The 54,898-nt window shown below is 38.2% G+C and overlaps 2 protein-coding genes and 1 pseudogene across 2 annotated transcripts; 1 reads left to right on the plus strand and 2 right to left on the minus strand.

Moving 5' to 3' along the window:
* The first annotated feature begins 17,937 nt into the window (after nucleotides 1-17,937).
* Nucleotides 17,938-18,798, plus strand: LOC118799998 (fibronectin type III domain-containing protein 11-like). The gene has a single exon (XM_036560146.1). It carries the CDS (start codon nucleotides 17,938-17,940, stop codon nucleotides 18,796-18,798), a length of 861 nt encoding a protein of 286 aa, XP_036416039.1.
* Nucleotides 18,799-26,094: 7,296 nt separating this feature from the next.
* LOC118799572 lies at nucleotides 26,095-38,047 on the minus strand (annotated as a pseudogene).
* LOC118799573 (CCN family member 5-like) lies at nucleotides 35,447-42,991 on the minus strand. Its single transcript, XM_036559523.1, has 5 exons — nucleotides 42,874-42,991; nucleotides 41,694-41,910; nucleotides 39,891-40,139; nucleotides 38,014-38,237; nucleotides 35,447-36,335 (listed from the first exon to the last, which is right to left on the minus strand). Exons 1-5 carry the CDS (start codon nucleotides 42,934-42,936, stop codon nucleotides 36,054-36,056), a joined length of 1,035 nt encoding a protein of 344 aa, XP_036415416.1. The 5' UTR covers nucleotides 42,937-42,991; the 3' UTR covers nucleotides 35,447-36,053.
* Between the last annotated feature and the right edge of the window lie 11,907 nt (nucleotides 42,992-54,898).

The raw sequence follows: 54,898 nt of genomic DNA on the forward strand, positions 1-54,898 counted from the left end.
ATAGATATTTTTAGACCTGGCCATTGTCAGAGCCTGGAAACCTCTGTAATCTGACCAGCCCTCCTACAGAGCCGTTGATAAATGAGTTGGCACGCACCTGCCTCCATACCAGCTGCCTGACCAGTAGACGCACTGTATGCCCAACAGGCTATCCTTTTCCTAACGCTTTCTAAAGCCAGGAGACCAAACTTGAAATGGTTAGACGTGTTGCTCAGGAGTCACCCTGTCAAGAGCCATGAGGAGATTCTTTTAAAGCGCTAATGGAAGCTGTTATGACCTTTTCACTTTGCTTTTCTGCTCTAAATAGGAATCTACACACACTGTGAAAGTGCAAATAGGACCAAACCTAACAAGAAGAACTAAAACCTGTAAATCTGCCACTGGTTTCTATGGTTTTGCTGTACACTGAGCCAAAGAAGTCAGACTCTTTTAGTGCTCTCGCTCCATCCATTCAAGCTGTCATGTGACATACAGCAGTGTTATAATCTTCAAAGAGATAATGTTACCCTCACTCCCTCGCTACACCCTTCCTCATGGCATAGGGGCACTTGTTGTATTGGAAACTTCCCTCCCGTCCAGATAGAGAATATGAGAATGTTACATTTATAAGACAAGCGATGGGATAGCTTGGGTTTCACCAACCAGCCAGGCAGGCTCTGGCCACTGGCCCAGAAGTTTTCTCACCAGCCCTGCCCCCCTCCAGGCCTACACGAAACTGAGCAGCAAGGTCAGGAGGAGAACGGCATGAGTTCTTCATTTCACTTTGGCTTTAGTGCCTAAATATGAAAGCATTTGCCCTCATAAAATGACTGCAGGAGCAAAATATGACATATGGTACTATGCAAAAGTCCTCCTCTTTATTTCTTTAAAGCAGTACTATGTAATGTTTTTGTTAAAGTTAAAAGAAGTAGCATTACTGAGTATGGAGAAAAAAGAACACACTAAGCATGCGCTGCTGTGAGTCGCCCTGTAAAGCCTGAAATAAACATTTACAAGTGACAAGTACAAGGACGGAGTTTTGTGGACTATGTCACACGTCTTTATGCATTATCGTCACACATACAGGTCCAGAAAGAAGATCCAACTCAATATTTAGGTCTCAAACGCAAAAATACTGATGAAGATATGATGACAATAGCAGATAATTCGGTAACACTTTATTTTACATATTTTATTATCATCTTATGACTTTTACACAATACACAGAACTAGAGCACGTGAATATGTCACTGTAACACGGAAAATGAAGAAAAACCAATACATACTGGTTCTGTAGTTCCACAAACATCTGTAAAACGGACAGAACTGCTGACTAATTAAAGTCACAAAGATAGTCATACTGCAGCGGTGTTTCCAAATAACTCACACAAGCTGAAGATCGAGTCTGTGACTCAGCTTTACTGAAAAACTCAAAACGGAGTACAAAATAAAGGGGAGAACACGGCGCTAGGTTAGCGCTCGGCTAAGCGCAGTTAGCGCGCCCGCTCGCTGTCTCGGCTCAGTCTGAAGCACTGCCACCGCACACATAGCCCTTCACAATAAGAGTCCCTGTCAAAGGAGGAATAACAAATGAACCAAGCAGCATAAAATTAACATGTGATTTTAACCAGACAGAATAGACGCGCCTGACACCACATATTACTACTACAATCACACGACGCTCGTGAGAAACACAAACACCTTACTATTAAAACCAAAAAGGTTTTTTGCAAATAACTAATCACCAAACCAAATATTTAAGCTACTTTATAACGAATTTAGAAATAATATTTCCTGCAAATCCGTTTTGTTTCACCACAGATAACAGCTGCATGTTTTACACCTTGGTCTAAAAAGAGGTGAGGCACGAACATACATACTAGCACTCACAACACTCAGACAACAATACCACGTGTAAATATTATATCTGCGATGTAAATTACGTATATAATACAGTATGCATATGCAGAACTCACCTTTAAAAGAAAGAAAAATGCGAAATATTGCAAAAAGGCGAAAAGAGAAATGTTGAATTTTTTTTATTATTTCAATTATTTTCATTCGCTTCTCTCAAACATTGTACTAGAAATATTCACTCAAGACTCTATGGCCACTTGACATATAGCATTTAATGCAATTACTGCCATTTACTGGTGAAGAAAAATAGCAGTAATGTCCAGCTGCGGAAACAGTTGAAGTGTTACATTGCAAAATGCTGTGTTTCCATTAATGAAACATTTAGATATAGCAAATTTTTAAAAAGAATAATAGATGTATAATGAGAAACACATTTTCATTTTCTGAAGGTGGTATTTCTCAGAATAACTATGGCATATATTAAGATAATTCACAGTTTTAATTAAATCAAGTGCATATTTTCAGTAAATAAACTAGTTTACAGTTTATTAAACATACAACAGTTAATGTTTCTGTTGTAACAGTGTGACATTGCAGTATGACATAGGTAATCATAAATTGCATGAATAGAATGAAACTAACAGAGCTTCTAGCAGTTCACCAATGTGTACTAACATTCTTATTGTATGCTTAATTAACACATGAATTCCTAATAAATTCAGGCACTGAATAAAGCCTTTATTACCTTCATCTTCATTCATTAGTACATGTGTTAGTAATTTAGTCTTGTGATTGTTAATAAATGACTTATTCATTTGTTCCTGATTAATGACTCATTACTTTCTGATTAGTTATTCATTAGTAAATGCCTTAATTACTGCCATTTCATGTACCCTTATTATAAAGTGTTACTGATAATTCACACACATCCTCAGAAGATGTGTTCTGCATCAAGTTTTGATGGCGTTCTCTTCCAATATTCTTTCAAAACTGACTTGCAAAAGCCAAATTTAACCACTTGTGGGGGTCCGAAGCACAGCCAACATTACAAAAAGTTCTTTTACATGTTGAGCGCATTTACACATTTTCACCAGAGAGGTCTCCAAATCCTCAAATTCTACATAGTGTTGCTTTACTTTCCAGAGAAAATGGAACTCCTGACAACTGTGAAAGACCTGGTAGACCACCTGGATCATTCTCAGCACTGCAGTAACACTGATGTGGTGGTGATAGTGTGTTAGTGTGTGTTGTGCTGATACGAGTGGATCAGACACAGCAGTGCTGCTGGAGTTTTTAAACACCTCAGTTTGAGACTGAGAATAGTCCACCAACCAAAAATATCCAGCCAACAGCATCCTGTGGACAGCGTCCTGTGACCACTGATGAAGGACTAGAGGATGACCAACACAAACTGTGCAGCAGCAGATGAGCTATCGTCTCTGACTTTACATCCACAAGGTGGACTGACAAGGTAGGAGTGTCTAATAGAGTGGACAGTGAGTGGACAGTGTTTAAAAACTCCAGCAGCACGGCTATGTCTCATCCACTCATACCAGCACAACACACACTAACACACCACTGCCACGTCAGTGTTACTGCAGTGCTGAGAATGATCCACCACCCAAATAGTACCTGCTCTGTGAGGGTCCATGGGGGTCCTGACCACTGAAGAACAGGGTAAAAGTGGGCTAACAAAGTATGCAGAGAAACTGTAGTCTGTAATCGTAGAACTACAAAGTGCACCTATATAATAAGTGGAGCTGATAAAATGGACAATGAGCGTAGAAACAAGGAGTCATAATGTTATGCCTGATCGGTGTAAACGTTATAAGTGGACCCGTAAAAACATAAAGGTTCAGGCTCATTTAAAATGTTGACCAGGATCCAAAGGGTAATGTACTAAGCAGTCTGGCGTTGTAAATGAAGCCAGCATATTGATTACAACATACAGTATTAATGACATTATGATAGCCTCAGTCTGAAGTAATTATGTAATAGCCTAGTAGCATGAAACATGGAGAAGTGTAACTCTCTTAAGAGTAAACAGGATCTCATGCCTGTGATATGTGTGTCGAGGGACAGGAAGTACAAGGCTAATTTTGGACAGTTGTCCTCTCTAGCTGTGGTAGTGTCTACAGCGTAAGACAGTGGCTGTCAGTCCCATTTTTACCTTCTTTAATACTCAGCAGGTAATTATACAGTCCTGTATGAAATGTACAGCACTGTGTAAAAGTCAGAGACCACAGGAACAAAAGCAGAAATCATATATTTAGTAGAATTTTACAGAAGCTTCAACAACTAAATATTATATCAGATGTTTGAGTGTTCAGTGTGTCACTCTTTACCTTTATTACAGCTTCCATCCTTTTCAGGAGACTCACTTTCAGTTTCTCAAAGAAATCTGCAGACACACCTCCAAAGTTCAGCTTTTAATCAGTTTTTGAACTCTTATAACTAATCTCCTCACAAATATCTCCTGAAATATCTTCTTTTACTTAGTGGCCTTTTTCATTGGAAATTAAATGAATGAAGGGCTGTCTCTGACTTTTGCGCAGTACTTTACCTCAGGGATGTTCCTGTTTAACTCAGTACCTCAGTATAAGCTATTGGAGTTGGGTACAACCAAGCAAACACAGTTTGTTCTTGCCATATACTGTTAGAACTGAAGTATGAGGCCAAATAGATTTAGGAAGGCACACATGCTCAGCCTAGAGGTTAGAACACATGGCAAGACTCCTGACTGACTGTGCAAGCCAAGCAATATAAAACACGCCAATAGTGTATACCGCTGTAAATTGGCCTGGATAGAGCAGTGCTCTAACCACTGAGGATATGGAGGAGTGGAAAGCTAAGGAGCTTGGTTGATAAACCGATAAAGCAGTGCTGCAGTTGTGTATGCTATTGTAAATTGTGTTCCAGGATAGTGCATTAGTGCTCATTCTTACTCTACGTCACATTAATAAGGTATTCCGGCCTAAACCTAGAGTGTAGTATGTTGTTTGTCATGTTATGTAATATCATGTAGCGCAGTATTTCATCCCTCAGCCTCATCGGTTTGACAGAATTCATGATTTTTAATCATTTTCATGTTTTCGTTTACTAATGTTCTCTCATGAGTGTACAATGAATCCCTGTGTCAACCATCCCTGGCTGCTAGCTTAGCTACTGATCTACAGGCCAATAAACAACTCACCAAACAAAATCAATTTAATCTTTATTCAGAACTAAATAGACACCAGTGATAAGTTTTTTTCAATCAGAGCAAATGAGCTTTTAGCTTGTCCTCCTCATCTGATGAGTCATTTCTATGTTTTCCACGGAATCCATTTTCTCCATTGTAATGATGATTTTAAAGACAGTTAACACAATTATAATAAAATTATACACAATTATGCAACAAAGTAATTGACTTCTTTGCAGTAATATTAGCTATCCAGCTTCCTTTTGAAAATGAGAAAAAAGAAAGAAAACAGCCACCAAAATCCACCCCAAAGCATTCATTCATTTTTTCCTTCGTCATCATTAACCACACAATCCAGCTACGCAATAGCAGCTGGGAGAGGACGACCCTGTCCCCCGCAACTTCCTCCAGCTCATTCTGGTGGACCCCGAACCGCTCCCAGGCTAACTTGGAGATATAATCCCTGCAGCTAGGTTGACCTCAGGGTCTCATCACAGTAGGCCATGCCTGGTAAACCTCCACCGGAAGGCCACCTCAACTGGCTCCTCTCAATGTGAAGAAGTAGCGGCTCTTCTCTAAATTCCTCCTGGATGACTGAGCTCCTCACCCTATTAAGTAGAGTGTAGCCCACCACCCTGCCAAGAAAGCTAATTTCCTCCACTTGTATCTGCAATCTCATTCTTTCAGCCATTACCCAAAGCTCATGACCACAGGTGAGGGTTGGGATGTAGACTGACCGGTAAACAGAGAGCTTTGTCTTATGGCTCAGCTCCCTCTTCACCACTACAGTCCGGTACTGTGACCGCATTACTGCTGCCGCCTGTCCCAGCCTGCGGCCGATCTCACAATCCCTCTTCCCATTTCTCGTGAACAAGACCCCAAGAATCCTCCACCTGGGGCAGGTCCTTTCCCCTTTCGTGGAGTGGGCTTTCCACCCCAAAGCAGTTGTTTTAAAAGTTCCTCCCACCTTCAAAATACATCATCAGAAGGGGGGTTTCCTTGTCTTTAAGCTGGAAATCTCACTCTGCAGACTACAGCTGGACCTCTGCAGGAGATGAGTAGGTATGTTTACAACAGAAATAATAAAGGTTACTTTCTTATTTTGGCTGCAGTTGGCTGCTATGGTAGCCTCGTACAGTAACCATTCCACCCTTTTTTCACTATCAGTTCTTTTGTTTTTTAAAAAAAGCAAAAATGTGCTTTACTTATGTTTTACTGACCACTTTATTTTAAACAGAGGGCATCAAACAATGCTGTGTTTATATGATTTTTACAAAAAATGCCACATATACTGTTTTTTTTGGCAAAGGCTCAAATATCTTAAAACCCACAAGGTTAATTTTACATCACTCTGTAGGGGTGAGGGGTATAGTGACATAAAAGCAATTACCAGTATACCAGGATACCAGTTTTCTAATATGGACTTTACCATACTGTGGATACTGTGATAAGCCCAAAAACAATGAACCACAATTAGCTCAGGAAAATGAACAAAGCTGTTTATTATCAGAGCAACATACAACTTTACTTAATCTTTCAAAACTATATTGATGTCCAACATTCAGACTGAGATTTAAGAAGCACAACTTCTTCATCTGATATACCAGACTGATGTAACATCATTACTTCACACTACAAGGGCTACAACAACAAATCAAAAGAGCAGTGCATCATGGTTCTAAAACTGAAGCTTAAAACACAGCACAGCACAGACCAGTGTGAATTCAATGCCGGTCTAAACTGGTTTATGCTGGTCTGGTGCTGGTTTAGCTCATCACCCAGAATGGTCATGCTGGTTGACCAGCATACCAGCATCCCAAACACAACATATGTGGTTTTGTGGTGACCTGCTATGCTGGTCTATGCTGGTTTTTCTAGCAGGTAAGTTTTCTTAGTTAGTGAGCTAATTAGCTCACTGAGGCTAATGAGTGCTGTCAGACATATTTTTACAAAATGAGTGCAAATGAATGCCACCACACTCGTAATAATCAGAACACTGAGCATCTCCTCTTCATGTTAACATCTTATCTTTGATGACATTTGAAATTGGGCGAGTTTTCATATTTATGAATATTACGGCATATTGTGAAGTTTTTCAGGTTTTGCTACCTGAACCAGTCTGCTACAGCGCCACCCTGAGGCAGAGAAGTGCTGTAGTGCTACTTAGTTAAAAGACAGAAGCTTGCCGTTTGTAGGTGAAGCAGCTGAACAATGAGCTTTCCCTGAATTTCTTTTGAGCACTTATTTTTCCAGTATAACATCATATATAAGTTTTTCTTAGGGACCCTTAGAATTTTGAGACATTCAGGGGGACCAAGAGGTTAATTGTGAGGGCCCGGACCCCTCAGGACCCCCTGTATTTTTACACCTTGATCAGATTGTACTTACAATGACTGAAATGGTAAATAATAGCTTTCAATAGCTCCTCCAACTCAATAACTATTCAAATCAAAACATATTTTGCCCTTAAATTCATACTGGTCAGCCCTCCTCTGTGATTTCAGTCTGTCGTTCCCATAGCAAAGCTAATGTTTTACTTCCATTACGCAAAACCTAACCTTATCCAACATTACCCACAACCTAACCCTAACCATGGTCCTAATCCTAACCCTAACCTTAACCTCAACCCAAAATCTAATCCTAACCCTTATATGTTTTTTGCCATGTTACTGAGAGTCCATTGAGTGTTTGTTTCATCTAAAAGGACCACTCAAAATAAAGTGTCACCAAGAACTTCCCATTTTAGGCATGCATTCCCACATTATCTCCACAAATGACATGCATCCCTATGAAACCTTAAGCAACAAATAATGTTACATCAGCTAAATTGTGAAGAGTTAACCTTAGACCTTTGAGGCTTTGCTCATCTGACCACAGCTTGAGGTCTGGTTTGAGTCAGCCAACTCTGTGACCTTTCTCCTGCAATTTATACCTGTCAAGTATAATATCACTTCCAATTAAAACTCGGAGAAAAACATATGATTTGCTAACTGGCTGCCTTTCTGGCACAATGTAAGCCCATTTTTATTGTTAAATCACTCACTTGGCACATGCACTTCCTTGCAGTATCTATCTCGTGCTACCCTAACCCTATTGCTTCCAACCCCCCCGAGGGACAGACGGACCCTCCCATGTGTACAGCGTGTTCCTTCGAAGGCTCATGTTTTATCTTTTGCGGACCAGGACAGAGGCCCTGGGGCAGAAGTGTGCTTCCAGTATTAGCCTCATTCAGCTCACCAAAATAGCTCCCATCACATGAAATCAATAATGTCACTTAGAAGTGTCTGAACAGCACTGACCATCCTTGGATTGGCACATACTGAACTGCTTGTGGTGCCATCAATATTGTCTCACTCCATCCAATAAATAAATAAATAAATAAATAAATAAATAAATAAATAAATGAACAAATGAAAAAAAGGAGACCTTAAAGCTGAGGTCCATACAGCAGTGATTCTCAAACTGTTATAAAGCCCTATTTGTGGATAGTAGGTGCCACTGCGCCAACCCCCCACCTCATCCCCCCAACCCTACTTCATTACTTTCATTTTACAATCAGGACCTTGTCTTACCAAATCAGGGAAAACTCGTTAAGTGGTTGCAGCACGGCCGTGAATTGTGATTGGCATGTTTTTCATTTTAATAACGTTTATTCATCTATCACATTAAATAATCTGCCGTTTTTAAACATCAACTTTTAGATATGGCCAAACTTTAATAAACTGACAAAATGAAAACTTGCTTACAGTATAACTTCACAGTAGACAGCATCTCAGTAGCTCAGACAATTAGAGACAATTTTGCAATAACAAACGTATTGTTTGCTAATAAAAATGTTTTGAATTGAGATCTTTAGTTGAGATCTTTCACTTTTGTGCAATGGTTAGATACTGTAATGTAATAGTCTATAGCTATGGAAAAGTTTGAACACCCCAGTCAAATTTGATGTTTTGGTGATTGAGTTGAACTTAAATATTTCACTTTTCTGCAAATTTCCATGTACAGCTTCTATTTGTTGGCTGTGTTTAACAAATAAAACATAAAATATAAAATATGCCATAACTTCTGCACAGACTCCAATATAATAAACAATATTTTTTTCTCTGTAGATAAATTCAACAAAACATGGAATTTGCCCAGAGTCACCCAAGCTTTGCATACGACTGTACTTGTTTATCACATTTATTTACAGTCAGAACTTCTCTGGTACTTTTATCTACTTTTATCCCTCCTTTTTACACTTTTTCACCTTGGCTTTCTCTGAAAAGGCCATGAATGTTTCTGTGAGACTTCCTTCAGTACAACTGTTGACATGTGCTGCCATCTGCTGGATGTCAGGCTCACAGTCTCAGGCTGTAGACTCAACATGAGAGGCCTACTACAGCAGTTTGTCCTTTTGGACATTCTCATCTTCAGAGTTGTCTATATAGTGAATAAGCACACTTGAAGTGAAGGGAGTTTGTCCCTAGGGGTGGTCTTTGCACTAGGCAAACACAGACAGGCGCCCAGGGCACCTACAAGCCAAAGATCCCATTTAAATACAAATTAGATATAGTGCAGGTGTTGATTTTAAAAGTCCTCTTCCAAAATGTTATTGTTATTTGCAATTGTAGTTTATTTTCAGCAATTTCAATGAAACCTCATTATGGGGACAAAGACCATCATGTGATTTTCTGGGAGCTGAGAGGAAAAATCCAATAAAGTTATTCAAATGAAGCAAAGAAACAGAGAAGAAAGTATAGCAAAAACTTTGTTGCTACTCTTAAAGCTGGCTTTAATTTTTCAGTTAGAACAGAGATCAGGCTCAGCAGACTGTACATGTATTAATGTAATGTGTTAATGTAGTATAGCTTCGGTGTGGATTTAATTACTCTAAGTAATCCATTACAGGTTGCTAAATACTACTTTCAAAGTGTAATGGGATTACAACTTCTGTATTACTCTTTACAAAATTATCTCACTACAGTGGCAGATAATTGTGCTTATTCCAAGCGTATGTCTCAAGCATAAACAAGTAAAATGATCTGCCAGTGTAGTGAGATAATTTAACTTAATAAAAATGTAAAAATAGAAAATGTCTAGAAATAAGTTAAATAATCTACTGATATTCTTACAACAATCTCAAAATGACTGCACTAGATTTAAGATGATTTCACTAGCTATCATTTTCTTGCAGCTTTGTCACTATTTTAAAAATGTGCATCCAGGGGGCGCCATTCCTGTCTTCAGCCTTGAGCCCCACAGTCACGAAATCTGCCACTGCTGGTGCCCGTTTGTTGAAGTAACTCTTCTGGGAAGACCAAATGTTGGAACACTGCTGTGAGGATTTGATTGAGCACTAGTGAGGTCAGGTACTGATGTTGGAAGATCAGTTCTGGATCACTCCAAGTCATCCCAAAGGAACACTTTACAGTCACAGTAAGGAGAAATTCACAATTTTTAAACAAACAATGTACACAGACATGACTGACAGATGCTTTTAACATTCATATTTCCAGGAATTGGGCCATAATGCTAATGAATTTTATTATTGTTAATCATAAGATATTTTAGTGAACTAAAATAACCAACAGAATCATTCATAAACAAGGCAAAAAAGGGATAATGCCCTTCCACTTACAAACAGATTTACCCACAATGATAACTGGGTTAACCATTGCAGAAACATTTGGTTGTAGGCTATTCACATATAAAGCTTACATGGGTACACTGAAATTCTGGAATAATTCTTTTTTAAGAGCTAACCAGTCATTAGTATCATTCCACAATTTTACTGTAATTTTACAAGAAATAAATAAATGTTCTAGTGACAGTTGAGCCCATAAAATGCAGTCAAGTAATCTACCAGTAAAACATCACTGTTTGCTCCTAACAGACTCGCTTTAACTGGTTTACACCTTATATTATCTTTATAACACGATTCTCTTCTGAGCATTTAGCAGAAAGCTAGCCGGCTATCAGACTAATGCCACAATAAAAACACAAGTCTTCAAGCTCAAGGATGAAACGTTACCTAAAAACTGAGACATACAAAGTAAATAATGTGACATGCCTGCTACGAGATAAAATGTCTATTTAAATTAGAGCTGACATAAAAATCACATATAGCACCGAGCTAACCCCGCTAGCTTGGCGCTAACATAGCTAGCTAGCTAGCTAGTTACCATGGTGAAAATACATGGAGTATGAAGGATACGCTGGTTTAAAAACACATTTCTACTTTGCTTTATAGTTCTCTGCCTGTCCCTGCCTCTTTTAGAACACAATTAAAATAGTGAAATGAGATGACTTTTATTAGTATGAATAATGGGTGTAGGCTATGGGATCCTCAGACCAAGCATTTCTCTCCCGCAGGTTCAGGTTTCTATTGACAGATCGATTAAGCTGCCAACTTTGGCACACAAGCATTCGAGCATCCCAACGATAAAGATTATTGATGTTGTTATTTATTCTCACATTTCTATCATGTTGGGATGTTATAAGCATTCAACATACTGTCTGTTTAGGCAAATGTCACTCAGATCATAACGGTGCGCACCAATAAAAAGTGGATATTTTAGAATGTATACGTTTATCGTGTCTTTTAAAAGTCTGTTTTGGTGTCTATGGTAACACTGATAACACTTAAACATACACAGTTAAGTTAGTGGAGATTAACGTGCTAACTGAACAGGTAGGCTAGCTCTGTGTTTTATGCAGAAATAAGCATTTTACTAATGATATAATCCGGCAAAAATCGTGTTAAATGTATTGAACATAGTTAGTCCGAATTAATTTGGTTTTGATAAGGCAAAATAAATCAACGGTCGCCATTTTCCCCCCCCGATTTATTCCACATACTGCGCTGAGATGAGCTAAGAAGCGGTGGGCTTTGTCTGTATACGGGTGTGAAAAAAAGCTGTTCCTACTTTCATTGCGTATGGCCGCAGGGAGAGCGGCCGAGGTTCGCCATAGCAGGCCTATATTTAGTAATCTTGAAGGGAAAGTCCACCGACTTTTTAAATTTTCAGGAAGACAAGAGAAAATATAGCACCGTGCAAAAAATCTGAGAAAGTTATATTTATATTTTTTTCTGGACAGTAAACATTTACTTGTTCATAAAAACATTACAATAAATACATAATAATGAGCAAATAATTACTTATTTATTAAATTAAATCAGGTACTGATAGACTAAACCTGTGTTCTTCTAACTACATATTAATAACTAAAGTTGTATCTATGTTCAGAGATGTAAGTAACGAATTACATTTACTCTTGTTACTGTAATTGAGTACAGTTTTCCCTGTAACGGTACTGTTTTGAATAGAATTAAATCATAGTACTTTTACTCTTCATCATCATCATCATCGTCGTTAACCACTTAGTCCAGCTAGGGTCGCGGTACTTTTACTCTTACTTGAGTTAATTTTGAATGAAATACTTTTAGTTTGCTACTTTCATTTTCATAACGTTACAGAGTAAAAATAAATTATGAGCATTTCAGCTCAGACACCAATAATAACAAAGCGCGGTTAAATTTAAAAGATTCACCAATCGAAAACAGCAGCTCCGGCAGGAAAAACACTACAGAGATGTCAGGTTTAGTGGAGAAGAACAGAGGAGAACTCAAGAAGCACACACGAGGAACAGACCGCGTACAAATGGTCATCTGTGTTCATTTTCACATGAACTAAAGAAAACGTCGTTATTATCAGTGACCAAACACGAAACCGCTTTCACAGCTCGACTCCAGCCTGAGGCAGCGTTAGCCGAGCCAGCAGATCCGAGCTAAACAGGTACCGTGTTTACGGGTATCTTCTTTCTTTTATAAAGCTTCTGTTTATTAAACTGGAAATCCGTTGCATATTTTTTATTACAGGGCCTGTCAGCTGCTTTAGTCAACAGGTGTCGCCCACAACCTATGGTTTACTGTTTACACAGCCTAGTTTAGCTGCTGTTTTGAAGATTAACGGTCTTGAACGGCTGTGATGCAAGAAATCTAGTCTAATACAGGATCTTCATAAACTCTGGACAGTGATTCTGTCGCGCTGTCGTTATTTAGGCTGAAAGGTCTGATTTGATCCCTCCCCACCTCCCCGCCCTCTGTCTGTCTGTCTGTCTACCTGTCTCTCTCTCTCTCTCTTTCTCTCTGTCTCTCTCTCTGCCTTGGTGTTTGTCTTTAACTGTGAGAGGCTGTGTAGCTGTTTAACTGTCTAATGCAGTAATAATGTCTGATTCTGTATGAAGTGATCAGCATGATTACTAGTGGGATATGTCACAGTAGAAATCAAAGCTGGGTAAGTTGCTGATGTTGCTGATTTTAATGGCAGAAATGTTCTGAACAGATATCAGTGCAAATATACAGTGTGAAGGCTGTGAATGTGTTTACTGTCTATAGAGGTTCACACCTCTTATCATAAACTAGATTCCAGGGAGCTGATGGGCAGCAGGACCCTTACTAAAATTACATCATTAATTAAGCAATTTACTCATAATTTTGACTCAACAAAAATTAAACAGTAACACCCTCTGCACTGTCTTTCAGGGATTCTAAAATACTTTATTGGAAACAGATAAACTAGGACATCTTATATAATCATCTAACCATGAAATGCATGCAGTTTAATGTAAACCTTGTTCCTTACACAGCTCACAGAAAGGTGTGTAAATGTGCACAGAGCGGACTGTGATCAGTATCAGCTCTCAGAACTTTTTTCTACATATTATCATGTTTTGCTTTAGTGTTTTTCTGTACAGATTATTTCCAGTGATGTAGCCGAGTCGCCTCAGAAATATGTTCAGGTTGTGACAGCGAAAATACAAAAAAGTAACTAAGTAACTCGAGTACTTAAGTAGTTTTTTAACGAACTACTTATTTACTCTTACGTGAGTAATTTTATTTACTAATACTTTTACTTGTGCTTGAGTAAATTATCACTACAGTAACAGTACTTGTACTTGAGTAGGGATTTTCAGTACTCTTTATACCCCTGTCTATGTTTTACTATATTATATTTATTAGTATGTACTTTAATGCTAGATAGTGTTTTTACAGGTAAAATCACACTTACTGCCAAAGTCAGTTACAATTTTTACAAAATCTCTCTGTAATGTCTTCCGGGTTTCTCAAACACTAGAGGGCGCTCCCGAGCGTGTCCAAAAAGAATGGATTAAGATCATACATATACATGTATGCCACGTTGCCTGTTGTTCTCTATGTGAGACGACACGTCTGCGTGTCCGCCATGTTGGAGCGGTCAAGATCCGCTTGTAAACAAATTCACTTGTATTGAGAGATGATGAGTCTCAGGATTAAATCGACCACAACTTCCTTATTACTTGACAGATTTTCATCAAATTTATTTTGTTATAATCCTCAGACATAGATCAATCTAGGCTGCACGTACTGCTCTCTTTAGCTTTTATTTCTTTGATAACTGATCATGCTAATTAGAAAAAGTATAGAAAGTATTCAGTCTGCCCCTGACATAAGTTTAGCACGAGCTCCTGTAAAAACACAATCAGCAAATCCATCAATGTGTGAATCACTTCTAATCTTAATACACAGATAGGCAAAGCTAAAGTTGGCTTCCAATTGGCCAGCTTCCTGTTTGAGTTTTCCCGTTGAAGAAGCACCATTTAAGATGGAATGGGAAAATTCAAACAAGAATCTGGCAAATAAGAAGCTAACTTCAGATTCGTGTAAGAAGGTGCTAACGTTAATCTATTATGAATATCTACACGGATTAAGGAATGCTATAACTACAAGCATTAACCATCATTGTAACTAAATAACTACCACATAAAGTTAAGATACCTGGAATAGAGCATTAAATGGACTAAGCTTAATATAAAACCAGAGAAAAAACAATCACATCAACAGGTTCTCTGTGCTTCACCAACCACATGGACATTCCTACACATCACACAAACAATACGCATCACACAGACATGAGCGTGCATCGCAGCGTTCCCTCAGTTATATAATCCTATCCCGCTTTCTGAGTGCAATATTCTTGAAATAGTATAATTTTAATTTCATTTTAACAGTAGGTTACCTTTCGTAAACTGCCACTTTGTAATGGTACTGAATGCAGTCCAGCAGCGATGTTGACCGCCCAAAAATGGTGGCACCGTTGACATGCCTGGCTGGACCCAACGCGGCATCTATGTATGTATATCTATGATTAAGATGGAGCATTTGAGCAAAATGTACGTTCATGACATCAGTGAACGTGAACAGCCAATGAGCTGCTGCGCTCGCCAACCAATCAGCTCTAAGTAGAAGTAACGTTAGTGTCCTGCTGCCCAAAACCGGTTTGTTGTAGAAAAAGAAAACATATAGTTAAGTTTTCCTGTTTTTTTACATATATTACATATATTATTAATACATCCCTCTACTTTCTAAATTAAAGGAAAGTTCTGGGCGAGTGATTAAAAACTATTTTAACTTTTCATTTATAGCTGTTGAGCTCCATTGACTCCCATTGATATAATGGGGGAAATAGGAAGAGGCCAGACTCCTCATGAACTGGCTCTGAAAGGGCTACTGACCTTGGCTTTGCAGCATGAAGGTCACTTGGGGTCTTCTTTATGATAATAATAATACCCTGGCCCCTCTTTTGTAAAAGCATGTCAAAATAAAAGTCCTCTGTTTTTGGTTGTGCTACCTGTCATTTGAGTAAGTAAGGTTTACAGTGAGTTGAGCTCTTTTAAAGTTGCCTTTTTTTGTTTTTTAATTTTAAAGTTTTCAAACATAAAATAATGCCAAACTGTTTTATTTAGAATTTTGTTTTAATAAAATTACCTTTTTTTGTTCCTGACATTTTTAGACTTTTTAAGGCAAAAAGCAAATAAAATGAATTTCATGTAGATGCAATGAAAATTGTTTCACATAAAAGAGGTATTGTTGAATAATTTGATATATGTCATGTATTTATTCAATTATTTCTTGGGAAAATAATGGGGACGTCATGTCAGTGACCCATATACAGTCATATGTAATCAGTCTCTGTTAAATTAAGAGAAAATAAGTTAACACATCCTCTACAGAGAACACATGTAAATATGGCATTTTTCTGCCAATTTTAGTGCACAGTTTCTATTTATTTGCTGAAGTTAACATATTAGAAAAAACAGCAAATATAAAATGTGCCATAACCTTTACAAAGGTTTTTCCTAGAATGTTAAATTCAGCAAATAAATAATATGTTTATGTAGAAGTGCAGAAGTGTGTTCTCTGTGGAGGATTTTACATAAAATTTGAAGAGCAAGGCCCAAACATTTGTCTACAACTGTGTACGCTGGTCCAGATCTTTATCTGTGTTGTGGTGAATTTGTAGGTTGTCATTGTGCAGAAAGTTATGCAACAACTTCACAAGAACCACTCCTAAAACTCCACCTCCTGACTAATGTTCTGCTGTAGGCCATCAACCATACGTTAGCTCTTGACTCGACTTGTTATCGTACTGACTGCATGTGGCAGCTTCTTGGCTTTGACTTCTTGTAAAACGCACCTCTTCCCCCCAAACCTTTCCTGTTTTTCTTACACCTTAGGGCTGCGGCGTGTTACGTTATAGTTATTACTCAGATCAACCTCAGGAAACCACAAAAGACCCATGTATGAGATTTGTTATTGTTCTTGTGTAAGGGTTATGACAACATGCATTTTTTTCATATAATTTAATTAAATAAATACGCGACATATCTGATATTATCCTTCTTTATGTGAATACACTGTCAGTCCATCAAAATATAATTAATTTTTAGGAATTTATGCAAAATCTAAAAATGTCATTACAGTATATGTGGTTTAAGTAAACCATCAAAAAGGTAATATGGTTATTTGATTCCATATCAAATAGTTTGAAATGATTTTATGTTTTAAATGTTGCAAAATAGGGTAGTAAATTTTAAAATATGGTGAAACTTTTGTCTAAATTCTGACTTTTCTCAAATGTCACGCGACACAACCAACTACAAAGGACTTTTATTCTGAAATGCTTTTGAGAAAGAGTGGGTAGGGTATTGCATCATAAAGATGACCCCATGGTGCAATGCTAAGCTCAGTGGCACTTTCGCAAATATAAAAAAAAATCAACTTTGAGTGTATATTTTAGAATTTACCAGGTCAGGTGGTGCGATCCCAGAAAAACCATGAACAAGTGTTGTTATTATTATTATAACTATAATGTTTATTTATTTAAAAAATAATGTGCTTGAGGGCGAAGGTTTATATGAGGTCCAAGTATAAAGACTAGTTTATGCATGTTTCAGTAGCGGGAAAAAAAGTTTAAAATATAATATTTTTTAATAAATGTGTGGTTGCACCACATGACATTTTCTGGGTGGTAAGATTGACTATCCTGGTCAAAAATGAATTTAGACCATTATAAAAGCCATGAAACAGATATCAGCACATTGAACAGCTCTGTGTAGTAATCAAAAATGCTTATCATAACCTTTGTAATATATTTATAAATTTAGAATTTCTAAAATTGTAAATTTAAAAACCTTTATTTGTCATTGGCCCTTAAAAGCAATAATAGTTGCCAGAGCCTAAGTAGTTAAATTAATGTCTACTTACTAAAATGTCATTACAAGTACATACTAATCCCAAGTGCAGTCAACATTACGTAGCTTTCGTCATTTATTACTGGCAGTGTGCATTTGTGTGGCATCCAACAAATGGGTAATGAGGTCCAAATCGCATTATAGCCTTTAGTTTTCCTTAGACTGATCTCCTTCAGTTCAGCTTATTCAACTCGACAGATCTTGAACTTTACTTCTCTGAAGGTGTGGTCTGAGTCAGCTTCTTGTTATCAGTATATTATCCTGACTAAGCTATTTATATTGCAGATATGAGAAGAAATACCAGCTCGCTGGATTCAGATCTCTTAGGACACTATTTTTCAACACAGACCTACTTTACAGGCCCAATGGAGAACAATGATGATCCCTCCAAAATCCAACACCACATAAGGCATATACTCACCAAAAGATTAACTCCTGCTCTTCTCCAGACCTATAACAAGAAGCTGGAGCTTCTCAGAATGTGCTCCTTCTACATCAAGGTCATACAAGTGGATCACTCTCAGTATGACCATAACTGTGCCTCCTCCTCAACAGTTATGTCACTCATCGACATTCAGAGGTTCCAGCGGATGAAGAAGTTAGGCAACAGCCAGGTAAAGATCCAACTGGCCCTTCTGGAGGAGCTTCTCGACAGTCTCAGCAGGGGCTGCGAAGAGCTACAAGCCATCTTGGACCGAGAGAGGCTTGACGAAGGCGCAATTAAAGAAGGCGCTATTAAGGAGAAAATATTCAAGCTTCTTCAGGAGGCTGCTGAGTTTAAAGATGTGCTTGTGCCTAGTAGGCTGCATCTCAAGCATCACCTTATCTCAGAGGTCAGCAGCACCAGAGTTCCACAGATTCAGCTGGCCCTGAGCATCAGGATGCCAGTGAGATTTGATAAAACCAAGTGCGCTGCGTCTTCAGACTCCATCATTCTACACTGGGACATTACTGAGCAGGAGCAGCACGAGCCAGGAGAGCAATTCAAGATCTGCTACAAGCTTTTTCATCCAACCACCGAAGCAGAAGGCAACCTGATGGCCCAAATAGCATGTGCAAGCTATTGCCTCAGGATCGACAATCTGATGCCGGACAGGTTTTATGAATTTACTGTGCAGAGAGTGGACTCATGGTTGTCGGTCTATAGCCTTTGGATTGATGCGATCATCCTGAAAACTGTCTCGGGGACAATCGGGAGCAGTGAGGAGAACACAGAGAAAAACTGAGATCAATCAAATCTATCTATCTACCAATTGGTAAATGAAATAAAACATATTTTGAGCCATTATTGTTTCTGGCCTGAGAGTTATTATTATCTACCTAACTCGACAGGTCTCGTTTTAGCAACAGGGAACACTCAGGTGAGCTCTCCTATTGGTTGGGACTTCAGGGGAAGAGATCTGAAGTCTTTGGGCTGGCTTTACACAGTGAAGCTTTCAAGCAACTTTATTGGCTTGGAACCTTGGAAGCTGCATCCTGTAAAGTGTCTTGCAACTGACTGAAACTGAAACTCAGCTGCAACAGTTGCAGGCAGCTCAAACAAGTCACGTCACACAAATTTTGTGAAACAGACAATCAGAACACAGACAATGCATAATGTGATCACATCGAATGGCACACTTTTAAACGATTGATTTCACCAGACCAGTGGAGAAGACGGTGAAACAGAAGATGGTTTACTGGGTATGGGTTGAGATGTTAGCAGTCATTCAGAGTGGTTTGATATCAAAAGATTCATTGTTGAGACAATTACCAACTCAGATTTCTTTACAGTGGTGTTGACAGGAACCAGAAGTCGCAACTCCTACAACACATGCAAAAGTTTTGGCAACCCTGGATTACATCGCACATTTTTTGATTTATGAAAATTATGTTAACACGTCCTCTACAGAGAACACACTGCACATTTTAATGTATAATTACTGTTTATTTGCTGAATTTAACATTCTGGAAAAAAGAGAAATAAAATGTGGCCTGTGCAAAAGTTCTGGCACATTTTATATTTTATATTTGATTTTTTTCCAGTGTGGTAAACTCAGCAAATAAATTATTAAAGCGTCCATTAAAGCATGCAGAAAAATGTCATGTTTATGTGTGTTCTTATTTTTCTTATCTTATTTATTGGATATATATATATATATATATATATACATTTTGTCTACTGTCCAAAACCACTACGTGAGTTTTTATATGTAATGGTGATGATGACAAAATAGTGCTAAACCTGAAATTGATGTTTTATTTTCCAAACTATTTTGTATAATTCAAATAAGAAGCTGCAGAATGAGAAGCTAAATTCAGCCTTGTTATTACTGTTAACATCACTAGCGTATGTTTCTTTTGGCTGTACAACATGACGCTGACTGCTCTTTGTTTCAGCTAGATAAGTGTTGGTCCAAGTCCGGAAACGTCAAAACACTGTAGTTCTTCAGTTCCACTGAAGAATTTTCTTTTTTTTCCCTTCCAAAACAAGTTGGCCAATTAAGAGCTTCATTCTATTTCAGTGTGGGATTGTTTCTGAATGACCTAAGAGATGACTTCCAGTCAACACTGTAGATTACACAAACCCAGACGGTCTAAAGTAGAGCCAACAGATCATGTCAGGCAACTTATAGTGAAACTTTAACTGAGATGACACTGAGTAACAAACTGTCAAAGGGGAATTCTACTGATTTGCACAATTAGATGGTTAAGGTGTAAAAAAAAAGTCATTCAGAGTGGTTTGGTGTGAAATGCTTTGTCCTACAATCAGAACTGTTCACAGTGGTGGTGCTAGGAACCAGACGTCCACCTCTAAAAGTTCCCTCACAGAAAGTTATTAATACACTGCCTGATGTCTGAGACACTGTTTTATGGTAGTTTTATGATAAGGTTTTAGTCTTAATTTCTGTTCATGGTGGAAGGGTACATGCAGAATGTTTTGAGGCCAAACAGTCCCTGAAGAAAATGTATTATTTCAGATTAATCGCAATTTTTTGTCTTTAAAGAACCTCAGGTTTTCTGTAATGGAGGAGAACCATTTAACCATGCATTCAAATGATTCTCATAGGTGTCATGTTTCTGTATACACTATTCCAAATAAAGGGTTCTTTGTGCCATGCTGTAGAACAGGGGTGTCAAACTCAACCATGAAAAAGGCCATATTAGAAAATCTCAGCAAATCCGTGGGCCAGCTGTGTTTTATTTCATTTTTTACTTAACAAACGGGCCATTATTTATTCAAAACATGCCAAAACTACAACAGCAAAATAGGGAAGGAATACTTATTCAAAAATAATTCTAAATATAAGTAGTTTTAGGTAGTTATTTTACAACTGCCTCTTTGCTTGAACTAGACAGCAGGCATCTTTTCTTTTTGTGTAACTGCTGGCCCACAGATTGTTGTTGGGGGTCAGAATGCGCATTATGTTGCAGTGCATGCTGGGGACTGTAGTGCATCTCAGGGTGAAACAGGGTAATAAGAACAGAAAATTTAAATACTTTCGCAGGCCGAATAGGACTGTGTCACGGGCCTGACTTGTGTTTGGCACATGGGCTTTAGGAGAACCATTTTTTGCAAATGAGATGTGCCTTTTTAAAGTTCACACTATGATGAAAAATTATACTGCAGTTTTTCTAGAACCAGACATCCCAGCCAAGAACCATTTAAGAACCTTTATTTCTTAGAGTGTACAGTGGTTCTTTAGGGGTTCTTTAACAAGGGCACTCTTAAAAAAGGTGCCACTGAGGGTTCTTTGAGTAATGCCGCAGAATGGTTCTGTGAAAGTGTGAAGAACCTTAAAGTACCACACAATGTTCTAGAAAGGACTATTACACTGGCAAATATGTGAGAGTTCTTCAAACCTTTAAAAGGTTCTTCACACGCAAAAAGCTCTTTATCAAACATGTTTTTAGGGAACCATTGCTCAAAGGACCCATTGTGGGACCTTTATTTTTAAAAGTGTACAGTGGTTCTTTAAGGGTTCTTTAATAAGGGCACTCTTCAAAAAAAAGGTGCCACAGAGGGTTCTTTGAGTGATGCCGCAGAATGGTCCCATAAGTGTAAACAACTTTTTTAAAGTACCACATGATGTTCAAGAAAGGACTGTTACTTTGGCAATTATGGAAAAGTTGTTCAAGCCTTTAAAAGGTTCTTCACACAAATCTCTTTATCAAAGATGTTTTTAGGGAACCATCACTCAAAGAACCCATTGTGGGACCTTTCTTTAACAATGCCTTTCCTAAAGAACTCTGGACGAGCTGTTTTTTTCTTCTGCTCAAAAATAAAGGTTCTTAAATGATTGGCTGGGATAAATGGTTCTAGAAAAATTGCTGTAGAACATTTTTGATCGTTCTTTGTTATACATTATGTGAAGATTCTTTTTACTTTAGAAAGGTTTTTACACTCACACACCTCATTTGCACATTATGTTCTACAAAGAATCATCAGTTGAAAGGTTCTTTAGGGAACCGGAAGCCATTTTTCAATGTCATCTCTCCAAAGAACCCTTTTTAAAGCACACTTATTGTTTAACAACATTAAAAAATGACAACAGGACATGTAGGAATGATTTTTTGACAATACTTTCAAAAACATTTTATAATATGTCATAACACTGTACACATAATACAATAATTAATAATATGGAAACAATATACAAATCTATTATCTACATTCAGTCTTTTTACATACATGTTTAGCCTGAGCAACTGTTACAGTTGTAAAGTATATGAAAAATGGCCAGCCAACACTTTACAGTAGGGTGCTGTTTATATGGCTACATGATACTTACATAAGCTTGTCATGACAACTGACATAACCCTATATAAATGTTTATAAATGCTTATTCCAACAGGCATCATCTGTCATAAAGGCTAGTTTGGCTGACTTTGATCAAAATGGGCAAATGTAGCCTTTATAGTGAATGATGCCTCATGGAATAAGCATTTAGAAACATGTATGTAGAGTTATGTTAGTTGTCATGCCAAGCTTATGTAGAAGTCATGTAGCCTTATGAACAGCACCCTATAGTAAAGTGATACCGAAAAATATAAATGTACATCCATGAGGAAAAGAGGAGAAGTACAACAGTTTAGAATTTTTAGGGATGAGTATTTTCAAGTGCATCTATATGTCCGTTTATAACGACTGCATGCTGAAAGTCATTTGTTAAGAATCAATGGATTTTTCCCTTTGATTTGATTCTAATAAACCGCTTCTGGTCACAGATAATTCAAAATGTGAAACAGAGAGGAAACGTCTCCATATCTGTGCTCTAATGAAGCTAAATGACTGTGTGATATCCTGCCTGCATGACTGCACAGCCCACACTGATGAAATTCCCAGTGCGTCACTCATCTACTCAGAGCAAAATGTCTGAAAACGAAGAATGTACATACAATAACGGTCTGTGGAACGGAAAACCCACCTTACCTTCCTTTGTTTATTTTGCATGTAAACCATTGGATTTATGCAGTCATAACAAAAATACGAGCCTTCAAGCTGAACAATCAAACCATAACTCATTGGGGTTTTCCTGTCCTTCAGAAGTATGCATGTTTTGATGGCGTCTCTCAGGCTTTCTCCATTGAGTTTGTGGAATTTAACACTGGTGTATGAACAGTCAGGTTCTAGTAGACCAATATTTGAACACAAAGTCAGTTCACTATAGAACAATACTAGCATTGCATATCGCCTACTTTTTTCAGATTTTGAGTGCTTAATATTCAGCAATACAGCTGATTTCCCTGCTCTAGCAACAAATCTGTTAACTACCCCATTTAGAAGGTACAACATGTGTCCAAAAGCATCCAGACAGCCTTTCTAATGAGTAAATTCTGCTGCTCAGTTGCTCACATACCATTCAGTAGAGTTGACCAACAGAATGGGACGTTCTGGAGCAGCTACGCATGAGCCTAAGGTCACCATGGCCAATGCCAAGTTTGGGCTAGAGATATATAAAGCCCTCCAGCACTGGGCTGTGGAGCAGTGCAACTGCGTTCTCTTGAGTGATGGGGCTCCATCCAATACCGTTGGAATGAGTTGGAGTGTCCAGAACTGACCATCCAACATCAGTACCTGACCTCAGTAATGCTCAATCAAATCCTCACAGAAATTATCCAACATCTAATGTAAAGCCTTCCCAGAACAGTAAAGGCTGTTACTGCAGCAAAGGGGGGCAAACGTACTATTAAAACCCTTCATTTCAGAAGAAAAGCTGGTGTCTGCAAACTTCTGGACGTATATTAGAGCATGAAAATTGTTCTAGCAGAAGTGCTAAACATTGTCAGTCATTGTCATTGTACAAAACTTGATACCTTCAATAGTGTACAATAATTTTTCTCAGTATGAAAGTTTTTGTTCCTTTCAGTGACTTTACATCTGAACATTTCCCCAACGATTGAACGTTCTCTCAGAGGATCTGTAATAAATGATGGGGCTTTATGTTTACAGTATTGGTGCAGATCAGGGGCCCACCTTTAAATTCTAGAGAGCCGAAGATCAGCAGTGATTTCTTCAATCTAACAGACCTGAGAATGGCTGAACCAGCTGCACATAATGTAACATAGGCTAGTGATAACATAATCATTCACTAGGTTAAAGCTACACCATGTACATTCTGGGGATTTGGACCTCTCTGGTGGAAATGTGTAATTACACTCAGTGTACAGAAAAACATTTTGTAACATGGGCTGTAACGTGTCTTCTGAGGATGTGAGTGAATTATCTACTATTGTTGTCATATCTCCATCAGTATAATGTTAATTTTGTGATTGTTTAAGTCCTAAACATCGAGCCGGACCTTCTTTTTGAGTCTGTGTGTGTGATGCGTGGTGTGAAAAATTCCCAACCCGGCGCCTCTGACTTTTATATGATCATTTAAGGCTTTAAAGGGTGATTTGCAGCAGCTCATGCTCACCATACTTAGCCTGTTTTTATTCTCCTCACTCAGTATTGATACTTCTTTCAGTTTTAAAAATCTTACTTAGTGCAGCTTTAAGGTTTGTACAGTATTAAGTCAGGTCGCACTACCCAAACTAGTTTTAACACTGAGCTTAGAATTTACTAAATATTTCTACCTATTCATAAGCAGGTGTAAGTGAAACTACCAGGAACCACACTGACAAACACATAAACAACTAGAAAAGGCTTATTGTTAATGTCACTTTTTGTGCTATCATAAGCTGGCTAAATGCTGTACTTTATGTATAATTTTAATCTCCACACATGAAGCTGAAATCCATAGCTTCAGTTCAGTGTTGGACTTCATGATGAATGGACCAATAAAAGTGGTCTCAGAATTACTTGGACAATTATTTATATGTTAAAGAGGAACTCTTTGTGTCTGCACAAGTAAATAATTAAACTGTAAATAAAGTCATTCAGGGTCGTCTTGTGTGAAATGCTTCGTTCTAGAGTCAGAATTGTTCACAGTGGTGGTGAAAGGAACCAGATGTCCATCTGTAATAGCTCCCTCACAGAAAGATATTACATGAAGTGGTTTTACATATGCTGCCTGATGTCGGCTGTGTCTCAGTTCGCTCACTAGTTCCGTATGTAGTGAATCAGTACATAGTAAATACGAATTCAGGCACTGGCTAGGTTCATTACGATGTGAAAACAACAGCCCAGTACCAACAACATCAACTGGGCAGCTCATCCACTGCTTAACCATACTGTCATTTTTAGGATAAATATAACAGTTATTTCATAAACACTCCCATTTTCTTTACTTTGAGGCCCAGATACAGCCAAATGTCAGTCTACCTATGTTTAATATGATTAACAAAACGAAGCCTTTAATAAAATGAAGCCTTTCCTCAGGTGACTAGAAGCACTTTATAGCAGCTGTAGCTAAAACACAGTCAACATATGACTGAATAAACATTCACGTAATACGTCAGTAACATTACTGTTAACATTATTAAGTCTGTAACTGAATATTTCCAAAGGGGCCAACTTAGCCTGTCAGCAGGCCAGGCTACTTTAATGTCATGCTATGTTCATAAAATAAATAAATAAAGTGCAATACTTGTGAGATACAATCCCTTTTATTGTTGGTATGCTTTTTTGCTCACAAGTGTGAAAAATACACTTTTTTTTACCCGAGGCAGGTGCAGGTGTGGCACCATTTCTGGTCAGACAGCATAGTGAACAGTCAATGCTCACTGATTTTTACAGTGCATTGTGGGAACTTTCAGGAAATGATGAGACCCCCTAGAAAATGTCTGATTCCCTGAGCTTAACTCTGACTTCTGAACTAGGGCCTAAAACACAAATCTGTTCTAGGTTTTGGACTAAAATGCCTTTTAAAATCCCTGGAGTGATGCATGCTGAGCATTGAGAAGCAAAATAGGCCCCAAAGAAACATATTTTTTCAGATTTACCACCAATTTAACATCATCAACATTCATATAAACTCAAAAGACACCCATAGGTTCACTGGTGGTTTTAGATAGTAAATAAAATGGCTACATCTGTGTTGTAGCCATGGTGACCCCTGGTTCCTATCACCACCACTGTAAAGAAATCTGAACCATTTCACACCAAACCACTCTGAATGACTGAATTATGAAGCCATTTTGAAGCCAATTCCCCTTTAACTTACACTAAAGGTTTTCCTTCCATTTCTCAGTTAATTACCAGCTGTCAGCTCATGGAAATCACCAAACTGAACCGAAACCGAAGCTGGCCGTCCCTGATTTTGTGGTTTTGCTACAACCTTTTAGCACATGCAAATGTGCCAGAGCTGCTCGCACTCATCCAGTGACGTCAGTTCCTCTCAGGGCCTTCAATTTCCTGTCGCGTGTCGGCCAGAGAGTCCACCTCCTGCGACCTGCGGTAGATGACCACCCCGGTCAACTGCATGAGGGACAGCCGGGCTCGCTTGCTCATGCCGTGAATCCGCATGAGGAACTCGTCATTCGCGACGAGGTATATGAGTGGATTGATGGCGCTGTTCAAGCACACAAGGCCCCTGCTCACCTGGTGGGCAACGTAGATGTTGTCGAAGCTCTTGTGGCACGTGCCCTCCAGCTTCAGGATCCTGGTCTTCAGGTTCAGGTTTCTGAAAATGTGGTAGGGGATGAAGCAGATGGAAAACAGCACCGTGAGCATGATGACAAGCTTCAGACAGCGCTGCTTCAGGAGGGTGTCCACGTTGGCCCTGGTGGCCAGAACTACGATGATGTGGCCGTAGCAGAGCAAGATGATGAGCAGGGGAATGACGAAGCCGGTGACTGTCCAGCCCAGACTGTAGGAGAGGTAGTCTCTGATCCACTGATTATTGGTGGTGTCGTAGCAGGCCTCTGAGGAATTTGGCTTAGACTTGTCGAAGTACATGTCAGGCAGAATCTGAACGAACACCAGCGTCCACACGAGGGCGCTGATGGCCACAGACATCCTGGTGTTGATTTTGCCCATCACCCTCATGGTGTGGACGATGCCCGAGGTACCTGTACAGGCTGATGCACGTGAGGAAGCCTATGCTGCCGTACAGGTTCAGGTTGAAGCAGAAGCGCGTGATTTTGCAGAAGGTCTGCCCGAAAACCCAGCTGCTGTTCGCTGCGTAATAGCTCACCAGGAACGGCAGCGTGGACACGTACAGCAGGTCCGCCACGCCGAGGTTCAGGATGAACACGTTGATGTTGCCCATCTTCTTCCAGCCGCTGTAGACCGACCTCAGCCCGCACACGTTGGCAGACGCTCCTATAATGAAGACCAGGACGTAGACGGTGGGCAGGAACTTGTGCGTAAAGGACAGATCGATCTGCAGGCACTCCGTGTCGTTCCTCGCGCTCCTGCTCTCCGCCTCCATTCTGCTGCTCAAGCTCTCCGGAGCTGCCGTGTCGAGCAGACTGGAGCCCGCTGAGCTGTTCAGCTGCCTCGTAAACACAGCCGGAAAGACGCCCACTTCCTCCACCGGGCTGTACACTCCTAAAACGATGGTTCTTCAAGGGTTTTCTAGTAAAGACAAGGGTTCTATCTAGAACCCTTTTGAAAAGGGTTCTGTATAGCACCCGAAAGGATTCTTCTATTCAACCTTATAACAATAGAAGAACCTTTTTTGGGTGCTATATAAAACCCATATAGGTTCAACCCATATAGAAAAAAATATATGGACACATATTTTTACATATTTGAAATACATTCACTAAATGTATTTCAGAATATATTGCCATATTAATCAAATATATTTTAAAATGCATTTATTCTATAATCTGTTGGGAAATATTACACCAAGAAATGTACCATACACTCTTAAAAAAGAGGGTTCTTTAAGGGTTCTATAGTTAAGACAGTGGTTTTGCATAGCACCCAAAGGGGTTCTTCTATTGAGATAATGTCAAGCTTGACACAGTTAAAGACCTCTTTTTGGTGCTATATAGAACCCATTTTAATAAGGTTCCGTATAGAACCGTATTCAACATGTATTTCAGAATATATTGCCATATTAATCAAATATATTTTAAAATGCATTTATTCTATAATCTCTTCTGAAATATTACACCAGGAAATGTACCATACACTCTTAAAAAAGAGGGTTCTTTAAGGGTTCTATAGTTAAGACAGTGGCTCTGCATAGCACCCAAAAGGGTTCTTCTATTGAGATAATGTCAAGCTTGTAACAATAGAAGAACCCTTTTGAATGCTATATAGAACCCTTTTCAAAGAGGTTCAACCTATATGGAAGAAAATATATGGTTCTATATAGCACCAAAAAGGGTTCTTCTATTGTTACGATGTCAAGCTTGACACAGTTAAAGAACCCTTTTTGGTACTATATAGAACTCAATTTAATAAAGTTCCATATAGAACCGTATTTAACATGTATTTTGGAATATATTGCCATATTAATCAAATATATTTTAAAATGCATTTATTTGAAAATGTATGGGGAAATATTACATATATAAATGCACCATAAGATGGTTCTTCAAGGGTTCTTTAGTAAAGAACCTTTTTGAAAAACGTTCTGTATAGCACACAAAAGGGTTCTTCTATTGAGATGATGTCAAGTTTGCAACAATAGAAAAACCCTGTTGGGTGCTATATAGAAACCCTTTTCAAAAAGCTTCTATCCATATGGAAAAAATATATATTTTATATATATTTTTAAGTGTTTGAAATACATTCAAACACTAAAGTGTATTTTAGAATATATTGTCATATTAATCAAATATATTTTAAAATGTATGGGGACATATTACATATAAATGCACCATAAGATGGTTCTTCAAGCGTTCTTTAGTAAAGACAAGGGTTCTATATAGAACCTTTTTGAAAAACGTTCTGTATAGCACACAAAAGGGTTCTTCTATTGTAATGATGTCATGCTTGGAACAATATAGCTATATAGCACCTGTTATATAGCACCTGTTGGTTGCTATAAGCCTTTTCAAAAAGTTTCTACCCAGATGGAAAAAAAATATATGGACATATGTTTTTATATATTTGAAATTCATTGCTGTCTATGCCAAAATACATTCCGTACACTAAAATATATTTCAGAATATATTGCCATATTAACCAAATTTATTATTATTATTATAAGATGCATTTATTTTAAAATGTCTGGGGAAAATATTACATATAGAAATGTAACATACACTCTTAAAAACGATGGTTCGTCAAAGGTCCTTTAGTAAAGGCAAGGGTTATATTTAGAACCTTTTTGAAAAAGGTTCTATATAGCACCCATAAGGGATGATGTCAAGTTTGTAACAATAGAAAAACCATGTTGGGTGCTATATAGAACCCTTTTAAAAAAGTTCAACCTATATGGAAGAAAATATATGGTTCTATATAGCACCAAAAAGGGTTCTTCTATTGTCAGGATGTCAAGCTTGACACAGTTGAAGAACGCTTTCTGGTGCTAAATGGAACCCATTTTAATAAGGTTCTATATAGAAACCACATGCAACACATTATCCATCAGTCTGAAAAGCCCTTTCATGATGCAAAGAACCATATAATCATGCAGAGGGTTCTTTGAGTGTTCATGGTTCTAAATAGAACCATTCTCTTTACTAGAGAACCATCTTGTTTAAGAATGTAGGAAATGAGGATTTCTCTATGAATGTGTTTGCTCTTAGAGGTATATAACTGGGTAGTCTGGCCACCTCTAAATGCACACACATTTTTTCAGTAAGCTTATGCTTGAGTGTGAGTGAAATTCGTTTCTAAACAAGTCAGTGCCGACGCATACAATTAGTTACAGATGTTTTAATTAAAGTAGCTGAATGCAAACACACACACACACACACACACACACACACACACACACACATTGTTCAGTTTAAAAGTCTTAGCCACTGAATTGTTTAAAACATTATCTGGTCAGTAAGTTTGTTTTTGTCTATAACACTACACATCGTTAGAATAAATACAAATAAACATAACTACAATAAAAAGTTTAAACATTTTCTTTTTTTGAAAAAAAAAAAAAATTCCTGCCACAAAATCAAATATAATTCCTGTATGAAGTTGATACATGTTACCAGTCACACGTTCTCTTAAATTAGGTCTTGGAATTTTTAGGTTTCAGTTGTGATGTTATTCCTGGACCTAATTTGAATATGTTTTACTTCTCCTTCACACGTAGGTTCAAGTTCAGTGATTAGTAGTAAGCAAACATGTGAGTAAAGAGCTGCAAGTTCCTGAATTCTGCTCCTTTCTGAGCACTATAATATTAGTACATTAAAGTAATATTTCAGCAAAAAAATCAGATTTACACAATTTTCCACTCAAATGTAGTGTTTAGTTTAGAGCTGGGACTACAAGGCTTAATTAATTTTTATAGCTCACAGTAGGTCATACTGTGATCTAAACCACATTGAGGTTTAGCAGGTTTTGGTAATGTACTTTTACAGAAACAAGTTGAGGGTTTTGGCTGACTACTGAATTATAGTGTTTGTTAGCTACATTAGCCTTGTAGCTCCAGTTCTACAGTAAAAAAAAAAAAAGATTTTATTTCCTTAAAAAATGTCCAGTCCAGTCGTTCTATGAAGCTATGTTAGGTAGCCTCTAAGATACTTGATTGAGTAATATGTACTTAATCATTTCAAATAATCACACTAAAGTGATTTGAGTACATTTTTAATTAACTTGACTGATTCATTTCTGTATTACTCGAAAATGAAATGTTGGATTTCCCTAAAATGTTCTGTCCAATGGTTCTACGCAACCATCTTAAGTAGCTTCTAAGATGCTTGATTGAGTAATATGTGCTTAATAAATTCAAGTAACACACTAAAGTGATTTGAGTACATAAAATACTTAAAAATGTTTTGTCAAGTGGTTCCACACAACTGGGTTAAGTTTAAGATGTTCAATTGAGAAACATGTACCCAGTGAATTCAAGTAAATCACAGTAGAAACAGAACATAAATTCAATAGGTTTAAGTTAGGTCTACAGAATTTCAGGGTTGTTACTGAACTACTGGACTGTTGAAGATTTACACTCAGCTGCAGGTTAACTTGCACTTTCAGCCAACAGTGTAGCAAAACTGTAAACCGTGAAGTAGAAGACGGACGCTCACCAAAGAAAAGATAGAGCAGAGGAAGGAACACGAAGAGGGAGAGTGAAACAAGCAAAAGAATATGTAAACACATGATGCCAGGAGCCAAAGAGAAAGATGTTGAGTTTTAAGATTACACTGAACGAACTAATGAATAGGAGTAGATAAAAACGTGTCTGTAAGGCCTGCTCTCTCAGTTTCAGGGCCCTCGCCCATCAGTGGTGAAATGAATTTCCTCTGAACTCCTTCCACCACAACCTGAAGACTCGACTGATTCAGACGATGTGGTTAACAGCGTTCTGCACACAGTTCTGTATTTGTGTCTTATTCTTATCCTGTTATTTCAGTTCATCGTTTCTCTGCTCTTTACTCAGCCCTTATTTTACTGTTCACTTCTTTAAAAAGCTTTCAGTTCATCCCCCTCAGTATCTACACTAGATCATGCTATCATGTCTCTTAGGTTGAAGGTTCTTACAGGATCTCCAGGTATATTTGTATAGATCTTTTAGCTTACAGAGTGATGGAGCAAAGTCCAATACCTTTGGAAAGAGTTGGAGTGATCAAGAACTGACCATCCAACATCAGTACCTGACCTCACTAATGCTAACCTGTGAAGCCAGCCACCGCTTCTTTTCGAACTGCCGCTCATGCAACGTCATCGGACAGTTGAACGCGCTCGGAGACTGCCTGACGCCTACGCTGACTAGCATCGCTATGAATGATGGGGGGAGAAAGAGGGGCCATCCTGCCCACCCAGAGAGAGCGTGCCCAGTTGTGCTCTCTTGGACTCCCGGCTACGGACGGCTATAGCATCACCAGAGATCGAACTCGCGATCTCCTGATGATAGGGCCAACGCTTAGACGGCTGCGCCACTCGGGAGCCCCAATATTTAACCTTTTAATTTTGTGGATTTTAATATAGTCTCCAAATGACAATGACAAAACAGTGTCTGAATACCTGTTTCCCCTCAGTGTATGTCAAATCTAACAGTCTGAGGGTTTTTATTTATTAGAAATGTAGTGTATTTACATTTATTTCATTTAGCAGACGTTCTTATCCAGAGTGACAGTAGAAGCCAAATAGATCAATACAAATATACCTGGAGATGCTGTAAGAATCTCTAACCTAAGAGACATGATAGCGTGATCTGGTGTAGATACTGAGGGGGGATGAACTGAGAGCAGCTTTTTAAAGAAGTGAACAGTAAAATACAGGCTGAGTTAAGTGCAGAGAAACGAAGAACTGAAATAACAGGATGCGATAAGACACAAATACAGAACAGTGTGCCAAATGCTGTTAACCACATCGTCTGAATCAGTGAGTATATACATATATATGTGTGCGTGTGTGTGTGTGTGTGTGTGTGTGTGTGTGTGTGTGTGTGTGTGTGTGTGTGCGCGTCTAAATAAGTCCTAAATAAGTTAACACGTCCTGTTCAAAGTCTGAGGACGTGCAGTTACTGTTTATTTGCTACATTTGACATACTGAAAAAAAAAAAAAACTAAATGTGGCTTCTTTTTTATGTCATTCTGAAACTTGCAAATAAATCCCAAAGTCATTAAATCTATCTTTAGTATATTTTATATAGTATATTTTAACTGCTTAACTGCCTCTTCTTGACTGGGACTTTAAATTATCTGGTAACTCATGCTGAACTAAGTTATGCCATTTTGAGAGTGAGGGATTGAAATGTGGACCCAATTATAGGTCCCTCAGAGTTTAAGGGATGAAGTGTTTTTGTGTAACCTGAAAGGAAGATCCTTTTGTCTCTTAACTGGTCCACCTGGTGGCACCTCAGTGATTTTTAGCTTGTATTACAGGTTATGCTATATCACTACAGAGTAATGGAGCAAAGTCCAATACCTTTGGAAGGAGTTGGAGTGATCAAGAACTGACCATCCTACATCAGTACCTGACCTCACTAATGCTCCATCAAATCCTCACAGCAATGTTCCAACATCTAGTCTAAAGCCTTTTCAGAAGAGTAGAGGCTGTTACTGCAGCACAAACTCACTATTAATACTCTTCATTTTAGAAGAAACTCAGCAGGTGTCTAAAAAACGTATGGACATATAATGCATTGAACAATACAGTCCTTGTTTCATAGTGCTACTTCAGCTGCCATTAGCCTGGTGCTTTATGCTTCTTTCATCAGCAAAACCTATTATGCCACAGCTGCTTGCTTTCCAAGCAGCTGGCAATAGTGCAGCATTGCATCATTTGTGGTAAATCAATCAATGTGGTTCTTGGAATCCTCTTTGGGAATGAAAATAGATTTAATTCGGCCTGATCAACCTCATGCTTTCAAAGACTGTAATCACCCGATATGGCCTGAAGTTGCTCTTGTAATTTCCAAAGCAAAGTGGTGAAGCTTATCATAATTCAGTTTATTTAAAGTGGTGGTGATAGAAACCAGGCGTCCTGATGTTTACAATGCAAATATAGCCATTTTGTTTACTATCCAAAACCACAGGTGAACCTACACATGAGTTTTATATGACATGTTAATGATGGTAAAATCTGAAAAAATAGGTTTTCTTTGGGGATTATTTATTATTGTTATTTACTGTTTAAAAAAAGAGTTCTATATAGCACGCAAAAGGGTTCTGCTATTGTTACTATGTCAAGCTTGTTACAATAAATGGACCCTTTTTGGTGCTATACAGAGCCCTTTTCAAAAAGGTTCTATATAGAACCATCTACAGCACATTCTCCATCAATCTGAAGAACCATTTCGTGATGCAAAGGACCCTTTAATCATGCAGTGGTCATGGTTCTATATAGAACCATTTTCTTTACTAAAGAACCCTTGAAGAACTTTTTTAAGTGTGTCACAATGGTGTACAGTGTTTTGAGACTGAACGTGCCCCTGGTTTTGCAGGTGGTTGTTAGGAGTCAGTTTAGGAGAGAATGCAAGTGGATTATTTTATATCTTTTTTATCTTTTTTTATAATCTTTTGGGCAATACTATACATCACAAAATGTATTTTATAGCTGGAAAAGATTTGATGATATTGTTCATGCCTTTGTGTTTTCTTTTCAGGAATTTGAATCACAAAAACAGTTCACACTTACCTGGAAGGTCACTGGTAGGACTCAGAGAAACCTACCCACAAACATATAAACACAAACCCACAAACATTCATTTTTGTTATTGAATTGTTTTATTTTCTTTATAAAAATGTAACTGTGATGCCAGCAAATAAATCTTACAGTTCAGTCAGTTCTATCCTAGTCTCAGCCTGTTCCTTATCTTACCGTCTAATGGACCTACGTTTGGTGCCGAAGATATCAGATGTTATATTACACTAAATGATCACATGACTGTAATCTCATCCCTGCACAATTCTTGTAAAATGAAAACCATTACAGAACAAAGTGGTTACTGCAGATATACTTTACATGGTGAGGGTCACTTTATTTTGGACTGTACAAGTTATTTAGGAGTAACCCAAATGTTGAGAAGATCCATTTTGTCCTTTCAATAAAAATCAAACAACCTTGGGGGCCACAACATTTTATGTCTATTTTTCCATCTTGGTTGTAAATATGTTTCAGTATTTGCTAATGTACTAGTATAGACTACAAAATATAATATAAAGAAAACGCAGACTTAACTTTGCTCTGTTTTAAGCTTTAGCTAAGCCATAGCCACTTTTCTCGCATCTCTGGCAGGAATCTTTTCCACAAAGGTAGAACAGTTTCTTGTAAAAAGCCTCTCAATGTTTGGCTTTTTACGAGGCTGAAGTCAGCTTCCCATTTATCAGCTTCTTGTTTGAATTTTCCCGTTCCACCTTAAATGGTGCCTGAGGCTTCAGACTGTAACTGCTTCACCATTTAAGGTGGAACGGGAAAATTTGAATGAGAAGCTGACTTCAGCTTCATGACTTTTCAGTGTTTGACAGTTGCTCACTGCAAGTTAAACATATTAGGAAACAATATTTTATAGTGTTTATAAATGCAAATAAGGCCATTCGTCTCCAAATTATTATTGCTCTTCTTAAATTTTTCTTTTTGCCTTTTCATTAGTTACTAGCTAGGTAAGACTTTTGTCTGCATTGCTATGGTGACCAACACACACTGATCTTTAGGGTTAAAGAGTGAATTAGTAGATACAGGCTATATTAACTCCATCGTTTAAGACCATTTATTGTTAAAACTGTGTTAGAACGATCAGGGCAGTAAAAGTCATGTTGCCAAGCCCTGGTCTATGCATTACCAGTCACTTTGTAAAGTGGGTAAATGTATAAGCCCACACACTTTAACTCTTAGAAGTCTCAGTTATCGCCAGCAATAACAAAAACACATTTGTGTCTTCAGGTAGAAGGCGAGATATTTTATGAATTTAATAAAAAGTAAGGAAAAAGGGAAAAAGTAATGAAAACTATGGAAGCTAAATGGTTAAAAAATTGAAATAGCCAAAGAAAAATAATCCAGTCAGTGTTATTTTCTCTGCAGTATCTAAGTAGATGCAGCCAAGTGAACTCTTGCATTGGTTAGGACATCAGCAGCTGCACTGAAGGCCTTACATGTTAGATTAACTACGAACATAATTAGGAAGCAACCAAAGAATCGACCAATCACGTTTTGATTTTACAAATGCAACCTTGTAATGTGAGTCTAAGCAGGTTTGGGTTAGTTGTTAGGAATGGAAAACAGTGGCAGCAGCTCTATGGAAGGACTCTTTACTGAAGTCACTGTATAACTGATAGAAGTTCAAATATATGTTAATATCTATCACAAGCTTTAAATAAAACATATGGAATGTCTTTTATAAGCTTCCATGTTTAATCTAAAATGGCCAAAACATGTTCATGTGAAACATATGAAGCTAATATGTAAGTAATGTTGAGGAACTAGGCCCACTTACAGGATCTCAGGCTTTAAGGGGTTAAATAATGTATAACAAATTGATATTTTGCACCAATGTCTCAGGAATGGTGAAGTTACTGTTATCTGAACCATCTGTTGTCAATCCATCTAAAGCCAAGATCTGGTTCTTCTGGAGCTGGTCAGTGGCAGATCAGGACAGTGGGAATGACAGGCGCACGACTCGATGACCATGACCCTGTGCTGAGCGATGCCTCCCTGAGGGCAGCGGAAAGCCGTCCGGACAGTTCTGGTCCGGTGGGGGGTACAGCAGCGGTTGTCGGTGCATGTGCCGCAGAACAGGGGCCTGTAGGAGCGCACGCTGTGGCAGTCTTGGTGCTCGAGCCGAACAGGGAGGGGAGACCGGTAGCTGCTCTTGCACACACCCGTTCCCTGGAATGCAGGGCCTCAAATAAACACTGTCGGGGCAAACACTGTGCAGCCTCAGCTAATCAATCACACCAGAGCTGCAGCTTTTACACTGGGCTTGTTTTACTTCCACATTAAAGGCACAGGCTACCTGAAAATGCTTGCTAATGAATGGAGAATAGCTGCAGGAGCCAGGTAGTTGATGCATTTTCAATATGCTAATTATACCCTGCAAAAAATAGTATCTTGTCAAGTGAAAGTATTTTAATTCTAGTCAATATATCTATTATTTCTTATTTTGAAATGGTTGTGCACTTATAAGGTTATCTAGCTTATTTCTAGACATTTCTTACCTGTTTTAACTAATTTTATTAAGCAAAGGTATATAACTCTACTGGCAGATAATTTTGTTTGTTTCAAGCACATTTCTTAAAACAAGCACAATCATCTGCCAATACAGTGAGATAATTTTACTTAATAAAATCTCTTAAAACAAGTGAAAAATGTTTGGAAATAAATTAAATAAATTTGATATAAGCTGACAACAATCACAACATGATAAATATCGCATATATCATCTAGATTTAAAATCATTTTAATTGACAAGATACTACTTTTTGCAGTGTAGAAGTAAAAATTTTTTTAGCCTAAAATACTTAAACTCTTCCACCAACTCTTTTTTTTTTTAAAGAGTCAGAACTGTTCACAGTGGTGGTGATAGGAACCAGATGTCCACCTCTAAACAGAAAGTTATTACACAAAATGATCATGAATACACTGATGTCTGAGACATTGTTTTGTGATACTTTTGAGAAGCTTTTAGCCTAAAGTGTATTTTTTACATGCAGGGTGGGCTAAGGCAAAAAAACATTTATTTTTTTAAATTTTCAACTATCTCACCATCATCAACATTCCATATAAAACTCAGAAGACACATGTAGGTTCACTGGTGGTTTTGGATAGTAAATAAAATGTCTATATTTGTGTTGTAGTCATGGTGATCCCTGGTTCCTATCACCACCACTGGAAAGAAATCTGAGTCTCTACAATCTGAATGGCTTTGTTTACATCTCAACCAATTTATTTTGTTGTCATTCTTGATAATGTAAATTTCATGTTGTTGTTGATTTTTTGAGTGTGAATAAGTAAACACACCCTCTACCGAGAACACACTACTGCAAATTTCAATACGCAATTACCATTTATTTAAGCTACTGTATCGTTGCTGTCGGGACAAAACCTCCATCTCCATTTTTGTCGATTTTCGTTTTTTTTTTACATAATTTGAAAAAGACAACTGCCGTTTCTATTGTGTCAAATTTCATGATGAACAGAACAACAGAAATGGCTCACAATTACTCGGAAATAAATATTTCTCCATTTACTTCCATTAGAAGTTAAGAAAGTTTTTTCTTGTTCTGTAAGATTATTTTTTTGGAGATATGAGTTTTTGCTACAACAGCAGCGATATATAAGTTATATTTATAATAAATAAGTTATAGCACATTTCATAGTAAAATGTTTTCCCCCAATTTTTGAAGTGGAAGTGTTAACTTATTTTTACTTAGCAAATCATCAAAACAAGTAATTTATTGGAGCTGTTGAAACTTGCAAAATTTAGCTTTTTGCTAAATTGTCTTAATTATTTTGAGTTCTGTTAACTTATGCAGGTTTATGGTGTGAAGTCACTCACCAGCTGGACTCTGCTGGTCGGCGCTGAAGGGGCCGGATAGCAGGGCCTGACCTGGCACAGACGTGTCTGTGTTTGTGGGCGGCAGGCCCAGTTCCTGTTTGACATGCGGGTGGAGACACCTGGTCCGCAGCTGCGTGAGCATGCGCTCCACTCTGTGATCTGCTCGATGCAGTTGGACCACGGGATTGCACTGGACGCAGACATGTCCTGCCTCGACCTCGCCACTCGGTCAGCTGCGATGATTCACAGACAAAGAAGCGTAAACATCCTCAGAGTTTGATTGGGAGCTTTTACCTCCCAAGACTATTGTGTATGCTGAGCTTGTCGTTAGAACAGAGGACGTTGGGTTGTGTGCGGCACCTAAGCTCGGCTGTCCTCAAAGGATTAATGACTCAAGTGAAGCCCACCAAGCCTTTCATAGCAAACTTAAGCTCTTATATTTCGTTTGGAGCTGTTTCGACCACCCTAGAGCAGCGCAGATCATGTTTACAAAAGTATGTGGTTGACCACTGGAGTTATTTAAAGCACAAAGCGTGCAGACCTGGTGGTTTCCTTTCCCACCCAAGTTTGACTAACTTATCACAGTTTTAAACCCACGTCAACACACATACAGTCTGTGTCCATAAGTTTGTAGACACCAGTGTTTCTTCTGAAATGAAGGGTGTTAATAGTGAGTTTGCCCTGCAGTAACAGCCTCTACTCTTCTAGGAAGGCTTTACATTAGAGGTTGAACATTGCTGTGAGGATTTGATTGAGCATTAGTAAGGTCAGGTTCTGATGTTGGATGGTCAGTTCTGAATCACTCTGACTCATCCCAAAGCTACTGGATGGAGCTCCATCACTCCAGAGAACGCAGTTCCACTGCTCCACAGCCCAATGCTGGGGGGCTTCATTAAGTTAAATCAGATTTGCTGCTGGTGAATTTGAACAAATCTGTGTGATGGATGGAGACAGAAAGTCAGGAACCAAACCTCTGTTCTTCTAACCAGCTCACAACATCTCAACTACTTTTTGAAACCAAGAAATTTTTGTTACATTTTACTGTATGTAATATTTGGGGGAGTGCGGGGAACAACCTAACGCAGGGCACATTTTAAAATGAGCTTTTTATGTTGTTATACAAGGTCAAGCAGTGTGAGCTTCTGGCCACATTACCACATTTCCTATCCACAGTCTTCCACCAAAATTCAGAGCAATTTGTCAGTGCTTTAAAGAGATCTGAGCCAAAGAGTTTTACAGCGTTACAGCTCAGAAATTGACATTAACAGTTGGTAAAACTGTAGTTATTCAGAAATAATGTTCAGTATCTTACACAATATGATGTGTGCTGTTTTTATTTGCTGTCCTTCAGGGGACAAACAATAAATCTGTCATATATATAATTTGATGTATGTATCTATCGGTTGTTCTGTCCGTCTGTCTTATAGATGAGAATATATAATGCAGTACGGTTGGAAGATAAATTTGTTTCTTATAACATACAATTATATTGAATTAACTTTGTTTGCACTGACTCATCAGACTTTTCTAGCAGGTGTTAAACTGACCCTCTGTCTGTTACAGTGAACCCACCCTTGGGCTAAACTGTAACACTGCTCTTCCCCTCATTTTTAGTGAAATTGTACATGAATTGTAGGAGCTATAAACAAAGTTCAAGTGTTTGTAGCAGAGATGTTGCTTTTATTAAAACATGATTATTCCAGTAAATATTAAAAAAAATATTTCTTAGAAACCAAAATGTGTTAAGTTGTGCCCCGCTCTCCTCTTTTTGTATTTACTCTAATGTTGTATAGTGATTTGACTAGTAAACACATGCTTACTGCTGAGATGTTTATGTTTTAAAATTTGCTTTGATTTTCGGTGGTTTATGCGTAACAGTGAGTTACCGGCAGTGTTTTCTAGGAGGACGCTGTTCTCCAGGCCATCACAGACCCACTCCCTGCAGCACTGGCCTGGCAGCTGGACGAGCCTGGGGTTTGGACAGTTGGCAAAGGGCAAGTTCAGATCTTCGTTGCAGAGCAGGACACATGTGATGCCACCACCCACACAGTGGCACAGCTGCATGCAGGTGGGCTGGAAGGACTGGCCCTCCTCGTACCACACACCGTCAAGCTCACAGCCAAGCACGTTTTGTCCTGGAGAGGTTGTTCATTCAGGAAAGAGAAACTGGAGAACGTTTTTCAGAGGTTCACAAAGTTCACACAAGGTCTCGCTGTGATTAAATGAGATTACAACACTGTACGGCACTGAGCATAGTGACTATACACGTTTAAAAACAAAGGTGCCAAAAAAGGTTCTTTGCCCTAAAAGAACCACTTCTGGTTCCCTAATTAACATTTCAGTGGGTGCACCAGACGTTCTTAAAAGACATCTATAGTACCAAAAGTGGTTCTATGACCTTTAGCTTTAGGTTAGTTTTAGAGTTCTTTAAAGAAACAGATATAACAGGGTTTCCATCATACACTCTTAAAAATAAGAGTTCTTTGCCATAGAAGAACCACTTTTAGTTCCCTGAAAAAAAACATTCAATAAGTGGTTTTTGTGAATGTCTGATTGTGAAGAACCTTTCTAAAAGAGAAGAGTCTCCACACAATGTAGAGGTTCCAGTAAGGCCCTTAACCTGGTATAGAATCTTTATTATCTGTCTATAGTCTATTATTTGAGCTTTTGAAAGGTTCTTCGCATTCATAAATCTCTTTTTCAGATATGTTTCTTTAGGGAACCAACAGTGGTTCAACAGTGGTTCTGCGTGTTCACAGTTACTATTATCTTTGTCAGAGAGTTTATGAAAAAACACTTTTAAGTGTGTACACTCAAGCCTAGAACTATGCCTAGTGTTCTAGGGCAGCCTATTCTACTGATGAAGCTGTGAATGGTGATTATTTGGCTGAACGCCTGTGTTAAAGTTTCTGCACAATTAAATTGTTAAACTGTTAACAGAGTCATTCAGAGTGGTTTGGTGTGAAATGGTTCAGATTTCTTTCCAGTAGTGGTGATAGGAACCAGGGGTCGTCACGACTACAACACAAATACAGCCATTTTATTTACTATCCAAAAGCACCAGTGAACCTACATGTGTCTTCTGAGTTTTATATGGATTGTTGAGGATGGAAAAATAGTGGAAAATCTAAAATAATACATTTCTTTGGGGACTGTTTTGCCTCACAACACCGTACATGCATCCCTCTACTATTACTGGATTTCAAAAATATGTTTTAGGCCAAAACCATCGTGATAACCTTTATCAAAACTATAATAAAACAATGTCTCAGACATCAGACAGTGTATTCATAACCATTTCATGTAACAACTTTCTGTGAGTGAGCTTTTAGAGATGGACATTTGGTTCCTATCACCTACCACCACTGTAAACAATTCTGACTTGATAAGGCTCTCTAGAACAGAGCATTTCACACCAAACCACTCTGAATTAACTTTATTCACAACTTAAAGATTTATCGATGCAGAAATTTGGAAAAAATGGTGGAAGTCCCCTTTAAAGTATAACGTTAAGTGAGCAAAAAATACATAAACAATAGAAAGTTCTGTCAAAGCGGCCAATTCACAGCTTGTGCAATATCAGAACATGAGCCTGCCCTGTTCTGTTCTCCCAGGTTATCTCAAAGAGCTCTGAAATTGCTTATCAGCTCTTGCACAACCAGGTTTGACACCAGCGCAGCAGCACTTACTGACACACTCTCCCGGCCCCCCCGGAAAACTGGCGCTGTAGTCACACTGCAGACCATGTCGACTGTCACAGACGTGTTTTTCGGAGCAGGGTTCGCCCTCTTGTCTCGCGCACGTCTGACAGCACCCACACCCATCCAGGACCAGAGAAACACCGACTGGGCAGGTGGGGGAGGACCAGGGGCACTGGCAGGGTCCCTCACAGAGCTGGCAGACCACCTGAGAGGGGCAGTTTAAAGCCACAGAGTGATTACTGTGTTTTGCATGTACTCTGAAAAATAGAGAAACCAAAAAGGAGCAATGCTAGAGGAAAGACTTGGTTACTTTTGGACCCTTCAGTGTAAAGTACTGTGCAAAAGTCATGAAGTTATCATGAAGTGGTCATGAAGTTATCAAGTTATCGATTAAATTTCAATAAAAAAAAACTCAACTAAAACTAACATTAGTTCTTTTTTTAGTCTTTCAAAGAAATTTGCAGGCATCTATACACACTTAAAAAGGTGGTTCTTCAAGGGTTCTTTAGTAAATAAAAATAGTTCTATATAGAACCATGAAAACTCAAAGAGCCCTTTGTATGATTTAAGGGTTCTTGGCATCATGAAAGGTTCTTCAGACTGATGGAGAATGTGCTGTAGATGGTTCTATATAGCACCTTTTTGAAAAAGGTTCTATATAGCACCCAAAAGTGTTTTTCCATTGTTACATTGTCAAGCTTGTATACAATAGTAGACCCCCTTTGGTGCTATATACACCCCTCTTCAATAATCTATACAGAACCATTTTCTTTAATAAGAACTCTTGAAGAACCATCTTTTTAAGTGTGTAGTATAGCACTGTTGCATTAACAAATCTGTTTGATGGACCATTTACATTCTTAAAAAAAGGTTCTTTGAGTGATGCTGAAGAAAAATGAAAAAGAGATTTCTGTAGGTGAGGAACCTTTCAAAGGTTCACATAATGTAAAGGTTCTATACCAATCTTTATGTTATTTAGAGTTTTTTATGCACTTTCAAAAATTATGCATTTTCAAAAATTGTTTTCTAATGCACTGTCCATTGAAAGGTCTTTTATGGAACCAAAAGTGGTTCTTCACAAAGAACCCCTTTATGTCACATTTTGACAAAAACAATAAAAATAAAGTTTCTACACATTGAATACAAAGAGTGAGCGGAGAGTTCTGACCTGCGAGAGGGTGCAGAGGAGGAGGGAGACGGAAAAAACAGCTTCTTTACTTTCTTTCTTCATCCCGGGAGCCCAAACTTGCCTCCTATGTGAGACGTCCGTGATTCCATTAAGTGCCAGTGTTAGCAGCCCGCCCGCCTCAGGGCCATTCATTTATACAGTCGGGGCTCTGATGTCAGAGGCGAACAGTGCAAATAGAATCTGGATGGGAATCAAAAATACTTCCAATTCCAGCGCAGAAGAACGTCCACTTTTACATGGTCTGAGTTTCCAGTTCAACAACCCACTAAAAAAGATTGGTTTGGTAAACAAAGTGTGAATAGCTTTGTTCCAGTAAAGCTGGATAAAAGTATAATGTGGAAGTAAACAATGTTTTATAATCCATTGTAGATATATAAATAAATCTACTGTACACACACACACACATATATGATTTCTTATGTCCAGTGCGTTGTTAGAAAACCCTTTTTTAGCTTCTCACGGTTCCATAAGGGGGCCAGACCACTAGACCGTATCTTTACACATCACAGACATCAATCAACAGCTTTCCAACATCAATGACCTGAAGACTTCACAGGAAAAGGCCGGCAAATGTTTTCCGATGGATCTGATTCAGGGACTGATTCATTTAAACCAAAAGGTGGGGAGCTGAGTCCAGCACAGTTTTGTGATGTCTTTGCTCCAGCTAGGGCTGGACGATTCGAGGAAGATATCTAATTGTGAGTTTTCTGACCGGTATTGTGATTGCAATGTAAATGCGATTATTATCTAGTAGTCTCTTGCATAAAACACCTTTAGTGAATTTTTCCCCTTTGCCCTAAAAGAATTGTCCAGCAAAAAATCAGAGTCGATCAGGCAAGATAAGGCTAATGCTGCTTAAAAACACTAGACCTCAATAGATACCGAAATAGCTTAAACTGTTTCTGTATGACTCAAACAGCATCCTGGTCTTTATTAAGGTTGCAAAGACCTGTCAATGTGGTTTAGAGCACAATGTTGTGACATATAATTGAATGTGGGATATGACTAAAATTGCAGCTATTGTAATTTAAAAATTGTACTCTTTTGAATTTAATGGATAAATTAAATGAACTAATCAACTAAACCTGATGATGAGCTGATCACTGAGCTGAGTTAAATCAGGTGTGCGTGAGTAGGAAAATCACCAAACTGTTAAGAAATCTGGCCCTCTTGGACTGGAATTCCCCTCCCTGATTTTAACCAATGACTGAAGCCAGAAAAGAACACAAACTTGCAGCGTAGGCCAAGACAAGTCCCATTCAACTTTATTGCCATATAATATTCATGAATTTGAAAATACATTGTGTCAGAATCTCATGATAAATGGACCAACAAAGATGGTTGGAAAAAATGTGTTACATCAACTTCGATCAAAAGTGAAGGATGTTGTTTTCCTTCTCCTATATAAAGTTACTCTTTTGAGATCTAAGGTTTTGTTCTGACAGTGACGATATGCCGAATCATAGTACTGATTAACACTGTAAAAGTAAAGTAACAGAAAAAAAGTGTACAACAGTATAATCTTTGCTGTTGCGACAAAACTCTCATCTCAGAAATGGTAACTTTACAGGAGAAGGCATAAACATTCTTCATTTTGAATAGATGTCAAAGGAAAAAGAATTTTGTTTGATTCATTTTTGGAGTCTTTCTATTGCTCTAATGATGCATGCACTCTGATCAGTGCACTCTGAGACTAAAATTCAGCCATAATTGTTATCTCTCTTCAAGTTCTGACCTCATTTGCACTAAGTTTACTGCAGTCACACCCGTACTTTAGAAGGCTAGTTTATACACTTCCTCTCTCTAATTATAGACCTACCCTCAAACCTCCCCTTCTAAACTAAAGTAGTAGAAGGAGTCACCTCACATCTTCACATTTTTCTCACTCAAAATAATCTCTATCAGTTCTGTCACTCTGGCTTTCACACCCTGCATAGTTCTGGGTCTGAGCCTTTAATGATCTCCTGCTCTGTGCTGATGCTGGTTTTCCCTAAAATCGTCACCATCCCTTGATCTCAGTTCAGCTTTTGATATCATAAACGATGACACTCTTCTTTCCCAACTTGTATCCATCACTAATAGTTTAGCTCTTAATTGGATTTAGTCTTATCTCACTAACAAGCCACAGTTTAACTCTATAGGTAACGTCATTCCTGTTACTCAGGGGAGTGCCTCAAGGATCTGTCCTGGGTCCCCTTCTATTTATAATATATATTTTATTCCTGGTCAGACTGTTCATTATCATAGCCTTAATTTCCATTGCTGATGACATACAGGGCTCTACTGTCATGGTGAGACTGTAAGCGCAAAAATACATCTGGAAAATACCATTTTTCACTTACATTTGCAATAAGAATAGGCCAGAAGAGACATGAAAATACCATAGAATTGGCTGATTTTGAATGTCACACCTCCTGTTCTACTCCACTCATGTCTTCTCAGTTGCTAACATTTCTGAGCAACAAAATAGCAAACAGCTATACGTAAATGTGCTTGCATCCAACCAAAGTTGTACTATGCTGCCGCTGACTGCACAGCATGATTTATATTTAGATTTATATTAGCACGACTATGTTAGATGTTACTAATCTGGACCTTTGTAAGCAAGAAATTTGATGTAACTGGACCTTCGCAAGTTTTAGTTGAAAACCCTGCATTAAAACCTTGATTTCCAGGTTCTTTCTGTTGACACTGATGATGTGCCTGTGAGGTCATCTCAAGCTAATAAGAACCTCTGTGTCACCATTGACACATATCAAGACTGCATTTTTTCACCTGCTCAATACTGCACATTTCTGCCCTCTGCTGACCAATACTGTTGCAGTAATGCTTATCATCTGTCTTTAATAATCCCCCTATAGAGTTGGGTGGTATAACAGTAATAAGGTGTGCCACAGTATTTATGATGCTGGTTTTTCAAAATTATGACGTCAAATTTCTTTTCCATGTCTGAAATGCTAAATAAACACATTCCACACATTTATATTTTAAGGGGCTCGCTGATTTACAGTGTCAATCCAACACCAGTCACTTGACTCTGCACTGTCAGATATCCACTAAATGGGTCATTTTAGCTTCAGTTACCTGAAACCAAGCCTGTATGGTGCTGTATGGCACATTTAGCTGCTAACTAAGCTCTTATTAGCTTAGCCAAAGCACTACAGTCACAAACACCACAGAACAGGTTCGATTTTAGTTTTCTGTCACTCCAAAACAAGTAATTCCACTTTTACTATCTCAGATATGAGTTTTTTTGATTTGCTGACTTGTGTCAGCAGAGCAGCAGTTAGTCTGAATGTATTGTGGTGTGCCACTAGCCTGATCGCTAAGCTAATGTTAAGTTGCCAATCAGGCTACAGATCTAAACACCACAGAGCAGGTTTAATTTCACCTTTCTGTCCCTTCAGTGCCAGATGCTCCACTTCACTCCCTCAGACTTGAGTCATCAAACTAGCTGTTATCATTCTAGCTAAGCTAATGCTAACTAGCTCCTCTCTTATAGTTAACATTTACCTATTTTTTGATAGATGCTTTGACATTTGTTGAATGAGAGCTTGAAAAAGATCTGTTCACTTAATTGGTTGCCATGAAGGAGAAGCAATCTTTTATGATGATTTTTGATTTTGAAATAACGCAGTACAAGACAACAAAAAGAGACATCACTTTCACATCACTAATGATGGTTTTACTCTTTACTAACTTTTAAAGACATTCCTCAGGGAGCTCCTTTATCCCTACAGAACCCTCTTGCACCCTTAGATCTTCTGGCTCTGGATTTCTTGCAGTCCTACATACTCTCATCTGTGGAGGGGGGCAGGTTCTGGTTGTCTTCTCAAGGGCGATTCTGGATGCATTTCTCGTTGTGAAGATCATTTCAATGGTGCATATTTTCACACAGCAGAAAAACGTAGCCTCACAATAACACCACACCAAAGCAGCCTGACCTGGCACAACTCAACACAGACTGAGATCCCTAAACACACCAAATCGTTCTCTGCTGGTATGTAATAAAAAAGCCTTTTAGAAGGATAAATGTGCAAAAGCCGTTTACTTTAGCAAAACATTAAAAAGGTAGAATAAAATGATTGCAAAATGATTTGAGAAAGGCTTACCTAAAAAGGTATGATTTAAGCCAGTGGTGTAGGGTGAAGAGTATTTTTTGGGTAGGTCTGTGATAAAGTGGGTAGGCCAACTTGGTAGACACAGTGTTCTAACGTCATAACATCAGGCTACAGCCTAATGCTGACAGCAGTGCAGTCAGTCATCTCCCTGCCTATTTTAACACTTCAGTGAAACAAAACAATAGCAAGTGTGTACACTGTGTACACATCAGCCAGAATACTGGATTCGCATAAACAACCAACACAGCACCCTTCACTGTGAAGCATGCATCCACTTACCACAGACACAACTTTTACACAATGAAGACAACATAACCAAGTTCAAATTAGGCAGCTGAGATGTACAACCCCATTTCCAAACAAGTTGAGACGCTGTGCAAAATGTAAATGAAAACAAAATACAATGATGTGCATTTCAATCACTCTATTTTTCATTGAAAATAGTGCAAAGACAACATATCAAATGTTAAAGCTGAGAAATTTTATTGTTTTTTGAAAAATATTTCCCCATTTTGAAGTTGATGCCAACAACATGTTACAAAAAAGTTGGGACGGGGGCAACAAAAGACTAGTAAAGTTGTCTAATGCTAAAAAGACCTGGTGGTTGATGGACAACAGGTCAGTAACACGATTGGGTATAAAAGAGCATTTCAGAAGTAAAGAAGAGGAGGGGTTCACCATTCTGTGAAAGACTGCACGATCAAATAGTGCAACAATTCAAGAATAATGTTTCTCAATGTAAAATACATCAACAACGTTTCATCATCTACGGTACATAATATCATTAAAAGATTCAGAGAATCTGGAGAAATCTCTGTATGCAAGGGTCACGGCCGAAATCCAGTATTTGCTGGCCGTGATCTTTGGGCCCTCAGGCAGCACTGCATTAAAAATAGACATGATTCTGTAGTGGAAATCACTGCATGAGCTCAGGAACACTTCTGAAAACCACTGTCTGTGAAAACAGTTTGTCGCTGCATCCACAAATGCAAGTTAAAATTCTAAGATGCAAAGAAGAAACTGTACATAAACAGGATCCAGGAATGCTGACACCTTCTCAGGGTTAGAGCTCATTTAAAATTGACTGTTTTGAACGAATTACATAAATGTAATTCCTCACTGTACTTTAGTAGTTTTTTGTGTATCTGTACTTTACTGAAGTATTTCTATTTTTGGCGACTTTTTACTTTCACTCCACTACATTTCAAAGTCAAATATCTTACTTTATACTCCACTATATTACGCAAAATCTGTCGTTCCTTTTGGCTTTTGTGCGCATAAAAATGTAACATGTCAAAACGAAAGAAGCACAAAGCAAGCACACCAGGGTACAGCGCGCACTTTGTTTAGAACTTGTTTTGACCTGTTGGACAGGGGAAGTGGAGAAGTGTTCTGTGGTCTGACGAATCAACATGTGAATTTTTTTTTTTTTGGAAATCATGGACGCTGTGTCCTCTGGGCTAAAGACCACTCAGCTTGTTATCAGTACACGGTTCAAAAGCCAGTATTCATGATGGTATATGGGTGTGTTAATGCACATGTCATGGGTGACGTGCACATCTGTGAAGGCACCATTAATGCTGAATGATATATACATGTTTTGGCAACATGCTGCTGTCCAGACGTCTTTTTCAGGGAAGGCTTTGCTTATTTCAGCAAGACAATGACAAACCACATTCTGCATGTATTACAACAGCATTGCTCCATATTAAAAGAGTCTGTGTGCTAAACTGACCTGCCTGCAGTCCAGACCAGTCACCGCTGAAAACATTTGGTGCATTCTGAAATGAAAAATACGACAAATGAGCCCCCGAACTGTTGAGCAGCTGAAATGAACTGAACAGTGGTGGACAGTAACAAAGTAAATGTAATTCGTTACTGTACTTAAGTAGTTTTTTTGTGTATCTGTACTTTACTGAAGTATTTCTATTTTTGGCGACTTTTTACTTTCACTCCACTACATTATGCGAAATCTATTGTTCGTTTTGGCTTTTGTGCGCATAAAAATGTAACACGTCAAAACGAAAGAAGCACAAAGCAAGCACACCAGGGTACAGCGCGCACTTTGTTTTGAACTTGTTTTGACCTGTTGGACATACCTACCATATCCACACTATCCTTAGGTCAATGCAAACACTGACTGACAATCACACATCAAAGAATTAGTGAACAGATATAACATATTGCTTTCGACTTACCAAGAGTGACACTAGAGTATTTTCACCTAAAATGAGTTGATAAAGCAAGAGTCTTGTTACAAAAATGGTAATTGGACATTAGAGCCATAATTGATCTTTAATACTTTTACTTTCGATACTTAAGTACATTTGAGGGAAAATACTTTTATACTTTTACTCGAGTGGAGGTCTAAAGGGATGACTTCTACTTTTACTGGACTAATATTTTACCTTGGGTATCTCTACTTTAACTCAAGTACATAGTTTGTGTACTTTGTCCACCACTGAGCAAGAATGGGAAAACATTCCCCTTTAAAACTACAGCAGTTGTTCTCCTCAGTTCCCAAACACTTACAGAGTGTAGTTAAAAGAAGAGATGATGAAACACAGTGGTAAACATGCCCCCATCCCAACTTTTTTGAATGAGTTTTTGGCATCAAATTCAAAATGGGCATATTTTTCAACATTTGATGTGTTGTCTTTGTACTATTTTCAATTAAATATAGGGTTTAAATGATTTGCACATCATTGCATCCTATTTTTATTTACATTCTGCACAGTGTCCCACTTTTTTGGAAATGGGGTTGTACACAGATGAGGAAAAACAACACAGCAAATTTAAAAACCTAAATGTAATCATCCGAGGCTAAAGCATACTGCCACAGTGGGCATGAAAATGCTTGAAGATCATTTATGTGTTGCAACTGATGATAATGCTTTTTAAAATGTGTTTTGGCTTTGGGAATGGGTAGAAAATGAGATACCCAGCTTTACTGGGGACATGAACTTTTACACATCCCCCAGGTACATCTTTGAACCACAGCCAGAGCTTCAAACACTGGTGTGCAGAAAACAAGCTGAAGGCAGCAATGAGTGCTAAGCAGTGATTGGAGAGAAAATAAGGCAGAGCTTAGAATCATCATTCAGAAACGATGCAGAGAGCGTAATGATTTTAATTAGCCAATTTACAATGATAGCACTCACAGAAAAAAAAAATATAACTACTTTACAAAATGCAGCCTATCAAAATACTCTGTCCCCATTTGATCGGCTAGACCTGTGATCAACCTGGACGGACGGATGGACTGATTGATTACTTTATTGATCCCCAAAGAGAAATTGCAGTGTTGCTGCAGCTGTTTACATAAATCACCCAACACACATAACGCATGTTACAAAACACACATGAGGTACAAAAAAAAAAAATCAAATTACAAATAAATACATACTAACTGCTATACAACTAGCTAATAAATAGAATAAAAATAAGATATAGCTCTCTAACCCCTTAAATAGCCAAAGCCCCTCGGCAGGCCCAAAGTTTTATCACACACTTCTGTAACCTAAGAATAGCTCAACCAGTTGGCACTGAAGTCCCTATAGTTCCTGAATAATAAGCCTTAGTATGTAATAAGCTTGAGATTTTAAGAGTTAACTGTGCAAATTAAAGGTACAATGTGTATTGTGCATTGCCACACTTAAATGCCAAAAAAGAGCCTCAGCCTTCAATCTAGGATTAAACACAGGCACTTAGTGATGACCTAATACTTTCACACAGTACTGTCTGACTAAAGCAGTGATTCATGTTTGCTGTATGTACACAACCAATGTGACAACAGTAACAACAGTAATTCAATATAACCTAAATTTCAATGACGTATGATTACATTACAAGCATCGTTGTTTATCTAGTATTATTGTTACATTATTTCCCACATTGTAATCATAACTAGTCTCAGATCACTATGTAGAGCTTTTACAGTTTAAATGCAATGAGAAAAGGCCTAATGTTTGCGTATGCATGTATGAACCCTTTAAATGGTCAGGGTTTCCCACTCCTGCAACCTATAAATAACATAGTTTTCATTGTAGTTCATGTAGTTACTGAAAAATAAGCCTGAGGATGTAGTAAGGCTGGGGTTTTAAAGGGGTTGACCAAGAATACAACTCTAATCAGTAGCAGTTCCTTCCTCATATTCACTGTAATCTTTGAGTTGTCACAATAAACTTAATTTACTTCACATAAGAGATACTATTCTCTAATGGCTTCACAACTAAACTGAGATTGTTGCACAACCCCGCTGAAAAAAATACAGCACAGACCAGCAAGCACTTCATGCTGGCCTATGCTGGTTTAGTACTGGTCTGGTGCTGGTTTAGCTGGTCACCCCAGGGTGGCCATGCTGGCTGACCAGCATACCAGCATCCAAAACACAACATATCCTGGTTTTGCTTGTGACCAGCCATGCTGGTCTATGCTAGTTTTTCTAGCAAGGAGTCTGGCCTCCAGGGCTGGATCTCTGGCCTACAGGCTGTGATAGTACTATTTTAGTGGTGACCTTGTGACTTCACAGAGGAAGAGGTCAAAATTCACTCATTTTAATTAAGACATTTATTATACTTGCTTACTTGCAGTGTTTTTAGAGAAATTCATTTGCCAAATCCTTGTTTGCAGCCTTCCTGTTGCATTTCAACCCAACAACCCATGAGAAAGCAACTATTAAAGGGGCATTCTGGCCTAAAACTAGCCTTTGGTGTGTTATTGGTTATGCTATGCAGTGCAGCATTTCATCTCTCAGCCTCATCAGTTTGACAGGATTCTAAATTTTGTGTCCTTCTTGTGTTTTCGTCCATCCATGTTCTACAATACCCAGCACGCATTAAGTAAATATGTTATACAGCCCCTGGGAATCCATCCCCACAGCAATGAGGAAACTGTGACTGCTAGTATCAAAAGGACCTGCTGACCTCACGAAAACCCACCCCAAAACAGAGGCTTTGGTCTGGCAGTTTGAAAAGCTGATGTTGAATCAAAACTATGAAAAATTTATATGACTAAAACGTAAACATAAATCTGAATGATTTCATTGTTTTTGTATTTTTAGCAATATTTTCCCATTTTAAGTTTTCATCACCGCAACCACAAGTTTTAAGTTAAAAGTTTTCTTTTCAGTATTTTAAAGGACTATTTTTAATCATTACCGCAAACATCAAGTTTTTTTCTTTTCATTTGTACCACCACACATTTTGCTGTTTGGTCTTTATAGTTTACAATAACGACATTAAAATAGAGATTCAACAGTTAAGACTCATATTGCAGTGGATTTAAGTGCTGGATGTAAGTGTTATATCGGTATCCGTGCAACACCAATTCTAACTCCGAACATCTGCAGCTTCAGTTCAGTGATGCAACAGCTGCTGAAAAATCTAAAGCAGCTGTTGTGTCAGATAAACAAAAATAGACAAACGATTTGACATATTCAGCTTCCTTTGGTTCAACCTGTACACACTGTACTCTTTATTAAATGCCAGAGCAGAAAGGCACACACAGAGCACTCACCCTATGGGGGAGGTCACTACTAGCCACACACTTGACCCTCACGGTGACTCCCCGACATAGACAAATATTACATACCTTTAACTGATGAACAATGACATTAACGACATTTAAGTCCTTTTTCCAGATGGTGTGCACCTTACATGATCCTCACGAGTGTCTAGAGGCCAGGGTGCTACAGTACTGTTGGTGTTATTGCTTAATATTATTTTGTCCCGCCCACTGGTACACTGTGACATCATCAAAAAATCATTACATTTAGATGGAAGAAAACCGAGTTTACATATTTATGTACAACCCCATTTCCAAAAAAGTTGGGATGCTGTGCAGAATGTAAATAAAAATAGGATGCAATGATATGCAAATCATGTAAAACATGTTTTTAAAGGAAAATACTACAAAGACAACATATCAAATGTTGAAATTTTATTGTTTTTGAAAAATATATGCCCATTTTGAATTTGATACTAACAACACATTCCAAAAAAGTTGGGATGGGGGCATGTTTACCACTGTGTTTCATCACCTCTTCTTTTAACAACACTCTGCAAGCGTTTGGGAACTGAGGAGACACTGCTGTAGTTTTAAAGTTAATTGTTTTCCCATTCTTGTTTGATATAGGATTTCAACTGTTTAACAGTTCAGGGTCTCCTTTGTCGTATTTTTCATTTCATAATGCGCCAAATGTATTCAGTGGCGACAGGTCTGGACTACAGGCAGGTCAGTTTAGCGCCCAGACTCTTTTAATATGGAGCAATGCTGTTGTAATACATGCAGAATGTGGTTTGTCATTGTCTTGCTGAAATAAGCAAGGCTTTCCCTGAAAAAGACGTCGTCTGGACAGCAGCATGTTGCCAAAACATGTATATATCATTCAGCATTAATGGCGCCTTCACAGATGTGCACGTCACCCATGCCATGCGCACTAATGCACCCCTATACCATCATGAATACTGTCTTTTGAACTGTGTACTGATAACAAGCTGGGTGGTCTTTAGCCTGTAGGACGCAGTGTCCATGATTTCCAAAAAGAATCTCAAATGTTGCTTCATCGGACCACAGGACACTTTTCCACTTCAGCGCTCTGCCAGCGCTCTGCTAAGCTTGTCCAGTCTTGCAACAGAAGCTACAAAAGACAAAAAACACACATTTGCATGACGTTGAAACGATGCTGGAAAGCTCTCATGTTTCCTGTAATGTAGTTTTGGCGCGTAACAGCAGTTTTAGAGTATGAAACCGTTTTGTCATCAGCCTGTTTCTTGATGCAGTGCAGCGTTACACAAAAGCAATTTGGAACTACAAACCATAAGCAGGAAATATTAATATATAACCTTTTAATTCATGAAAGGCAGTGTCCGAATGTATCTTTAGCAATGGTTTTCCACTGGTCAGTGTGTTTATTTTCCCTTTCCAAAAGTCTTCTCAAGGAATCACAGTATTATTTTTAGTTATTAATATCCAGTACCTGGATTATCTAATTAGTACTTCATTACGTGAAATCAGGTGCTGCTGGTGATGTCTGAAGGACAAATCTGAAGTAAATCTTTGTTTTTCAAATTAGCTCCCAAGATATCGACTACTTCTCAGGAAAAAAATATACATTTTCCCACACTTTCGTTTGTTCATATTTATGGTAAAACATGTGGTGTTTTTTTACACACAAAAAACACACTTTGCCAAGATAAGTTGTTAAACAATAAGTAGGTGCCCAGTACCTAAGACTTTTGCACAGTACTGTATATATGTATTTTTATAGGTATATAGAACTGTTGCACCGTTTAGGGTGGGATGGAAAATGTGAAGAAGTTAACTCCAGCTTTGCAGCTCTGTGAGAGTTTTGGGATTCAGTGCAACAAGTTAATGTTATTGCTGTAAGAGGCTGTAAGATTTACATAGTGATTAATAATACTTGATGCCTGTAATATATTTCTGTATTACTTTCTTATAGTAATCTGTAATGCTGCCTCAAATAAATAAGAACATTAACAACACTCTATATATTATAATAGAATATGAATATGTATATATGCATATATATGCTATAAATGATGATGATGATGGTGATGATGATGATGATGATTATTATTATTATTATTATTATGATAAAAAGAGTAAAAGGCACAAACGGGCAATACAGAAGTGCATGTTATTGATCAATGCAAACATTCACGAACCCAATGAGCTCCCATAGGCCAGCTATAAAAATACAGTATATTTGTGTCTATCTATCTGTCTGTCTATTTATCTATACATAAACATATATTTATAAAATACATAAACATAAACATCTATTTATCTATACATTAACATATATATCGCTCATATATATATATATATATACATATATATATAGATATATATATATATAT

Source organism: Colossoma macropomum, unplaced genomic scaffold, assembly GCF_904425465.1.
Source record: "Colossoma macropomum unplaced genomic scaffold, Colossoma_macropomum, whole genome shotgun sequence".
NCBI lineage: Eukaryota > Metazoa > Chordata > Actinopteri > Characiformes > Serrasalmidae > Colossoma > Colossoma macropomum.

What these genes read in the sequence shown, in the direction of transcription:
- LOC118799998 (XM_036560146.1), top strand. Translation starts at nt 17,938, where the DNA reads ATGGAGAACAATGATGATCCCTCCAAAATCCAACACCACATAAGGCAT.
- LOC118799573 (XM_036559523.1), bottom strand. Translation starts at nt 42,936, where the DNA reads ATGAAGAAAGAAAGTAAAGAAGCTGTTTTTTCCGTCTCCCTCCTCCTC. An exon ending in GGGGCCGGGAGAGTGTGTCA is followed by an intron (nt 40,140 to 41,693) that starts GTAAGTGCTGCT and finishes CAACCTCTCCAG; the next exon opens with GACAAAACGTGCTTGGCTGT. An exon ending in CTTCAGCGCCGACCAGCAGA is followed by an intron (nt 36,336 to 38,013) that starts GTCCAGCTGGTG and finishes CCTGCATTCCAG; the next exon opens with GGAACGGGTGTGTGCAAGAG.